Here is a 72,089-nt window from a genome sequence, read left to right on the forward strand (position 1 = left end):
CAGCTGCTGCTACCCCATATACGCAGTAGCAGCATCTGCTACCCCATGTATGAAGTAGCAGCACTGTTGCTAACCTCATACATGGGGTAGCAGGGCTACTGCTAACCCACGCATGGGGGAGTAGCAAGTTGCTCTTGGGGGTGCGTGGCTGGGTTGAGCCCAGCTCCCCGCCACACAACCTCAAAAATCCATTTTTTTTATTAATTTTAAATTAGATTTTTAAATTTAACAGAGTTTTTTTAAAAATCTCATCTTCCCCACTCTGAGACAACAGAGCCTAAACAAAACACAACATAATAATTTAAAAAAAAAAAAAGGAATAAAACTATATTCCCATTAAAATAATTACTGGTAAATAAATATTCCAGAAAACTCGATCTCTGAGACAATAATTTAACTCTATCTTTATTTTTTTAAATCTAAAAGCAATAGTATGCAATTAACTTTATTTATTTTATTTTTCTACTTGATTTAAATATAGTCACTTTTCCAATATAAAGCAATTATTAATTTAAATCTAATAACTTCACTCAATTAACTAAGTCCTAACACAAAGGCATAATAACACATAAATTAATTATACCAACTATGAAATGATGCCATAAACTCAAATAAATAATCAGACCCACTAGGGCATGCAAATCGAGAAAACCACATGAAGACTCAAAGGTTGAACAAATGGAAAGGACAACCAACTGATGACACTCACATGATTAAACTAAGGGTAAGAATTAGGGTCAACAACTATCTCCTCCACTCCCATCGGACATATAAGGCACGCTCGGACTTGTGAAGCTAGGTGGAGATGATACCCCGTACCGACCCGGTACTTGTACCTGCAATATCTTTCATCATCGAACCACACATACATATATACAAATATAGAATACACAACACACACACACCGATGGAGGAGAATTGTGACGTTCACTATCTCACCAGAGTGAGTGAAAGAAAATCATCCCCTCACATCCAATACACTTGCAAATATGCAACATATAAATAACACATCGCATATGTAAGGTAAAAGTGTCAGTCCATGACAATAATCCATAAAAAATAGCACTAATCCTAAGTACTGAAATACTGTAATAAAGCATACATCACATATCCAGTTAAAGCATGAACTGATATCAAATAAGTTTAAATAATGTTTAGCAGTAATGTATCAACTGAAAAGTAAACTGCAACAAAATATTAGTCTAATAAGTTCGATCGAGAAGGGGTACTACATCAAGAATATGCTCAAAAGAAAAAAAATAACTTTTAAAGGATGTAGAAGTCATCTTACCCATCTGACATTCTTTACACATCACATTGTCTGGTTTCACAAGTTGTGGCATGCCTCTCACCATACTAGATCTGCTGACCTTTATCAAGTTCTCAAAGTTCACATGACAAAATGTTTTGTGCCATAACTAGCTATCCTCAATCTTAGCCACCAAACAATTATTCACATTAGCATTCAGATGAAATAGATTACCTCTAATTCATTTTCTAGTAGCAATCAACTCTCCTTTGCATCCTAAGATCTTGCACACTTCATTCTTAAATTAAAGGTGATATCCTTTATCATTCAATTGTCCAACACTCAATAAGTTATGTTTTAAGTCTTCTACCCAATAAACATCATCTGCATTACTTTTACCATTTAGAGAGATAGATCCATTACCTTTAACCATACATGGTGAGTTGTTGCCAAATCTTGCCACACCGCCATCAAATTATTCAAGAGATATGAACTTGTTTTTATCACCGGTCATGTGGTGTTAACAACCATTGTCAATTATCCATTCATCACTACTATCAATATGAGATACCAAAGCCTTCTTATCAGACACATCTTCTTTAACAACAACAAAGACAATCTCCTCATTGCCCTCTTCCTCTCATTCCTCATTCGTCACTCCTTCATCAACTGCAACATAGTACTGTTTCTTCCCTTTGCCTTTGTATTTCCTAAACTTCTCCTTTTTATCACTATTAGGGCAATTTGCAGCTATATGTCCAATCTTGTTGCAAGAGAAACACTTAAGAGGTAGTTTACCTTTATACTTACCAGTGCCTCTCGGAAGTCTCTTATCCAGAAGAGCTTCACTCCATGAGATTGTCTTCATCATCCACATTTGTCTTGCTACTGCCATGACTTGACCTGCAATTATTACTATGACAAATATAGTTTACTTTCTTCATAGGTGTATTGGTTACAGATGCCTTAAAAGCTGATTCAGATGACTTTGAAATGTTGTTATCAAAACCATTCAATTCAAATGCAGTCAATTTACCAATAAGTGAATCAATAGTGACCTTATCACTACTCACTAATCTTAACTCTTGAATAGAAGAAACTCTGATTGCATAGGTAGGTAAGAGAGTTCTAAGCATTTTACTTACAATAGTGTTTTCTTCAATTTTTCCTCCAACACTTTTAATTCCACCTACAACTTCCTTAATTATTTGTCCTTACCGAGCTATATTTTCACCTTCTATCATTCTCATATCATCAAATTTACCTCTAAGACTTTATTCATTAGCTTTTTGAACATGCTTATCACCACCATATATTAGTCCTAATTTCTCCCAAACTTTAAATGCAGTCTCTAATCCATGTACATCAATATATTCAATATCAGATAGGGTACTTACAATTGCTTCCAGTGCTTGGATGTTTTCTGGTTGCTCCTTACACTGATTTGTAGTCAAGGGACTGGTAGGAGGTACATACTTAGTAATAACATGTTGCTAAAACTTAGAACCCATACCTTTAAGATATATCTTCATCCGATCACTCCATATCTAGTAATTGTCCTTAGTAAACTTGGGACCCTCCTTCCTCATCTTAATCTGGATCTTTACCTCAAGCGGTTAAGCTTTTGCACATACAGGACCTAATGCTTTGATACCAATTGTTATTTAGAGGATATTGTTAATACTAAGAGGGGGGGTGGATCAGTATTAACAAGAAACTGAAATCTTAAACCAAACTGATCAATATTTCACCAAAACAAATCATAACCAGTACCGATAGCCACTGAAATCAATCAACTAATCAGATTTATCAATTTTCTCATTTAAGTGTTCATTAACATGCATGCTATAGAAAGATATCAACTCAACACAAAATAAAATCAATCACCATATGAACACCACAATTTTCACGTGGAAACCCAAATGTTAAAAACCACGATGGGAATTGGTACCCACAAAATAATGCACTCTTTTGGAATGCACCCTATTAGGAGCCTAGCTAGGTTAGGAGCTTTACAACAATGCCCGGTTAGGAGAAGAACTTGTTAGGAGTCACCCAGTAAAGGGATTTACAATATGAGCTCTATTAAAATATTTGCCTTGTTAGAAGCAATCTCACATGAGGATTTAAATTCAAGTTGTTGAGCTACCTGGTTAAAGGATTTATACAATGTTGACCATTTGGTGGAATTGATTATGTGTTGCATTGATGTTTTGTCATTGATGCCAACACTAGTTGTTTGGATGCTTTACTGACACCAATCTGGTCCTTATAGGTTAAGTGGTTTCTAGTTAACTTCGATTCGACATGATCTGGTAGGCTCCGGTATAATCTAGCGATGGAATTGGTTTGTTCATGATACTCATACTCATATTTGATCAGTTGGTTTTGTTCTGGAGATTGGATACTATCCTGCTTGCTTAGAATATTGGTTTCTTGTTCTGACGAGGGTTTCACTGGCTAAGCTTTTGATGGAGATCTTTGATGAATTGCATAAGTGGTGTTGGTACAACTTCTGATGGATTTTCAAGATGTTGTTGGTGATCTTGTTTGAGACTTGGTGGTTGGAGATCATTGTTGAAGAGTATGGACCTATACTTGGTCTCAGTTGATCTAGGTTATGGACCGACATTAATGTAATGTGTGGATAGGACCTATTGATGTATTTTTGGGATGTCTTATGTGTTGATATTATTTGTTTGGTCTAAGGCTGACATGGTTTGTAATTATGTAACCGATTTATTGCCTGGTGGTTGAACTGATTGTTTATGGTCAAGGGTTTGTATATATAGATGTAAGAACCCATTGTAGAATATATCATGGAATATATCATGTTATGTAAGAGGTCATGGTCAAGGATTGTAAAGTGCGAATAATGTAATATTATTCAGGTAGAGGAGTTGGTAAATCATTGGAGATTGAATTGGGTTTATGTGAGAGGATTTAATCCTCTGGTATTGAGGTTAACCGGAACCATATTTAGGCATAGGAGATGCTATCTTTTGTAGTTCAACACTTTTTCAGATTGTAGTCTAGATTTATATGTAGTCAATGAAACTCCTTTTGTGATGAGCAGTGTACTCTAGGTTGTTGGCCTTCCTCCAAGTGCAGGCCCCTCAATTGTAATTCACATACTTACTACAAAAGTATTATCTGACTGTGGGTAGGCTTCCCACCATAGTTTTTCCCTTTACCGGATTTTCCACGTACAAATCTTGGTATGGTGTGAATGGATTTTATTCTGTGATTATTGTTTATGTTTAATCAGTTTATTTGCTATTCCGATATTAATGTTTTGGGTTTGGGTATTAAAGTTTAAATTGCTAATGGTTCCTATAATCTATGATAATTGATTTACCCCCCCCTCTCAGTTGTCTTTTGGTTATCTGAACTGTCTAACAATTGGTATCAGACCTTTGGTCCTCTCTACAGAAAGCTTAACCGCTTGAGCAAGATCCTATGGTGACTAACAGTTCAAGTTCATCCAGTTCTTCTGGAGCTATCTTTCAAAGGGATATTCTGATGCTTGATGGAACAAATTATACAGTATGGAAGCTTTGGATGGAAACTCATCTGAGATGTCTTGGCAAGGAGATTTGGGAGATCACATAGAATGGTGTCACACCCTATAATTTGGGTTCTAACAATCCTCCTCTGGAAAACCTAGACAAGGAGCTTGAGAATGATTGTAGAGAAAGAGAAGCCCTCTTGTGTGCACTTTCTAATCAGAAAATAATGGGATTAACTGACAAATCATCTGGAAAGGCTATATGGGATAAGTTGGAGACTTTTAATGAAGGTGAGCCTACAATGAATATTTCTAAACTTGATGGTTACCGAGTGAGATATGAAAACTTGAAGATGGAAGAAGATGAAAGGAGTACTACATTCATGGAAAGGGTAAATGAGATTGTTATAGGAATTCAATGTTGTGGTGGAACTCTGGGCGAAGATGAAATTGTTTCTAAAGTCCTGAGAACCCTACCACCAGCTTATAAAATGAAGGCTAGTGCTATCAATGAGTTAAGAATAATGGCTAACACATCTGTCAACAAAGATACTTTGGTTGGGAAACTATCTGCATTTGAGCTTGAGGAATTTGGACCTTCTAGAGTTGTGAAGACTGAACCTGTTTTCATGCATCTACATCTACAACCGGTAAGCTAGACTAGAAAGTTTTATATGCAAAGGAATTAGAAGATATGAAGAGAGAAGATAATGAGTTTGAGAAACCTAAAGCACTATTTTCTAGAAGAGTACCTAAAGGATCGGTAGGAAGTAACTATGAAAGAAAAAAAACTTTTTAAATGTTTTTCATGTAATAAGATTGGTCATTTTGCATCTAGATGTCCTGAAAGGAATTCAAGATTTGAAGAAAGAGTTAAAAGATCATTTAAGGCTAACCCCAGATATCAAAAAAAGTATAAATTCAAGAAAAACAAAGACAAATCATGCTACATAGCGGATGAGGAAGGTATTACTGATTCAGATGATGAACCGGCAAAAGACTCTGCTAGTGGACCCAACAATGGGAAGGAATGGGTGTTCCTGGCTATCAAGGAAGATGATCTGACACAGGAAGAGAATGTACCTAAGGAGAAGGCACTTGCTACTAAAATTGAAGACAAGGATGAATGGGTAATTGACTATGGTTGTTCACATCATATGACTGGAGATAAAAGGAAGTTTCTGTCTTTGCAAGAATTTGATGGTGGTCTAGTTAGATTTGGAGATGACAAGGCATGTATGATCAAAGGAAAAGGAACTATATCATTGGATGGTAAGAACAATACTTATAATGTTTATTATATTGAAGGTTTGAGGCATAATATTTTGAGTGTAGGACAATTGGTAGATAAGGGATTTCAATTATAGTTCAAGGATGGAAAATGTAAAATCATTAACAAAACTAGCTTGGAGATTGCAACCGGTACACAAACAAAAGGTAATATATTTCATTTAAACTTCGATGAGAAAACATGTTTGATTACACAGATTGATGAGAGTTGGCTATGACATAAAAGGCTATGTCATGTGAATTTTGATTGCATTGTGAAGATCAGTTCAACTAAGGGTGTTAGGTATGTACCTATTAGGTATGTACCTAAGATTATGAAGCCCTATAATCCGGTATGTAAAGAATGGAAAATGGGTAAACAGGTCAAAACCTCATTTAGGAGTATACAAGACAAATCAAATGATGTTCTTGATCTTATTCATACTGATTTGTGTGGCCCTGCTAGAGTTAAAATTTTATTTCATGCTCATCATTGATGATTATTCTAGAATGATGTGGGTTACTTTTTTGAGAGAAAAATCTGAAGCATTTGAAAAGTTTAAAATCTTTAAGGCTAAAGTGGAAAATCAGACAAGATTTAAGATTAAATGTTTGAGATCAGATCATGGTAGAGAATTCACATCCTGTGATTTTAATAACTTTTGTGACAAGCATGGTATAAGAAGACAATTTTCTGCTCGTCGGACACCTCAACAGAATGGAGTTGTGGAAAGGAAAAACAAAACTATCTTGGATGTTGCTAGAACAATGATGATGTAATCTAATCTACCTCATATCTACTGGAGAGAAGCAATGAGTACATCATTTTATACATTCAACAGAGTACACATCAAAGGAGAAACTGGTAAGACACCTTATGTTTTATGGTTTGGCAATACACCTACAGTTAAGTATTTCAGAATTTTTGGTAGCAAATGCTATATTAGGAGAGATGATATTATTGGGAAATTTGATCCTAGAGGTGATGAAGGCATTTTTCTTGGTTATTCTAATGAAAGAAAAGCATATAGATGTTAAAACAAGAGATTGCAGAGAATTGTGGAGAGTGCTATTGTCAAAGTAGATGAGCTAAACAAAAGTCAAATCAGCATTTATGAGAAGGAATCAATAGTGGAAATGATTATATCTAAACTGGTAGCACCTTTACCAGAACAAAGAGTTGAACTAGTTACTCCAAGAACATCAGAGAATTCTATATTAACTAAAGAACAGGGAAGAGGAACAGAAAGTTAGAAGACTCCTAGGTATGTAAGATTGAATCATTCTAAAGATCAAATAATTGGGGATAAGAGCAATGGAGTGATGACAAGAAGAATACTAGCAACTAATGAGGTATGTTTAATTTCACAAGTTGAACCAGTATCAGTAATTGAGGCATGTAAAGATGAACATTGGTTGAAAGCTATGGAAGAAGAGTTAGATTAGATTGAGAAAAATAACACATGGACTTTGGTTCCTCGGACTAAAAATAAAAATGTTATTGCAACTAAATGAGCTTTTAGAAATAAATTAAATGAAGATGGTCAAGTTATAAGGAATAAGGATAGATTGGTTTGTAAAGGATATTCTCAAAAGGAAGGAATTGATTATGGAGAGACTTTTGCACCTGTAGCTAGGATTGAAGCTGTAAGATTATTTCTTGCCTATGCTACTTTTAAAAGCTCTAAGGTTTATCAAATGGACGTTAAATGTGTATTTTTGAATTGGGATCTTGATGAGGAAGTTTATATTGAGCAACCTGATGGTTTTTCACTATTAGATGATCCAGATATGATTTGCAGGTTAAGGAAAGCTTTATATGGATTGAAACAAGCACCTAGAGCTTGGTATGCAAGGTTGGATAAATATCTTTTGAAGCTTGGTTTTACTAAGGGCAGTGCTGACAGTAATTTATATTACAAAATCACTGATAATGATATATTAATTTTTGAAGTATTTGTTGATGACATTATCTTTGGAGGTGAAGATAAGTTATGCATAGAATTTTCTAAGAATATGGAAAAAGAATTTGAGATGTTTGTGATTGGTGAGATGAAATTTTTCTTAGGTTTGCAGATTACTCAGACTAACAAAGTCATTTTTATCTGTCAAACTAAATATGCTAAGGAATTGTTGAAGAAAATTGGTATGGGATATTCTAAACCAGTAAGTACATCTATGGTTACAAGTGATAAATTGACAAGAAAAGATGTTTCTGCACCGATAAATCCTACAAGATACAAATCTATGATTGTAGGTCTGCTTTATTTGACTCGGACTAGGCCTAACATTATGAATGTTGTTTATATTGTTTCAATATTTTAGAGTGATCCTAGAGAAAAGTACCTTTATGTGCATATACAAATGTTGATTGGGCTGGAGATGTTGATGACCGGAAAAGTACTTCCAGTGGAGATTTCTTTCTTGGAAAGAAGTTGGTTTCATGGATCAACAAGAAATAGTCATGCACTTCTCTATCTACTTCTGAAGCTAAGTATGTTGTCGTTGCTACTAACTGTTCACAAGTTTTATGGATGAAACAAATGTTGAAAGATATAAAGGTGGATTGTGATGCAGCGGTAGTTATTCACTATGATAACTCTGTTGCTATTGATATATCAAAGAATCCAATATTTCATTCTAAAACAAAGCACATATCTATCAAGTACAACTTTTTGAAGGAGAAGGTGGAAACAAATGAAGTGAGATAGGTTTCTGTGAACACTTAAGAGTAGATTGCAGATATTTTCACTAAACCTTTATCCAAGGAATCATTTGAATGCCTGAGAGAGAGATTGGGAGTTTCTGCCCCTCTGATAGAGACTTGATTGATGCGGTTTGGCATCAGTCTGACATGCACTATCAGAGATACTATTCATTTTGACACTGATGTGGATGCTACTACTCTGGGGGAGTAGTCAGCTTTGAGTTTCAGAGGTTTATTTTTTACTTTGATATTTTTGTCAGATTTCTTGCATTGATGTCAAAGGGGGAGAGATATTGATGTGAAAAAGTAAAAGAAAAAGAAAGTGAAAAAGAAAATAAAAGGGGAGAGATATTGATAAGATATATGTACAATTCAGAGCTTTACAGAGATATCATTCATAGTGGGAGTTAGGTCTTTATTTCAGAACCTCATTGCTACATCTATATGTGGGAGTTTGTTGGTTGTCTTCCACAAGGGGAGACTTGTTTGGCATTTCTTGGTACTCAGATGTTCTTTCACATCTAGTGTTGCCATCAATGCCAAAGGGGGGAGATTGTTGACCATTTGGTGGAATTGATTGTGTTACATTGATGTTTTGTCATTGATGCCAACACTAGCTATTTGGATGCTTTACTGACACCCTTCTGGTCTTGGTAGGTTAAGTGATTTCTAGTTAACTTGGATTCAACATGATCTGGTATGCTCTGGTATAATCTGGTGATGGAATTGGTTTGTTCATGATATTCATACTCATATTTGATCAGTTGGTTTTGGTCTAGAGATTGGATACTATCCTGCTTGCTTAGAATATTGGTTTCTAGTTCTTGTGAGGGTTTCACCAACTGAGCTTTTGATGGAGATTTTTAATGAATTGCATAAGTGGTGTTGATACAACTTCTAATGGAGTTTCAGGATGTTGTCGGTGATCTTGTTTGACACTTGGTGGTTGGAGATCATTGCTGAAGCATATGGACCTATACTTGGTCTCAGTTGATCTAGGTTATGGACCGACATTAATGTAACGTGTGGATAGGACCTATTGATGTATTTCTAGGATGTCTTATCTGTTGATATTATTTGTTTGGTCTAAGGCCGACATGGTTTGTAATTATGTAATCGATTTATTGTCTGGTGGCTGACCTGATTGTTTATAGTCGAGGGTTTTCATATATAGATGTAAGATCTCATTGTAGAATATATCATGGAATATATCATGGTTCTGTAAGAGGTCATGGTCAAGGATTGTAATGTGTGAATAATGTAATATCATTCAGGCAGAGGAGTTGGTCGATCATTGGAGATTGAATCAGGTTTATGTAAGAGGATTTAGTCCTTCAGTATTGAGCTTAATCAAAACTATACTTAGGCATAGGAGATGCTATCTTTTGCAGTTCAACACTTCTCCGTATTGTAGTTTGGATTTATATGTAGTCAGTTAGACTCCTTTTGTGATGAGCAGTGTGCTCTAGGCTGTTGGCCTTCTTGCAAGTGGAGGCCTCTCAATTGTAATTCACATACTTACTGCAGAAGTATTATCTAACTGTGGGTAGGCTTCCCACCATGGTTTTCTCCTTTACTGGGTTTTCCACCTACAAATCATGGTGCTATGTGAATGGCTTTTATTTTGTGATTACTATTTATGCTTAATTGGTTTATCTTCTATTTCGGTATTAATGTTTTGGGTTCTGATATTAAATTTAAATTGCTAATGGTTCTTGTAATCTGTGACAACTGATTCACCCCCCCCTCTCAGTTGTCTTCCAGTTATTTGAACTATCTAACATACAATCAGGGCTTTTAGGACCTACCTGGTTAAGGGATATTGAACCTACTGCAATTTTTAGGGAACAATAGATGAAGGATCTAGAAATAGAACTCTCTACTTGCTTGTTCAGATCCACTTCAGCTCCAATCTACTTCACTCTTGCAGATACACACCTCTGGTTTGGCTACACACTCTTTTCTCATATCACCGACACAATAATCTTCATCAAAACTATCCTAAATACACTTTACATCTTTGTCAGTTACAAAACCCTAGTCACATCAAGATTCAATTGAATTTACATCATAGATCATCACAGACTATTACAAATCATCATACAGATCATTACAACAAATATCAAGACAATTACAACTGTTGAATGATCATAACACGACACCGCACATCGATCTAATAAGCAGTCAAACCCTTAAAAAATTATTCTATGCTCTTTGTTGTTTACCAATAAATTCCATCCTTAATCACACCAAAACAACATCTTAACTTCTCCCACAGGTTGTGACACATCACCATCAAGTTATGAACATGATGAAATTCACCGACAAACCATAAAGCATCACTAGTTAAGAGATCTTGTTACCGGTTCTAAAACCTTGCTAAAACCTTACTAAAAATACAACAGCAAATCACAAACATGACTTCTGATCATTTAAATATGATGCAGTTTTAGTCAAATATTTATTACATGTGTTTCAAACCGCAACACCTAATTCCTCATGAATTTTCAGAACCGATCACTTAAGTATAACACTGTTCCACGTTTACTGATTAAAGTCTTATTTGTTAGTTTTACTGTCAACTGCACAGTTCATCTCACCAACTTAATCCATTACTGGTTAGGTTAACTAGTATACCTAGATGAAAAAGTAAACTAGAATAAACAAGATAGAAAAAAGTTACCACATTTTCCATCAATGACAACATAAATAACTGATCATCAAGTCACCAATCAACATCTCAACTATACTGGTCATTCATTACCATTCCATCAACTATATCATCACCAACAGTCCTTCAATATATCATCACCAACAGTCCTTATACTGGTTTATCAACATAATTAGTTATGCTAATCATGCCAACAAATTTACCTTAAAATTTGAAACATTTAGGAGAGTTTGGGCACAAAATAAGGCCATGCCTAGCATAGACGTACCCACCTTGATGTGTTGGAGATGAAAATTAGACCCAACACAGAGAAAAAAATAGGCTATCTTGCAACTTCATATTGTATGCATTTCATGAATTTTGGGGCAATAGAAAAACATTCACAGTGGTTATATGTTTTTGAGTCTTCAAAATATGAAAGAGGTTGTTGTAGAGGGTCCTAACATGGCCTTGTAGGATTAGATGACCCATTTTTATGTGCCATAAAGACCAAGAAATGCTCCATCAAAGTTTGATATTTTTAGCTCTTAGGACACTTGAGAGAATGCATTGGTAGGGTATGGCTTGAAGCATTCGAGTGACTTGGTGAGTGAAATGGGGGTATGCCTAGTATAAACTGGACCTTTTGGATGTATAGACACTAATTGTTTGTGCCTATGACAAGTAGAATGAAAGTTAGGGGATATTGCAACTTTTGACTGGATACATTTGACACTTTTTAGGGCATATAAAAATTCTCACCAAGAGCAAATTATTTTTTGTCTCCAAAATTTGAAAGGCTTTTGTAAAGGGTCCTAACACAACTCCATAGAATTAGACATACCATTTGTATGTGTCATAGATAGTGAAAAATGCTCCATCAAATTTTGATAGTTTTGAACACTTAGGGCACCTAAAAGAATGCGTAGGTAGGGTATGGTGCGGAGCTTTCAGGAAAATTGGTAAGAAAAATAGGGGTATGCCTAACATAAAAATAGCCTTCAAGACACCTAAGCATTAATGGTTTCTACCCATGATGAGTAGAATGAAATTTAGGACATATTGCAACTTTTGACTAAATGCATTCGATGCTTTCTAGGACACTAGAAAAACTCTCACCACAAGCAAATGGTTTCAAGTCTTTAAAATCTGAGAGATTTTTTGTATATTTCCATAACATGACCCCACAAGATTAGATAGATGGTTCGTATGTGTCATAGACGTCAATAAATTCTCCTTCAAAGTTTGATAGTTTTCAGCTCTTAGGGCACTCAAGAGGATGCAGTGATAGGATATGGCCTAGAGCATTCGAGCAACTTCACAAGTGAAACAAGGGCATGCCTAGTATAAACCCAACCTCCTAGATATGTATGCATTGACAATTCATGACCATTACGAGTATAATGAAAGGCCATATTGCAACTCTTGACTAAATACATTTGACACTTTTTAGGGTACTAGAAAAAGTCTCACCATGAGCAAATGGTTTTGAGTCTTCAAAATATGAAAGAGGTTTTTGTAGAGGGACATAACATAGCCTCATAGGATTAGATGACTCATTTTTATATACCACAAAAATTGAGAAATTCTCTATCAAAGTTTGATAGTTTTTTAGTTGATAGGGCACTTAAGAGAATGTGTCGATAGGGTATGGCCTAGAGAGTTCAGGGGACTTGGCGACAAAAATAGGGGCATGGTATCATAAACCCAACCTCCCATGCATTATGCACTAACAATTCATGTGCACAATGAGGAGAATGAAAGTTAGGGCATATTACAACTTTTGTTTGAATGCATTTGTCACTTTTTTATGCACTAGAAAAAGTCTCACCATAAGAAAATGGTTTCAATTCTTCAAAATCAAAGAGAGATTTTTGTAGGGGGGCCTAACATGATCCAGTAGGATCTGATGACACATTCATATGAGCCACAAACATTGAGAAATGATCCATCAAAGTTCAATAGTTTTCATCTCTAAGGGCACTCAAGATAATACGTCAATACGGTATGGCCCAAAGCATTCACATGATTTGGCAAGTGAAATAGGGGAATTCTTAGCATAAACTTGGCCTCTCAGATGTATAAGAACCACAGTTCTTGTGCATGATGAGAAAGACAAAACTTAGGGCATATTGCAACTTTTGATTGAATGCTTTTGACGATTTTTCAAGCACCATAAAAATGATTGCCACAAATAAATGGTTTTGAGCATTCAAAATCAAAGAGAGGCTTTTGTTGATTGCCCTATCATGATCTCATAGGACCAAGTAGATCATTCATATGTGTGATGTACAACAAGAAATTCTCCCTCAATGTTCAGTAGCTTTCAACACCCAAGACATTCAAGAGAATGTGTCTGTAGGGTATGGCTCTATAGGGTATGGATTGGAACATTCGGGTGACTTGGCAAACAAAATGGGGGCATTCCTAACATAAATTTGGCCTCCTAGATGTGTAATAACTAACAATTTGTGTGCATGACAAGCAAAATGAAACTTAGGGCATATTGCATCTTTTGATTGAATGCATTTGACGATTTGTTGGGCACCAAAAAAACTATCGCCACAAGTAAATTTGCTTTGAGAATTTGAAATATGAGAGAGATTTTTGTAGATTGGCCTATCAATACCATATAGGATTAGATGAATTGTTTGTATGTGCCATAGACATTAAGAAATGCTCCATCAAAGTTTGATAGTTTTCAACACTCAAGAGAATGCACCGATAGGGTATGGCCTAGAGTGTTTAGGTGACTTAATGAATTAAACAAGGACATGCCTAGCATAAACCTATCCTCCCAAACACATGTGCCAACAATTTGTGTGCATGATGATAATAATGGAAGTAGAGCATATTGCGAGTGTTGACTGCATTTGACACTTTTTCAAGCACCAAAAAACTCTCACCACAAGAAAATGGTTTTGACAATTTCAATCAAAGAGAGGTTTGCAGATTGACCTATCATGACCTCGTACGCTCAGACAAATCATTTGTGTGTTCCATTTACACCAAGAAATTCTCCATCAAATTTTGACAATTTTCAACACTCAAGGAACTTAAGAGAATGCACCAGTGGGGTATGGCCTGGAACATTCAGGCCACTTAGTGAGCGAGATAGGGGCATGCCTAGTATAAACCTGACCTCCCAAATGCGTACACACTGATGATTCATGCTTGTGACATTTTTTGCAGCTTTTTACAACTTTTTCAACTGTTTGACAAACCTATTAAACCTAGGAGATTCGTAATGGATCTAATATAGCCCTAATGAATTGAGGTCTTCCATAATAAACCTAAGATAGTCTTAATGAATATATAATAAGGACTAACAAGTCTATGTTATGTAATAACATGGTATGTACACTATGTTAGTTATTTTGAGGTGACAAATTGTGCAACATAATTAGTTAAATCACATCACAATGCATACATTATCAACAATTAACACATGTGACCTTTGAAAATCAAATTTGTAAGAATTTTCCAACAATAACCAAGATCTAGAGGCCAATGAATAGCACAACACAAGAGAGAAAAATAACTTCACAAGAACAAACTATATTCTCATCAAGATGCAAAAATTGATCAACTATACAATGAACATGAGCCTGCTTATAAAGGCAAGGCCATAGGGAAATAAGAGCACACAATCATGACATGTGGCCCAATGAGATACAAGGGGAGGTAGGGGTAGGTTGGGAAAATAATAGAATATTCTACTAAAGGTGGATCACCCATTGAAGGTGGAATGTGATAACAAGATAACACCATGAAAGGTGGAATTTCTCCTACAACCATCTTGGACCTAGATTCACACTTCCCTAAGTGTCTCATATGAAAACTAAAATCAATGCATCATCCTAAGTCAAATTAAGTAAAGTGTAATTATGAGACATAATTTACACTAACACCCCCTCTTAGGTGGAATTTAGGGAAATGTAGACTCAAGCTAACAATGCAAGATGGGTCCTAACTACTATGCCATGATAGGAACCCATGTACAAATGCAATGCAATCTCTCACAAATGGAGAAAGGGGGAAAATTGAGTAGGAAAAAACTCCCCCCTCCAAAAAAAAGAGATGAAAAGACAAAAGAACTCTCAAAGAAGGACAAAACCTCAAGAGAGGAAAAAGTATCCCTTATAAGAGAGGATGGAGAAGTCAGGTGACCCTCCCTAATACAATATCTTGCATCCCCAAGAGAGGCCTCAATTGGTAAAACTTAATATCAATGAAGGGTTTGGTGAAGATGTTAGCAACCTTCTCTACTGCAGGACAATATTGCAAATCAATGATCTACTCCGAAATCAGCTCCCTGATGTAGTGCATGTGGATATTGATTTGTTTGGTCCATTGATGGTGGACAGGGTTCTTCAAAATTTGAATGGCACTCAAATTGTTGCAATAAAGGACTATAGGCCATGGAGTGGTGAAGAAAAACTATATGAGAATATTTTGAAGCCAAATAGCCTCACTAGTTGCATTAACAACCCCTCGATACTCAGCCTTAGTTAAAGAAAGATAAATAGAATGCTACTTCTTTCTCTGCCAATAAATGGGACTTGAATCAAGATGAAAGTTGTAACCTAAAGTGGACTTATGATCATTAAGATAGCCATCCCAATTTGGGTTTGTGTAACCAACCAAGGTAAGTCAAGTGCATGTTGCATAGTGAATCTCATAGTGATGTGTACCCTGTATGTAGTGCTTGAGATGTGTTTGACCTAGCTTTCTAATAAAACTCATGTGATTCATGCATAAAGTGTGAAACCATGCCAACTACAAAGGAAATATAGGGCATGTGTGATTAAAGTAGAGGAGAATCCAAGTGAGCTAATGATACAATGTGGGGTCAATAAGTGGAGTGAAATACTTAGCCTCAAGATTGACTCCTAAAAGAAAGGGAGTTAGCATGCAGGCTTACAATCAACCATATGGAACCATGATAAAATATCCAAAGCATACTTGGGCTACACAAGAGGTATCCTGGAAGGTGATTGTGATATCTCTATCCCGAGAAAGTAGTGCCAAAAGGCCCAAGTCAGTAATAGAAAATCTCTCATGCAAAGAAGATTTGACACTACCAATGATGGATGAGGTGCTCCTTGTAATGATAAAGTCATCAACAAAGAGCACAAGTATCAATTTAGAGTCATCCTACCATAAAATATAGACATTGAGATCAAATTGAAACCTAGTGAATCTTGCAAAGAAAAGAAAAGAGTCCATCTTAGCATACTAAGCCCTAGAGGGCTGCTTGAGGCCATAGATAGACTTCCTCAATTGGAAAACCAAAGAAGAATCCTTAATGAATCCCTGTGTTTGCTCCATGTAAATCTCCTCTTAGAGATTCCCATAAAGAAATGTACTCTTCACATCCATGGGTTATAACAATAGAAAGTGTCAAGTAAATGGAGTTCATCTTAGCTACAAGTGCAAAGGTATCTATATAGTTGATGCAGGAGCATCCATGGTTCTTGGCAATCTTGCATCAACCAAAAACATTTTCCTTTCAGTTTGTTTCCTTTTTTCCAGTTTCAGTATTTCTTTTAGCGTTTCTTTTTGTTTTCTCACCAGATGTTGCAGAGATGAATTTGGTTTGTGGACATGTTCATCAATATTATCAGGTTGGTTCCCAGGATGTTTGGATCTTTCATTGGCAAGTTATCGCTCCCAGAATATAGGACAATTTTCATTCTTGTGCACTGGAGCTGCCTGGACCTATTTGCTATTGTTTCTTGTGGATATTTTATATTGCTTTTGGAGCCCAATTTTGTTGTTTCCAATTTTCCTTGGCATGTGGCCAACCTTCTCTTAGGTCTGTACTTCATTCTCTAGATTTTTTGGAGGAATCTCTTTGGCGGAGGCCGACCTGGTTGTTTTACACATTTCATCTTGTTCATCAACATTTGTTTCATCTTGGGCTAACACATATCATATTTGATCATATAAATAAATGTAATTAAGCATTTAGAAATCAATTTTTAGCACCAAGAAAAAAGATCTGAAGCTTAGGACTTTCAGAGTTGGCTCACATTCTTGCTAGAGTTGAATGTTGCATAAACACATGTTTTGTACTTAGGCATGTGAGTTGGATCTATGAACCTAGATGTTGCCGATAATTTGTGTAGACACCTAAAATTGTCCTATCTAATTAAATAAATATTTTTATTTATTAAATTAATTCATGTATCCTCTTCTAGCCTTATTTTTTCTCATTTAAATAAATACTTTTATTTATTTAAATTGTCCTTTTCCTAAATTAAATAAATATCTTATTTATTTAATTGATCCCACTTCCTCTATTAATTAAATTAAATCTTTATTTATTTAATTAATTCATTAGCCTTTTCTATCCATGACACATGTCATTCATCTCTTAATTCCTACACTACCCACCCTCTCATTATTTTCTTATTTCCTCTACCTACCCTCTAATCCTAGCCGGCCATTTATCTTTTACACCTCTCAATATTATCCCTCCATTTCCTACAGTGTCTTCTATGTAAGGAGATACTTCTTTCATTATCAATCTCTCTCTTCTATTCAACTACGCTTTCAAACTTTCATATGTGATCAAGCTTACTTGCAACCACATTTCCATTCTTTGTTGAGCTCTTGTGCACACATAAAATCTGAGAGCAAATATATCAAGCAAGATCAATGGAGATAGGAAAAATGGAGATCCAAACCCTATTGGACATGTGATGGTATAATATTTGTGATTTCATTTGATTTGCAATGTCTTAGGTAATCTTCATATGTTATGGTGGATCTTTGTTGTTATTAGGCTAGGGTTTTGTGATTGAATTCATTTAGTCTTTCAATATTCTTGTTTCTATTTTTACCATAAACAATTTGTAATCAATTTCTATGATATAATAAATCTGATTCTGCATTTCCTCCATCCTATTTTGTTGATTGTGTTGTGTTAATTTTCTGCACAGTCTGGATTGTTCTCCTTGAGGACCCTCCTAACCGTGATTGCACCAAGTGGTATCAGAGAGAGATTTTGTTTCAGAGATTGTGAAGTCCTGTAATATTTTTGTTGTGGGGTGGTATAATTTAGTATCTGACTCACAACTGTAGAGGACTTGCATGAATATGGCGCAAAGAAATGCTAGAGGTGGTCAAGCACATGGAAATGTAGACCCTGGTGTGATGGAAATGTTGAGAGGAATTGCATCCTGATTAGAAGTGGTTGAAATAGCCTAGAGACAAGGTCAACATATTGAATATGTGACCGATGATGAAGGAGAAGTTGAGACGGGAGGTGTAGTAGCAAATCAATCAATGATCGATCCAAAAGAAGAGAGGTTCCAGAGGGTTTTGAGTAGAGCAAACACCAAACCATATTTTACCCCACTTGATTATGATGACAAGTTGGATTCAGATGAATTGATGGATTGGATCTCAGAGATGGAAAAGTATTTTGATTTTGAGAACACCATAGAAGAACGAAAGGTGAAATATGCTTGTAGTAGGTTGAAAGGTCACGTGTCTCTTTGGTGGGAACATTTTTCAGGTAGACCAACAAAGAAGAGGTAAATATCAAATCGTGGGAGCAGATGGTTAGTAAGTTAAAATCGAAGTTCTTGCCTATAGATTATCAAGTGAATCTGTTATGGAAGTTGAAGAACCTGAAGCAGAAGGAAACTAGTGTGAAGGAGTATACTGAAGCATTCTACAAGCTGAACATCAGATTCAAACATGTCAATGATGAGGTTGAGCAAGCTGCCCAATATTTGAATGGATTGCAGATGTTGATACAAGAAGAAATCAATTTGATAAATTTGTAGAGTGTTGAAGAAGCCTATCAATATGTCTTGAAGGAAGAAGAGAAGTTGAATAAAAGACATGAGTAGAAGTAGCGAGGTAGAGGTGAAATATTTCAGGGAGGAAGATTCTATATCAAAGGTTGAGGAACATGAGCAGATCAAAATAAGGACAAGGAATTTATCCAAGATGGTAGTGTGTACCAAAGAGATGACAAAAAACTTTATTAGAAGAAAGAAATTGATGGTTACTGGAATGAGGGTTATGGAAAGGAAGACAAAAGACAAGAAAATAGAGTGTTTAAAGGAATATACTTTAAATTGAGAGGGGAAGGACGTCGTGTCTTTGAATGCAAGAAGACAAAGAATCGTGGAAGAGAAGCCTTGGCAGAAGAGAAACCTACAAAATCAGGTAATAGACCAGAGGATGGAGAGTTGTTGATGATGAGGAGACCATTATATCATATCAAAGAAGAGCAAGAGCTCTTATAGAGGAAGAATTTGATCAAGACAAGATGCAAAGTAGCCAGTAAGTGTTGTAAAGTCATAATTGATAGTGGTAGTAATGATAACCTTGTTTTGGAAGAAATGGTGACTAAGTTGAATTTGGAGAGGTTGAAACACCCTAAGCCGTATCAAATAGCATGGATTCAAGATGAACATAAGGTATTAGTAAGTGAACAATGTTTGGTAAAATTGAAGCTTGGAGCTTATCATGATGAAATTTTGTGTGATATTATGCCTATGGATGTATGTCATATCTTGTTGGGTAGACCTTGGCAATATGATTGGCAAGTGATGCATGATGAAAGAAGGAATATATATAATGTTGTGGCTAATGGGGAGAAACAAATCTTGTTTCCTTTGGAGGAGCCTGTGAAGAGTGAAGTTTGTACTAATGCCAAAATTTGTCTAGTTGATGGAAAGAAGTTCTTGGATGGATTGAGACATGAGAATATGTTGTTTGCCTAAATTCCTAAGAAAACTAAGAATCCAAAGCCTGAAAAAGAACCAACGGAGGAGATAAAAGAGTATGGAGACATCATTTCAGATAATGTACCTGACGGATTGCCCCTTGTGAGAAGTATTAGTCATTGCATGGACCTGATTGCCGGAGCTAGTTTGCCTAATAAAGAAGCACACCAACAGAAAATGAGGAGTTGAATAGACAAGTGCAGGAGTTGTTGAGGAAAGGTTTGATCCGAGAGAGTTTGAGTCCTTGTATAGTTATAGCAGTGTTAGCACCTAAGAAGAATGGATAATGGAGGATGTGTACTAGTTCCAGAGCATTAAACAAGATCATAGTGAAGTACCAATTCCCTTTGCCTAGGTTGGATAACATAATGGATTGTTTGAGTGGAGACAAATATTATACAAAGGTAGACTTGAAGAGTGGATACCATTAGATTAGAATCAAAGAAGGAGATGAGTGGAAGACAACATTCAAGACAAATGAAGGACTATATGAATGGTTGGTGATGCCTTTTAGACTAACTAATGCACCAAGTACTTTCATGAGATTGATGAATGAGGTATTGAAGAAATTTTTGGGTAAGTTTGTTATTGTGTACTTGGATGACATTATGATTTTCATTAAGACAAAGGAGGAACATATGTTGCATGTAAGACAAGTTTTACAGAGGTTGAGAGAAAATAAGTTGTTGATAAACATTAAGAAGTGCAGTTTCATGAAGGAAGAGCTAGTTTACTTGGGGTTTGTGATATATGCGAATGGATTAAAGATGGATCCTAAGAAGGTAAGAGCAATTGTTGATTGCCCTACACCAGAGAGAATTGGAGAGGTAAGACCATTTCATGGATTGACTAGTTTCTACTGGAAGTTCATCAAAAAATTTAGTTCAATTTGCAGCACTATGACATAAACAATGAGGAGATAAAAGGGATTTCAAGTGGACAACCAAAGAAAATAGGAGCTTTAAATTATTGACAAAAAAGGTGACAGAGCAACCTGCGTTGGCTTTACCATATTTTAACAAAGTCTCTCAAGTGGAGTGTAATGCAAGTGGGAATGCAATTGGAGCAGTACTGAGTCAAGAAGGAAGATCAACAACTTAATTTAGTGAGAAATTGAATGATGTAAGGAGTAGGTATTTAGTGTATGATTAGGAATTTTATGCTATAGTTCAAGCATTGAAGAAGTAGGGAGATTATTTGCTGACTAAGGATTTTGTGTTGTAGACTAATCATCAAGCTTTGTAATATTTGAATAGTCAAGGTAAGTTGAATCAAAGATATATGAGATGGGTAGAGTACTTGTAGAGTTATACTTTTGTTTTGAAGAATAGGAGTGGAAAATCAAATAAAGTTGGTGATTCCCTAAGAAGAAGGGGAAATTTGTTGACAGAGATGAGAATATAAGTATTGGGTTTTGAGGAATTGAAGAACTTGTATGAGGATGACCCAGATTTTGCAAAACCTTGAAGATCTTGCATAGAACTTGTTGCGGTGGATAGGAGTAAGTGATTGGATTATTTCATTCAAGATGAGATATTGTTCAGAGGTAATCAGTTGTGTATACCCTGGAGCTCTATGAGAGAAAATCTAATAAAGGAGAAGCATAGTGGAGGATTAGACGGACACTTTGGAGTGGACAAGACAATAGCATTGGTAAGTGAGAATTAATTTTGGCCTCTTATTTATAAGGATGTTAGGAAATTTGTTCAGAGTTGTAGGATTTGTCAACTAGCAAAAGAAGGTAGTGAGAATGTTGGACTGTATAAGCCTTTGACAATTTTGGAGAGACCTTGGGAGGACATAAGCATGAATTCAATACTTGGCTTACCTAAAACACAGAGAGGAAATGATTCTATATTTGTGGTCGTGGATAGATTCTCAAAGATGTCACATTTCATACCTTGTAAGAAGACAACAAATGTAGTACATTTTGCTGACCTATTTTTCAAAGAAGTGGTACGATTACATGGATTGCCTAAAAGAATAGTTTCTGACAGAGATACTAAGTTTGCTAGATATTTTTGGAAAACACTTTGGAAGAAGATGAAGAAAAATTTGAAGTTCATTTCTACTTTTCACCCACAGACTAATGGAAAAATAGAGGTAGTAAACATGAGTTTGGGAAACTTGTTGAGATGTTTAGCTAGAGACAAAACCGAAAGTTGGGATTTGATTCTTGCACAAGTAGAATTTGCCTACAATATTTCTGTGAACAAAAGTACCAGAAGAACATGTTTTGAGATTGTTACTAGAGTACACCCTAGAGGTGTATCAGAACCAAGAGATATTAGTAATGAGGATAAGCAGAGTGTAGAAGCAAAAGAATTTGCAGAGAATATGAATATAGTGCATAATTAGGCTAAACAACATTTGGAGGACATGAACATGATGTATAAGGAGAAGAAAAATGAGAAGAGACATAAGGAATTTAAAGTTGGAGATGAAGTGATGGTGTATCTAAGAAAAGAAAGATTCCCATTTGGTACCTATATTATGTTGCAGATGAGGAAGTTTGGACCTTGTAAGATTTTGAAGAAATTAAATTCTAGAAATGCATATGAAGTGGAGTTACCAAATAGTTTGGTTATTTTGCCTATATTCAACATTGTAGACTTGTATCAGTATCATGAGGCTGAATTTAATGTAGACAATGCAAAAGACTTGGAGAAGAAGCTACCCCAGATGGTACTAGACTAGATTGAAGATATTTTGGATAGTAGAATTAGGTGTAGCACTCACATTAGGCAGTACATAGAGTATCTTGTGAAGTGGAAAGGCAAACCAGTTGAAGATTCATCATGGATTTCTTAGGCTGAGGTCCATCTTGGTTTTCCTTCAACCTTGACAAAGTGAGAGACCCACTTTTCAATCAACCTTGGATGTCTGATATAGGAGCATCCCTGGTTCTTGGAAGTCTTGCATCAACCAAAAACATTTTCCTTTCAGTTTGTTTCTTGTTTTGTAGTTTCAATATTTCTTTCAACGTTTCTTTCCATTTTCTCACTAGATGTTGTGGAGCTGGATTTGGTTCATGGACATGTTCATCAATCTTATCCTTGGTCCGTGAGACATTTGGATCTTTTTTCGGTAAGTTATCACTCCCAGAATATGGGACAATTTTCTTTCGTATGTATTAGAGCCACCTGGACCCATTTTCTATTGTTGCTTGTGGAGCCTAATTTTGTTATTTCCAACATTCCTTGGCATGTGGCCAACCTTTCCTTAGGTCAGCACTTCATCATTTGGATTTTTCGGAGGGATCTCTTTGGTAGAGGCCAACCTGGTTGTTTTATATGTTTCATCTTGCATTGACATGTACCATCCTTGATCATATAAATCAATGTAATTAAGCATTTAGAAATCAGTTTTTAGCACATAGAAGAAATATCTTAAGCTTAGGAGTTATGGAGTTGGCTCACATTCTTGCTCGAGCCAAATGTTGCATAACACGCATGCTTTATACTCAGGCCTGTAAGCTAAATTTGTGAGCTTGGATGTTATTGATAGTTTGTAATAAATTTATATGATATAATAAATGGGTAAGTGCACCAAGATGGTGGATAGAAAAGTGGCCACATGCAAAAAAAAATTCATAACCTGTGCGTGTTTTGGAAATGAAAAAACATGCTAGGATTGGTAACACCAAGCCTAGCCAAAAACAATTAAAAAAACAAAAATTTCCTCAAAACCTGTACGGGTTTTGAGGAACATTATATTTTTTAGAAACCCGCAAGTTATGCAGAACTAGAAGTTTTGGCCTTAGTTTTAGAAACCTGCAGGTTATGGATACCCCTAGCTCATCTCTCAAGTAAATAAATGTATCTGCAGGCAAAGTTTTAGTGAAAATATCAGCAATTTGTTTCTTTGTAGATACATATTTCAGCTTCACCTTCTCTTCACTGACTTTCTCTCTCAAGTAATTATATTTGATTGATATATTATTAGTCTTTGAATATTGCACCATATTCTTTGACATGTTTATAGAACTGGAATTATTATAGTAAATGACAGTAGGCTCATCATGAATAAATCTGATATCTTTCAATATTTGCTTCATCCAGACTATCTGAGTGCAATTACTGGAAAAAGTAATGTACTTAGTTTTAGCAGTAGATAAGGATACTGAATCTTGTTTTTTACTTGCCCAAGAAACCAACTTCTTTCCCAAAAAGAATGTTACACTGGTAGTACTCTTTTAGTCATTAACATCACCAACCCAATATGCATCAATGTAGGCACACAACATGAAATCATCATTCTTTGGATACCATAAACCATAATCCACAATCCCCTTTAGATATCTAAATATCCTCTTAACAACAACGACATGACTCTCCTTCGGATCAACTTGATATCTAGCAACCATACACACAACATGCATAATGGCAGGCCTAGTCTGAGTAAGATATAGCATTCCACCAACCATAGATCTATACAAACTCTGATTACCTTTCAGGGATTCATCATTTTTTGAAAATTTACAACCTTTCAACATAGGAGTTCCAACCGATTTGGAGTCATCTAGTCGAAACTTCTTTAACAGTTCCTTCACATACTTAGTTTGAGATATAAAGATACCTTTTCCTATCTGCACAATCTGTAAACCTAAGAAAAACTTCATATCACCAATCATAGACATCTCAAATTCTTTTTGCATATCACAAGCAAACTTCATACTCATATCATCATCACCACCAAAGATAATGTCATCAAAAAAGACTTCAACACTCAGAATGTTATCATTTTCAATCTTAAAGTATAGATTACTGTCAGCAACACCTTTAGTAAATCCCAATTTCAACAAGTACTCTAAGAGCTTGTTTCAATCCATAAAGTGATTTCTTCAACTTACATACCATGTCTCCATCATCTGATTGTGAAAAATCATTACGTTGCTCAATGTAAACTTCTTCCTCTAGATCACCATTCAAAAATGAAGATTTGACATCCATCTGATAAACCTTGAAATCTTTATAAGAAGCATAAGCAAGTAACAGTCTTACAGCTTCAATTTTGGCAATTAGGGAAATTTTTTCTTCATTATCTATTCCTTCTCATTGTGAATATCCTTTGCAGACCAACTCTAGCTTTATTTCTGACTACTTCACTGGCTTCATTCAACTTGTTTCTAAAAAACCATTTAGTACCAATAACAATTTTATCCTTAGGTCTAGGCACAAGTTCCCAAATGTTATTCTTTTCAATCTGATCTAACTCTTCTTCCATGACTCTTACTCAGTTTTCATCTTTATAGGCTTCAACAATATCTTTAGGTTCAATTTTAGAAATCAAACACACTTCTTCTGGAGCTAACCTTCTTTTAGTCATCACACCTTTATTCTTATCACCAATAATCTAATTCTTAGAATGATTCAATTTAACATACCTTGGAGTCTTTTATTTCTTTCGATCCTTAGTACCACATCATCAACAATAGTAGCATTCAGATTAATAGTCTCTACTGGATCATTCTATTTAGGCTCTTCAGGCTGAATAGGAGCTAAAACAATATGTTGCCCATCATCATAGGTGTTGATCTCCTTCCCAAGGTTCTCATCCACTTTCACATTTGCACTCTCAACTATCGTTCTCAATCTCTTATTATAGAACCGATAGGGTTTACTCTTTGTATAATGTCCCAAATAGATATGTCCATCACTTCTATCATAAAACTTTCCAATATCCTCATCTCTCTTGATATAACATTTGCTACCAGAAACTTTGAAATATTTCACAGTAGGAACATGACCAAACCAAAGCTCATAAGGGGTCTTACCGGTATCACCTTTGATATTAACTCTATTAAATGTATAGACTGCAATGCTAATAGCTTCTCTCCAGTAGACCTATGTAAGATTTCCTTCAATCAACATAGTTCTTGTAGCATCCGAAACAGTATAGTTCTTTCTGTCAACAACTCCATTTTTTTGTGGTGTTCTAGGAGAAAATAGTTGTCTTCTCATTCCATGCATCTCACATAATGAATTGAACTTACCGAAACATAATTCTCCACCTCTATCAGATCTTAGACACTTCAGCTTCAATCTGGACTCAGTTTCATATTTATATTTGAATATCTTAAATTTCTCAAATCCTTCTGATTTTTCCTTCAAAAAGACAATCCACATCATCTTGGAATAATCATCAATTAGTAGCATAAATTATCTATCACCCTACACACTTCTAACATTTGTAGGTCCACATAGGTTAGTATACACAAGATCTAGCAATCCATCTGATGTATACTATATTCTTGAAAGAAATTCTTGTTTTCTTACCCAACTATCATTCTTTATATACTGGATTAACAAGTTTAACAATCTTAGGCAGATATCTAACAGCTTGTGTATAATTGATCTTAATCAATGAATCAAAGTTTAAATGACACATCCTTCTATGCCACAACCAACTCTCATCTATCTTAGCAATCAAACAACTTTTCTCACTAGCATTCAAATGAAAAATGTTACCTTCAGTCTTAGTTCCAGATGCAATCTCTATACCAGAGGCATTCAAGATCTTGCATTTACCATTCTTGAACTGTATATCATAGCCCTTATCAACCATCTATCCAACACTAAAAAGATTATTCTTCAAACATTCAACATACAATACATCATCAGTGTTATGCTTACCATCAAAAGAAATATAACCTCTCCCATAGATTACATAGGCTTTGTCATCTCCAAATCTAACTATTCCACCATAATACCTTTCCATGCTTATAAATTTTATTTTATCACCGGTCATATGATGTGAACAACCACTGTCAATCACCCATACACCTTTTTCTTCTACCTTAATAGACAAAGATTTCTCCTTAACAGAACAACTAGTTGAATCAATAGGTACAGGTCTATCTTCTTTAATGGCAATAAACACAACTTCATCTCCTTTTGATTCATCATCTATAACACCTTCATCTGCAACATAATAACAGTTCTTCTAGTTCCTAAACTTCAGGTTAGACTTATAAGGCTTATCATACTTCTCATACTTCTCATATCTATCATTCCTATCATGCTTATCAAACTTATCATGTCTATCATACTAATCCATTCTCTCTGGACATCTAGAAGCAAAATGTCCTATCTTATTACAAGAAAAAAAATTCAAGGGAAAATTTCCATCATACTTACTGGCACCTTTAGGCAATCTTCGGGAAATCAATGCTTCAAGCTCATTAAGATCGGTTTCTTGCTCTGCTATTTCTCTTCTTTCTCTTTCACATCTGGATATCCTGCACTCATCAAGATCATATTTCTGCTTACTGGATACAAATACTAATGCTCTAAATGTTGTCTCTCACTTTCCATGTGATTCTCCAAATTCGCTCACCTCAAATGCAACAAGTTTTCCAACCAACATATCTCTTGTTACTATAGTCGCACTCTGGATCTCATCAATAGCAGCAACCTTATGTTTATAAGGAGGCAAAGCTCTCAGCACCTTAGCAACAATATCATCTTCCTCAATCTTTCCACCGACACACTTGATACGAAGGACAAGTTCATTCACCTTAGCCATGTTGGGATCCAAGAACACTGAGAGGGGGGTGTGAATCAGTGTTTTGCCAGAATGAACAATTTTTAACTTTCTAGACCATGCATATATATACCGGTAAAAAAATAAACATATAACAAGAAGCAAATAAACCATCCACATAAATGAACACCATAACACACAGAATTTATACGTGGAAAACCTCAATGAGGAAAAATCACGGTGGGATTTGTGACCCACAATATCAATTCACTGGCCATATGAAAAGATATTACATATAATAGGGGCCTACACTTGCAGGAAGGCACACTTCCTAGAGCATACTTCTCATCACTAAAGAGCCTCATTGACTACATACTTTCTGCCAAAGTAAACTACTGAAAAGGAACTCAAGAATGCATCTGCTATGCCAAATAGAGTTCCAGTTCTGGTTATGCTCTATACCGGTTCATAAATTTTGAATTGCTACTATTATCTCTTCTCCTCCAAGAATGCTTTCCAAGCTATCTACAGATCATTGCATGATATAGAATTTGCATATAAAATGATCTCCATACATATATTTCACATCATATAGTTCAGCTATATTCTCCTATATCCACACATTTGATTTATCACATCACTTTCTAAAATAACATAGCAAACTGACCTATATACCTATTACAAATGATATGCCTTATGTCATCTTACAATACATTTACAAAAATGTCGACCTTAACAATAAAATGATTTAAGTAAATCCTCCTTGATGTCGGGTTCCAAAGAAGTATTGATGTCGGTGTCGGTGTAGCCCTGAATTCTCCAAAGCCAGTATCTGCCAGTATATGCTTCCTAGTGCCGGTTTATGACTTACATCATATCTTGTTTCCATCAATGACAACAAAATGAATCCAATGAGTGTCAATTACCAACAATCTCCCCCTTTGGCATTGATGGCAACACTCATGTGAAAAATGGATTCCCTGCCGATATGCTCCCCCTGAGCAATACACTCCATTTGAAATGTGTTTCGCTGATATTTTTCACATATGAACATACTCCCCCTTTGACATTAATGTCAAATACTGGTGAAAGAATTGAAAGAATAAAAGAATAATGTTAGTTTCACTAGAGCTTAGTCATCTTATGGATTTCCAGGTATGCCTTTTGCAATAATTGAAGATATGTATCCCAACTGGATTTGAAAGTATTAGAAATAGATGCAAGTCCACTTAGTAAGTGGGAAAGTGTTTCTTTCTCTTGGATACCTGTCGGTGTGGGTTTAGCTATCATATACATGCACTCTTTCTTGTGAACACCCATTGAATCTAATCTAGGACTTACCAATCCTCTTAGATTTCTTTCTCTTCTCATGATTTTATCTCTCTCCTCCTCAAAAGCAAAAATTTGGTTTTCCAAGGACAAAATTTGTCCATCAAAAATGTGGTTAGTGTAGTCAATCCATCAAAAGAAATAGCAATTTTAGCCATCTTATCATATAACTCCTTCAATCTGCTATCTACATTAGTTGTAAGACTTTCTATGTTACAACACACTCTATACATATTTGTACATTGTTTTAAACAAACCTCAATAGGGATAAGTTTGTCCTCAATTTTCTTCTTCCCTATTTCTATAAGCTGGTCAAAAGTTGTTCTTTTTACTATTGTGAAATTGTCCAAAGCTTGTCAGTTTGCTATCTGCCTCAGAGATTGAAAATTGTTGGATATGTGCTCTATTAGAGTCTTGAGCTTACTAGAAGGGCTTGCTCCATCTTCAATCTAACAGTCAAGTAATAAAATGTGCAATATAGAGACTGATTGATCAATTAATCCTTTATCTATAGTACCTTCCTTCAATAATTTCTAAGTAGCCATCATCATTAATTCAGTTGGACTCAACTCAGAGATTGATTTCTTCTCAACCTGAGAAGTGTCAATTGCCAAAACCTTTGCCGGGGAATCTTTTTTACCTACCGGTATGGAATCAATGGATTTTACCTTTTCCATCTCAACCTCTATTGCACCGGTGGCTTCGCCACTTGATGTAGTGTCAGTTACTGTCGATGGAGTATTATCCACAGAAATTCCAGTGTCCTGTGCATTGCCTTGCTCAAAAATGGTTTGTGCCAGTATAGACTGTACAGTCTCCTTAGTTGTCGGTTGTGTTTGAGTATCTATAGTTACTGCCGGTTGTGTCAAAACTTGAGTTGAACTACCCAAAATACCTTTCCCTTTTGATTTGTCAGGAATGGTGGAAGATGTTGCCCTTGCAAATTCTTCTTGAGATGTGATAAAGTCTAGGATTTTCTGAAAGAATTTGGTCCATCCCTTACTTGTCTCATTTACCACCTCATTTACTCTCCCCATGATAAGGCTTATCTGTCAGGATTTACTACTGAAGATTGTCCTATTTGCAGTGTCAATACATCTTTTCATTTCCTCATTATTTACAGTACCACACAATTCCAAAAGTGCAACTTCTTTGATCTCCCTATCTCTCTTGACAACATCAAGTCTCCTAGCCTCAAGTTTATTATACAAGGATAAAGGTATCTCCTTCAAAATTTTAATTAAGGCTTTCTTATAGATGTCTATATATAACAAAATAGCCTCTTCTAATTCACTTTGCTCATTCTCTTCTAAATCTTCATAATACTTAGATATATTTTTCAATATTCCATCTTTTGTAATTTCATCAATAAGCTCAGCACAGGTCATTGTGGTCTTACCGGTTCTAGTATCATCACCCTTCTACTTTTTGCTTTTGGTTGCCACTATGACTGGTTTCCTCTTCTGCATAGGATTCCTTGCCGATGGTAGAGGTGCAGTAGGCTTAGTTGCCTTTCTAACAAGTCTCCTCCTAGGCTCTACCTTCTTCTGCTCTACCGGTGGTTTTACCACATTCTTCCTTTGTACCCTTCTGAAAGCCAGAGGTTCATTATCCTCAGGATTAGAGTCAGAAGTGATAGGGGAAATGTGAACTTGTGGCTTCTTCACTTCTGCAGTACCAACCTCTGCCAGTTTAACAGCCTGTTTTGATTTGGAACCCAGTTGAGTGTTTGTCTTATAAAGCACATCTTGCACATATGCAGACATCTTTTCTATTTTCTTCTCTCGTCTCTTCCTGTTAAAACTAGTTTTCACTTCAAGAACCTTCTCTCCTGTTGTACCAAAAAATTTTGCCTTATAATCTAATGGGGCATCTAACATCATCTTTGTGTAGAGTTCCAAAATGCAATCATCCACCTCATATCCAAACTCAGTAACCCATATTTTCCTAGGTTCAACTTCTTCCATAAGATTTTCATCATTTTTTACCATGAAACAGATATCAGTGGAATACTTCTCCATAATGTTCTTTGAAATTCTCTCCCTTTTCCTCATGTTTTCTTGAAAAGTCTTAAAATACCCCCAAAGTTTCTCATCTCTGCCGGTACAAAGACTGGTGATAGCTTCTTTTGATCTACATACCTATTAGTATGTCATGAGCCCAATGTTTCTTCCCTATACCAGGTAGCTCATTTAGGAAGTAAAGCATTAAACAAACAATCAAGTTTCCATATCTAAAGGTACATTTGTTGATTCCTTTGATCTTTCCAAGGTTTAACATCAACTCACTCCTCATCCACTTACATAAATCATATTTCACATTATTCCTCAGCATCTGATATGCAGCATTAATGCATGAACTAGCAACAAAATTCAATCGGTTGGATTGAGTTACCTTGTAACCTATGATCATGCTTGCAAACTTTATATCTGTGTCAGTGATTGTGCTTATCCTCATTGATCTTCTATCAGGTGTAGCACCAGTGAGTTTTCAACCTTTGTGTTGGAAATTTTCTTGCCAAGTTCTTGTCCGACCCTAGGTAAGCCGGTGACAACTTGAATTGCCTCCTTCGTGATCATGTAAGGCCTATCTAGCCAAATAAATTTATTGTTAACCCTTCTCAGAACGTATTTGATCACCTCATCTTTGAGTTCTGGTATGTACAAAATACCAGTTAACCCTAGATCCTGAATTGCTTTGAATTCCAGTTTGATGGTTCTAGAGTCTCCCAGTATCACGGATTGATACATGCTTTTGATTTCTTCAGTGCCCAAATCTTCAAGGGTGTAGTGAATGTATGCCCTCACATATTCAACATACATTACGCCGTCAGGAATCCTAGAAAATGCTCCCACAGAGTCTTCCTTTTAAGCAATTTCAGGAACCTCCTTAAATACTGGCCTTAACCTATCCTTGACTTTGACAATGGTGGGATTTGAAATAAAAGTAGGAGTTGAAGATCCAGATGCCATCTCGAAAAATACCTGAAAGTAAATATCGGTGAAAGATTGATAACTGCTCGAAAGCTTTTCATAATGCTTCTGCTCGCTCTTGACTTGCCTTAACTTCGCTTTGAATGTTTGAATGCTCGGTGAGTGAAAATGAATTCACTTACCCTCTTTTATCAGCGAATAAAACCCTAATTTTCTATAATAAATGCTTCACCAACAACCCTACGGATGTCGGTTTCATAGTTATGTGTTGAGTGAACCTTCATCGATGATGAACACAATTCTTCATATCTCTTTCCAGATCTCCTTAGATCTCTTTCGAGGTAATATGCAAAATTTAGCAATGACTTTGCCAACCCCTAAGGCTTATGCCTCAGTTATCGGGTGGAATTTCCTGTCGGTGGAGGAATACTCTGTTCTACCGATGGAGTTACCAGTATAGAGCCATCTCCACTTGATTCTTCAGATTTTCTAACCCATCTCTTGGTGTGATCTTGTTGTATTTCATCTACCTTCTGCTTTCCTTTCTCATTATCTTTATCATTATTAACACATTGAGTCGTGCTTCTGCAATACTTAGCAATATGACCTATTTTGTTGCATGCATAACATGTAACATTGTTCTTCTGAATTTATTTGACATAGCCGATATAATTTCTTAACCTACAATGATTAGCAAAATGTCCAAAATTTCCACATGCATGACATTTAACATTCATTCTGCAATCTTCTAATCTATGACCATATTTTGTACAATTTGTGCACTGACCGAGAACATAATTGTATTTTTGACTTGCCTTATTTCTACATTGTTTAGCCATATGCCCAAATTTATTGCAAACAAAACATATACCATTGAATTTATAAGAATTATATTGCCTTACCGGTTTCCTCCGTTCTGATGAGTTCTACATACTGGTTGTCTAATCTTCATTTGCAATACCAGAACATTCACCTTGTACAAATCCAAGTCCTCTAGAATCATCAATCTATCTTTGTCTTTTCAATAAGTCATCCAATTGTGCAGCACTGATCCTAAACTTTTCTTTATACTCGCTTGCAGTAGTTAGATCATCTCTCAGAGTGGTTACTTGTCTTTCAAGTTCTTATTCATTGTTCTGAGAGTGTGTCAAATCAGTTCTCAACAAATTATTCTCATGAGTCAATCTGCCACATTCATGAAATTTGTTCTTCAGAGATATAACAAGAGTATCTTCTTTCTTCTTTCTATCCTCAATATCTTTCGATAACCTCATCGTCATATCTTGCATTTCATTCTTCATGAGCATGTTTGCTTGACTTAGGTTTTGACATTGTTCTTTAAGAGCATTTTTCTCCTCATCATCCGGTTGTTGCAAAAGTTCTTTTCTCTTGGCTTGAGCAGATGATAACCTTTCTTGCAGGATAAGAATGAATTCATTTGCAGAATTCAATTCTTCTTGCAATTTCAAGTTCTTCATCCTTTCAGCATCATAATCCTCAAAAGCCATATCAAGGTGCTTCTCTATAGCCATGTTCAAAGATTTCAGTTTCAGGATCTTCCTCAAGCTGTTAAACTTATTCCGAGGTACTAGGCTCTGATACCAATTGTTGGGATCCAAGAACATTGAGAGGGGGGGGGGGGGGTGAATTAGTGTTATGTCGGAATGAACATCTTTTAACTTTCTAGACCATGCATATATATACCAGTAAACAAATAAACATATAACAAGAAGCAAATAAACCATCCACATAAATGAACACCATAACACACAGAATTTATACGTGGAAAACCTCAATGAGGAAAAACTACAGTGGGATTTGTGACCCACAATATCAGTTCACTGGCCATATGAAAAGATATTACATATAATAGAGGCATGCACTTGCAAGAAGGCACACTGCCTAGAGCATACTGCTCATCACTAAAGAGCCTCACTGACTACAAGCTTTCTACCAAAGTAAACTACTAAAAATGAACTCAAGAATGCATCTACTATGCCAAATAGAGTTCCGATTCTGGTTCTGCTCTGTACCGATTCATAAATTCTGAACTGCTACTGGTATCTCTTTTCCTCCAAGAATGCTTTCCAATCTATCTACAGATCATTGCATGATATAGAATTTTCATACAAAATTATCTCCATACATATATTTCGCATCATACAGTTTTGCTATATTCTCCTATATCCACACATTTGATCTATCACATCACTTTCTAAAATAACCTAGCAGATTGACCTATATACCTATTACAAATGATATGCCTTATGTCAGCTTACAATACATTTACAAAAATGTCGGCCTTGACAATAAAATGATTTAAGTAAATCCTCCTTGATGTCGGCTTCCAAAGAAGTATTGATGTCGGTGTCGGTGTCGGTGTAGCTCTGAATGCTCCAAAGCTGGTATCTGCCACTATATGCTTCCTAGTGCTAGTTTATGACTTCCATCATATCTTGTTGCCATCAATGAAAATAAAATGAATCCAATGAGTGTCAATTGCCAACAAACCATGTATGAATGTATGTTCTCATCATCTCCCATCTTCAATGTCTCATACTTTCACTTGACTGTCACCTTCATACAAGATCTCATGCTTCTCCCAGATCTCATGTGCGGTCTGAAGTCCCATAACATTTGTCATTTCAGAATCATTCAGGGCACTAAGCAGTGCTTCCTTCACTCTGATGTTATATTATGCTTCCTTAACTTCATCAGGATTGGATGGTCCATTCTGAGGAACAACATAGATATTCTTAGTAATATTCCAGTAATCCTCACCTAGACATTTCAAGTGCACCTCCATCTGACTCTTCCATATAGTATAGTTACTTCCATCAACCCTTGGACTATCCTTTTTGAAAGAATACCTTGAGCTGCCATCCTGGATCTCCTCAAGCGATTAAGCTTCTACTAGAGAATCTAGCTCTGATACCAATTGTTAGAAGTAATCAAAAAGGAAGACTGAGAGGGGGAGGGAGTGAATCCATCTTCATCGGATCTACAAAATTAAACTCCAAAACAAAACCGATAAACTGCTACAATGAATAGACAAGAAAATTAACAACACAACACAACACCAAGATTTTTGACAAGGAAAAGCCGGTTAAAGGAAAAACCACTGTGGGAACCTATCCATAGTAAGATGATACTCTGCAATAGTATGTGAAAATATTACAATGGGGAATGCACATGTATTCATGTACACTACCATAGATCACTGCTCAAAAGATATTTGGCCAGAAAGCTACAACCCTTAGGGAAGTCTCACTGACTTATAATATGATTCAGACTACAATTTGGAAGAAATGAACTGCAATGATAGCATCTATAAATACTTGATGACAGCTCTGGTTAAGCACAATTGTCTACTCTGCAACACCAATCTCACCTCACCACTTCACTGAATGATAAATCTCTTGTTCGCACATTCACCTCTCTCTGATAATGTAGACACAATACTGACACCAAAACTAAGTGAGTAACTCACCTATATACACAATTCATCAACCTTGATAACAAGGTTGGCTAAACCATTAACCCTCAACTCATAACTATAAAAATTACATTACACGATACAAAGATCAATCAACAAACCAATATAATGATTTAAATTACATAGCATGGACCTAAATCAAATTCCCAAATGATCACATCCACTAAAAATCATGCCAAGATCAACTGCAACATGCTACACCACTAGAAATATCGCATAACACATAAATCACTACCGGTTAACAAAAACCACCAAAAAATTGCACAATGATCAATGTGGATTGCCAAAACAAATAAGAAACGACTAGGAAACACCAACAAGAATGTTAGAATCGTCACCAACAACTGCACCAACACCACTTATCAAATATTCATCGATGATCAACTTCTAGAAGCTCAAGAACATAACCAATTAGGAATTGTCACGAAGAAAGATAACTTGTAGGGCACCAAGTCACGAACCATCTGAAATGGAGATACACAAGATCATCCCAAACAATATCCCAAAACCTTAGCACAAGATCTGATCACACTGGAATATACCAGAAGAAATACCGAATTCTACAAGACAGTGATCAGCATAACCAAACTACAAAAAATGGATCAAAAGATCTTCCCAAACTCATTGGAATAAACCACATAAATATGTTGACATCAATGACAACAACATTTCCTAGCAGAAACAATCCAACAACTCTAACAGAAATGAACTTATAATTAAATTCACTCGAGTATCAATGTTGAATGTTTCAGTCAAGAAAGATTTGTATCATGACAATGTTCTCTGTAGAAGATTCCTCTTGTGCACATGCATGCTCACTACCCTCAAGATCATATGTACAATGAGAACTACAAGATCAACAAAAGTGAGCTAGATATCAAGGCCCAGAAGAATCACCAGCATGACCCTCTACTAGAGGCCTAACATACTATGTGAGTGAGCTAATGGAGTCTAAAGTTTCAACCTCACCACTCTCCTTCACAAGGGAATGAATAATGACATGCTCCACTATAGGTCTGGCCAAGGGTCTTGGTGGGAGGTTTGGGTCATGCTATTTCCCCCACTCTATCATGTGAGGAGCCCCCACCTCTACCCTAAAAATATAGATAATTAAAATAGATTGGGATCTCGTTCAGGACAAACTCACAATAGGGTTTCATCAAAAAGTATTGGGGTACCTCATGATTATTGCGTAGAGGCTGATAAAAAAACTATCCACCACCTATCCCAAAAATGATTCTTAATCCCTTTATGGTGGCACCAATAGATAGGGAACCTCTTGCATCTTGGGTGTAAAGGTTGATTCATTCGAGGGTCCATGAAAAGGGCACACGAGTCAAAGATTATTTTTGGATTTTTCTGTTTTCCCTAATATGTTTTCTTGTGTGCCTATGGGATGTCTAAGGATTGCAAGAGGTTCTTTATGTGCTTGTTCTTCAAGAGGGTCTTCATGAGGAGGCGATTGAGCATTTTCAACACTTTCTTGTGGAATCTCAATTTTTAGAAATTAAAATAAATTTAAATCAAGAAACCTAATTTAATCTACAACTTAATAGAAAATTGACACAAAGAAATTAAAAATACATACCTCTTCGAGCTCTTCATTGCCATGGTAGTATTTTGGTGAAGAATAGACAACTTCAAGGGCAAAATCTAGCTTCTTCTTTTGGTGAGCGCAGGTCAAAGGAGCAGAAAAACGTCCAGAATGTGAGTTTGCAACAAAATCAAGGAAAAAAAATGCACATTAAAGTTTTTAAGGTTTCATTTTCTCCTGTTGGCATGCACCAAATAAGACACGCACCCTATGTGACGCACACCAAATGAGTGATTTTCTAAAATTTTGAAGTGCGATACCTTTTTGGTGCCACAACTTTGTGCATTCACCCAATAATCAATAGCTTCTTGGAATTTGATCCTAAGAAGAAGGTGAAATAAATTTTAGAAAAGGAAAGTCTTTGTGAAGGTTTGTAAATATTGATAGCACACTTGAGGGAAGTGAAGAAGAGTCATAGTGGTGGATGAGATTGCAGTAGTAGAGGTAGATAAGACACCACGATCTTGACTATTCAAAATCGCATGTTCCAGACAACTTCAAAGATTGTTTAGGTTCAGAGTACAACTATAATTGTCTACTATATTTTATTTTTGGTACCCTCTGTGGTGTTATGATCGGCTATAATCTATTGCAAAAGATATTAGTTCCTTGTTGTGTTGTGTTGTAAGTTGTATTCTCTCTTTATCTTGATAGCATATAAACTACCCTCCTTTCTTGTAATATTTTCTTTGCATTGATTCAAATAAAAAATGATTCTAAACCACCTTTTGGCAACAACTTAGCATTCTTTTTCATCAACATTTCAAATCACACTCCATAAACCTTCATCAGAATATAAAGTACTATAGACTAAGCACCTAAACTATAGATGGTAGAATGCTATTTTATTTCTATTCCAATTCTAACTCTATGAACCAAACACCTAAACTAAGCCCCTGATTACAAGCTTTATTGCACTTAACAAACCTAAGCATTTCAATGGGCATGTCTTCCTGCCTTCAACATTATTTCATTCACCAATGTAGAAAACCCTAACCCAAACTATAGGCAACTCACCATTAAATCAAAATACACTCTGATGTAACCCCATAACATGGTTGATTGGCTGGTGGGAGGTGGCCAAAACTTCTTGTCAAACAATTTTGTCTTTTACTCATGGCGGTTTAGGGTTTTCATGTATAGTTTATAGTGTACATCAGATGAGTGCCCAAGACACAGGCCAAAGCTAAATCCAAGGCAGGCGTTTATAACAAAGATGCTATTGGGCCGGCTCTCCTCTGGATATAATGAACAATCCTATACCCAGAAGCCTTCCCATGAATAGATAACACTCAATTTTGTGTGCAAAAGAGAAGAAGAAGAAGGAGGACGAGGAGGAGGGAGGAGAAGAAATGGGGCGTGACTGGGCACCAGAGATAGTTGGAACAATTCTATTTGTAGTGCTATCGCCTGGGCTACTGTTTCAACTTGCTGCAAAGGGCCGATTTATAGAGTTTGGGAACTTTCAGACCAGTGGCCTATCTATTTTCATACATACCATTATATTTTTTGCTCTCATTACTATTATTCTTATTGCAATTGGACTTTATATAGTCATTGGCAGTGCCTGAACCATCATTTCAACCCCTCAATGTTTATGGAGGTTTTCAGATTTTTATCTATTTGTAATAGTTTAGTCAATAGATGATTTCTGAGATATATGTTCTCTTATCTTATTGTAATTAATTATTAAAATCAGAGATACCCAGAGATACTACCCATATCTGTGTAATTGAAATATTAATTTCAATCAATATATAAAAGTATATTTCTATTTCTATTTTCTAGTGGTGTTTCAGGTCTGACGTACAAGTATTTTCAGATCATTGAATATGTTTGTATATATTAATTGATAATAGAATGAATCAAGTTTCAGTGCATTTTCTGTTTCTTATTTAGTTGGGAAGTTTTGATCAAGATTGTTTTCAAGTGTTCAAATGTTGTCACTTCTCTTTAAAAATTCAATTGATGTGTGTTTTTTTTAATAAATACATGCATCGGTTTTTATTAATTTATAAATATATACATATATTAAAAAAAGGAAGTCACTTCTCAAAATCATATAGGCTTGAATGACATTTTGTTTCTTTGGAAGGGCATTTATCATGCAATTCATTTATCAGACTTCAGTTTTTAGCATAGTGGTGACTTATTTGGTTAATGCGATGCATAACATCGTAGTGAAGGGGTAGGTATGATTATTATTTTCAGGTTAGATTCTAAAATATAAACAATTTGTTGGTTATTAACATTTTTGGGGGGATATTTAAATAGAAAAGATATTTAGAGAATTAGATCGTTTTTTCATATTGTTTTTCAAAGATGAAGTTGAAAAATATGTAAGATTATGATTTATTTTTTTCATTTATTTTACAATTTCATAAATTAATTAGACTTTCCATAAACAATAGGGTATAATTGCAATAGTAGTAAAGGAATAATTTTTTTTTTTTTAACATGTTGATAAGAACATAAGATTTTGGAGATAGAGATCTATGTTCAAAATGTTATGTCGAATAAAATGGGGAGGACATCCTCTTTGTTAAAAGAAAACTTGTTGTCCACTAAGCACCGCGAGTAAAAGCCAATAAAGTTGATTAAATGATTTCTATAAAATGGGGAGGACATCCTCTTTGTTAAAAGAAAACTTGTTGTCCACTTAGCACCGCGACTAAAAGCCAATAAAGTTGATTAAATGGTTTCTATAAAATGGGGAGGACATCCTCTTTGTTAAAAGAAAACTTGTTGTCCACTTAGCACCGCGAGTAAAAGACAATAAAGTCGATTAAATGGTTTCTATAAAATGGGGAGGACATCTTCTTTGTTAAAAGAAAACTTGTTGTCCACCTAGCACCGCGAGTAAAAGACAATAAAGTCGATAAAATGGTTTCTATGCCTAATATGTTAAAGGGAAGGACATCCTCTTTGTTAAAATAAAACTTCCTGTGCACTTATTCTATTAGGACCTCTCACTATTACCATTATAATTGCACCTTTAGCCCTCAATAATTTTTTTTAATCAAACACAATATTATTTTTTATTTATGTATAAATTCTTTAGTGATATTTGGTGTAGTAAAAGCATGTGTAGACATGGTGTATGGAAACCTAATGATAGGGCCTATTTTTAGGCTTAATGCATGATTATATTCTATCAACTTTCTAATGATAAACCATTTATTACTTGTGACAAATTCCAAAATCTTATCCACATAAAATATCTAGCTTGCATTAATAGAGTCTTAAGTATGATCTTTTGAATTTAAGATTATAGTGCTGAGTGAGTTAGAGAAACATATGGATTATATTTAGTAATTTGAAAGATGAATTCTATTTTTAAAGTAATAAAATAATAATAATAAATCAGAAAGATGTTTAGAGATATATAACATTATAATAAGATGACGTAAGGATTTATCTAGAGTGCTTGAATTCTAAGAGAAAACTCCTATAATATTGGGGTACAATATTCAAATTTCCACTATCCTAAAAGGGGAATGTAATCTTAGGTCTATTTGGTACACAATTGTAAGACCCCAACCCTGTTTGTAACTTTCACAAAGTTTTTGATAAATTTATTTATGATAAATTGATGCCTTAACCCTTATTGTTTATCATGATGCAGTTTTGGGTCATTATTGAATGTGGATGGTCCAATGATGGTAAAGGATCTTTGAGATTGGCAAGGTATTGAGGAATATTATTAGTTGACCTTATGTTCGACACCTATGGGTTAGGGACCATTTCAATTACTCATTTTGTACTTGGTTTAACATGTGAACCTTATAAACTTTCCATTTCAAAGAATCATGAGTTTATGGTTTGGGGATTGGAGAAGTCTCACTCACCAACCCACTCCCCAAAGTGCATTTATGAACCTTGGGGAGAGGAATGTGGCTCACACATGTGAGCCACCTTCCAAGGTTGGGATAATTGTACAAGTACACTTTACACCTCCCAAAAAGTCTCACACATGTGTGAGAACTTATGGGGGAGTGTGATGAGAGGGAAATAATGGGAAGGTTACAAGTGTCACCTCCCCATTCAAGGGATTCAAGTTTGAATCCTTACTTAGCCTCTAATGGAGGAGGAGTTTGGGGGATTTTTTCTTTTGGGAGAAGTCACTTTTTATTTTCTATGGGGGTGAGAAAACGAGGGAAGAAAGCTATTGCTATGGAGTTGTCAACTATGTGGGAGTTCATGGAATAAGGAGGAGTTCAATCCTCACAAATCTCATGAAGAGATAAGTTTCTTCAATCTCCTCCTTGGCTTAACCTTCTCTTGTGATGTTATTTTATTGTTGCATGATATGTGTCTTGAGCAATCACTTTTGATTGTCTCTTGTGAGTAAAAAATTTGTGATTGTGGAAACATTATGGGTTGTACTTGTGAAATCTTGTGTTGAAGAGCTTGACCTTAATAATTTTGAGTAGTGGGTTTATATTGGTTCTCCTTGCTCAAGAATGGCTAGTCTCTTTTATGGCTTGATGATGCCATGAAGGAAGGGTGCAAATCTTTTCTTCTCGTATTAGCATTCTATTTGGATTTCCTCTTGATTTCTTCCTTGGGAAAAGTTTTCTAGAACAAGATTTATTTGGGTAATCATTCTCAGAGGCATTTGTGAATTGAAATTCATTTTATTGTGGAGTGGAATTCCCATGTCGATTTGTATCTTTTCTTAGTGATACTTTTGTATGATGTAATAGGCTAAGTAGATGAGATTAAATATTATTTTTATTGAAAAGTTATTGCTAGTTGCAAAACACAAAGTATGTATAATATGTGATTCAACAAAGTATATGTATTTTGTTATCTAATTTGTGCTATGACTTTATGACATTTGAAATACCACGTCATAGAAAACTAAGTTATGTAATAGCATCATTTTTTTGCTTTATGCTTCCACTCCCCTCTATTTATTTAACTATCATGTAAGATTCACCAAATAACTGAATATGTACCTACATTCAAAGGACAAGGATAGATGCTAAATATTGGGAAGATATATTCCTTAGGTTGGATTAGTAATACAAATAATTATTTTTTATGAATATGCATGTCACTTAAGTGTGAATATTCTATTACATAGATTTAAATAGATGTATATGTGATTATTCTATTGGTTAAATCCTTATGTGTGTGCTCTCTTCCTTGAATTACCTTGAAGAAAATGCAATTTAATCTAGGATGATAATTGAACACTATTTATGGATGATTCGTATAAGAGGATTGAAATTACTTGAATATTGATTTGAAATTTTATTGAATTGTTATTTAACAAAGATGTATGTATATAAGAGTTGTTTAATATAATCATGATTAAAAGATGGAATTGGTGTGTCAAATTAATGGTTCACATGACTATGAGAATTTGGCTAGCCACTAGAATGATTTATTATTGTGACCTAATTATGTTTATGGTTGTATTGTGTAGGAAAGGAATTATGTTTAAAAAGAATTGAGAGACATCAAGACCAAATCAAATACCACTTTTGGAAAGTTATAAGTGTTTCCTTGTCTAGGTAATTGAAGTATTATTATTAAGATGATTGTATTTTTGGTCTTAATAATGTGGGTCTACTTTAAGTGTGTTTTAGACGATAGTTGATTGTAAGAAAGGTGGTGTAAGTTAGGTTAGGGTGTGGGGACCCCTAGTTAAGTTAAAACTCGTATGGATTTTTAAAAGGTGTTGTTTGACCAATTTTCTTGATCATCGTGCAAAAAATAGGTCTCTGGGGTCAATACCTTGGGGTTGGGGTTCTTTAGGACATGTGATATTGTCCTTTGGGCTTGACGGGACCCTTCAAAAGACCACTTTTATGAATGTGATGAGATAGAAGCTTCAAAAAAAGTGTGTTGGGTGGAAATCCCTATATAACTTGTGGATGGGTTACTACATGTCTTGACAATACTCATTATGCTAAGTGGATGAACAATGTCAGTTGCAATATTTATGATCAAATTATTTTTAGTGATTTTCTCAAATTGATTTGAATGTTATGTGATGAAAACTAGATTTTTGACAAAGGAAAATATTGGCTAAGTTATATTTTGGTGGCTTAGGGCCACTAGTCAAGGAATTGGTTTAGTTAAATCTGTAGCCCAATGGATAAGAAATTTGGTTTCCTACTACCAGAGATCTAAATCCTTGATATGCCCACTTGGGGCATACATTCCCAACTCATGTGAATTTTGAGATTTTTCCCTGTTGATATTCTAATTTTTGTCTGAATGCCTTATTTTTTTCATCAGTGACTTGCTATGATGGTGCATAATCATAGTCATGGTGGTTTTCTTATGGACAAATGACATCAGTTTGTAATGAAAATTTAAAAGGTTATGAGATTATCTCCATAGTCATGTATTCAATTTTATATTAGTTCAATCTATAAGGTATTTTGAGTTTGTCATTTCAGCGTCCTCATTTTGAGTTGTGTGTCCTTTGTATTCTTTCAACGAAAGAATTAAATAGTTGTGAACACATGTAACTATAATATTGAATATCTAATACAGATCTGTAAGTATGGTTTCGTGACAACGTAAGAGAGCCTATTAATGTAAGGTGTTGACAACTATGAAGTCCACTGCTATGCATAAAATAGTTTGTATGACCTTGTTGCATCTATGTACTTGACTCTGTAGCCAAGAATAGACACTAGTCTATTTCAAGTATTGATACATCTTCAGAAAGAACTATTATAGTATTCAAATCTCTTTTCCTTTACATTCTTTCTTTTCCACTTTTAAATTATTTATGTTTAAACATCTCCATGGTGTTCAAAGGGTAAGGCAGCGGATTGTATGAGTGACTTATCATTTACTCTTTTATATGTCTATGATGGAGATATATAATATTATATTCTCAGAGATATTAAATTAAGTGGGGTTAATGCTTGAAGAGTGATGGAATATAAATATCCATCACCTATGAATTTGAGAAATATCCATTGTTGAAAGTTTGTGGCTATTGTTTAGGATTAGTTAATCAATATTATGCATATTTGTAAGTTAGGAATACCCTCTTGAGTTTGGTGGAGCTCGAAGTGAAAAAGGCTTGTATAGCCTTGTTATGTTGTGTTTTCTTGTCCTCAAATTTGTAGATAGGGTTAAACATGTGACCTAGATTTCCGATTCCATGGTTTGGGTTTCGATAATTTCTCTTAGAGTTAAGGGTAGCAAGAAAAATCGTCAACAAAAATGACAACTTTGTTAAGGAGAGTTTATGCCAAATTCATGTGGGGAAAGAGTCCAAAATGTTATGTAATCTGAAAATTAGTTTCAGATTGTCAAATTGTTAGATCTATAAGTTTGGTAGCAACATTTGTGAAAAGTTGTAGTGCAACTTTGCTAGTGGAAAGGTCCAGAAGCAGAAAATATTTGTAGAATCTTCAGTTTCTTGAAGATTCATCCCTCTACAAAGAACGTCGCAACTCTCTATTTGAAAAAGCCTAAAAATAGTGAAGAAGTTTCAGATCTACTGAAATAGCAGTCAAGAAGAAGGATGGACAACAACTGCAATTTCTTTCCAGGTATTCCTCATATTTCTTGGAACAAACAAGGTTCCTTCAAGTGACTTGAGCAAGAAAAAATTAGTATTAGTTTTCACATACTTCTCCATTGTTTTTACATTCTTTGTATTGAAGAGAGTTTGCATGTTTCAAAACTTCGTGCTCATTGAAACAAGGTCTGAGCACTTTGTTGTTTGTAAGTCATGTATCATGTGATGGTAAGACCTCTTGTTGCAAAAAAATTGTAAGATTATAAGTGTCAGGATGTATCTTCAATATGTGCATGCTTGTATGTTCCCAAATAAAATTATGATGTATAATTAATGTCATCCATGTAAAAGTAATTTCAGTACTGAAAGATATAGAGCCATATATGTAAGTGGAATTCATGGCTTCTCAAATGTTATACCACCTGAGGTTAGAGATAGAATTTCAAAACTTAATGGTGGCAAATATTGAATCAGCATCAAAACACCTTCAGATTTTGAGTGATTTGATTGATGATTATGAAGTTGACCCCGAAGATGTGGTTATAAGGATATTTGTGAAATCTTTGAAGAATGATGCCAAACATTAGTTTTCAGACTTACCTCCATGTTCAATTTTCTCTTGGAAAGAGTTCAAAACAGTCTTTATGGAGCAATTTGGTTAAATGATTTGTGTATCCACAATATTCCATGATTCTATGGATATCCACATATAGAATGGTGAGTTAGTTACTGAATTGAATCTCAGATTCATGAAAGCCTTTCAAAAATCCCTGGAAATTGCAGACCTCGTGATGCAATGGCATTGGTTGTGTATTTGGGTGCCTTTGACAAGAAAATGAGTTATAAATTGAGAAATAAAGAGCCTCAAAGTTTGCATTAGGCTTTTCAAATGGCAATAGACATTGAAGGGATGATGAAGTATGGGTTAGTAAAATTTCATAATTCTGAAAATGCAAGCTATCAAAAGGCCTTGTGTGCAATTGAGCAAAATAAACTGGAGAAATGTGAGCAGTCCTCAAAATGGAAATTAAATTGTTGCCCCAAATTTTGTGTCACCTTATGCAGAAGCAAAGATGAGGCACTGAACTGCTTAACTACGGTTGCAGGATATGCAGAAAATGGGTTTGTTGAAAAGGCTTCGGAAACTTTCAAGCAAATACATTTTGCAGGCGTTAGGCCAGGCTCTTCAACCCTTGCCAGCGTCCTCCCTGCCTGTGCCGAAATAGGAGCTTTGGAATAGGTGTCAAATGTTGTAGTTGCAACTCCCCTGGTAAACATGGTTGCAAAATGTGGAAGCATAGGCAATGCAGGCGATCTGTTTGATAATCTGCCTCAAGGAAATTTGGTCTCATGGAGTTCCATGATTGCAGGATATGAACAAAATGGATTTGTTGACAATGAAACTTCCAAAGAATATGGACATTCATAGCTGTAAAGCTAGCATTTTGCCCGCCTATGCCGAAATGGTAGCTTTGGGACATATGAAATTAATAGGGTTAAAAAATGGTATTCTTTTCACACTATCAAAATTTTATTATTTTAGCTCATAAGCTATGTTCCTGAAAGTAAAATTATAGTTGGATATCCTACACGTTCTTCTTCTATGTATCTAACACAAACATGTCCTCTTCATCATTTTGTGAAATATGTAGTTCGATACTATCTATCTATAAATCATATAAAAATCATTCTTAGTCAACATATATGTCTTATTTGTGCATTATAGATCAAAACTAGTTTGGTGGTTCATTATAGATCTCACATATTAGCTTCACTTTCAAAAGTAGTTATGAATCATAGGATCCTTTCAATGTAATAATATACATTCTCTCCTCTTTTGCTTTCACGATTGACACTTTTTTTGTTTCCTCTTTCATTCCCTTAAATTAGATTAATCAACTTGTACCATACCCTTTCAATTTATTTCCTCTTCAATACATCCCTTTTTATAATAAAAATAAAATGTCAACAACTTGATCCTTTTCTTCCTTTTGAGGCTCCTTGCTATTACACTTATTTTATCTAGTTGCAACATTTTTTTATATCACACATTGCTCAAATTTATAGTTTCATATGCATTGGCATATGATCCTACACTGCCAACATATGCATTGACATTGTGCGCTCTTTTTATGGCACATGCCTCTTACATCTCATAAGTTTTAGTATCAAGACATGCAGACTTGCATTTGAGACCCTTTACTATGCCTACTTATATTTCTTTGGTAATAATTTTAGTAACACAAGAAAATTGACATTTCACTTCCCTCAAATTTTTTTGACTATCCAATAGTAACATCATTTTATTTCTTTACACCTCTCTCTTTTAGGTGATCAATGGAATGATGATTTATTTTGTTCTTCACAAAGGTATGAGTAATCATTCTATCATCATGGATATCTCTCTTACCATTCTACCATAGTATCTGTAGAAGTACATGGAATATCATTGTTTCACCATAATCAGTGCCTATTTCAAAGCTAACACAATCAATTTGAACAATATCCAATTACCTCTTTGTAGCCAAGATACTTTATATGGACTATTAAGGTGAGATACTCTTCGTAGTCCTAAGGTTTTACCATTTCAAAGGAAGCTAAACAATTCACTCCACCACTAAATTTTATTGCACATACCATTTTCCTATACACAATCATTAATAGATTATCTCATCACATTTGTTCATTCTACTTTCTTGTTTGTTTCAGTAGTGTCCTCTTCATGATAAGAGATATTCTATGATGCCTTTCCATTTGTGAGAATTCAACTAATTTATGGCTCACTTCTCCACACTTGTAGAATTCACCAAAAATTCCTTTACCTCCTCTTAGAAAAAAAATGAACTTCTTTATTTGTTGAGTAGGCTATTTCTTGTACATGTGACTACTTTTTTTTATCAGAAGTAGTGTAGGACCCTCCCTTCATCATGCTTTGTAGGTTTTATTTTCCTAGCAAGCTTTCCTTTTCTTCTCTATAAACCTTATTAGTCTATCTACAATTTCTACTTGTCCTTTAGTCCACATTAATATCCCACTCCTTAGTGGTTCATATCTTTATCATGTCCAAATAATCATATATAGTTAACCTCAGGAAACTGATATATTTAGCCAGTTTTATAAGATCAAACTCTTAATAACCTAATATAACTCTAACCTCTTCAACAAATATTTTTTAATTTTTTTTAAGATCATATGTTTCATCCTTCTCTCCATCCTATCCCACTAGGTGATCTTCTTTTAGTGAATTTTAGTTCCATTAGCATTCACCTCTTTTCACCAAATTACAATAGGTCATTTAAACTCACTTTGAGTAATATTTACTCTCCTAGGATCATATAAATCACCATACATAGAATTTTTTTCAAATTCTATTAGCCAATATATCAGATTATTTAGCTCCAAACATATTGAGAATCTTAAGAATGTTGGAGATGATTCTTAGTAGTATCACCTCTCTTGCATGCATTAATACATGGACTATTTCATCTTCTTGCTCTACTGGTTTAACTCCATCAATTTCACTAATATGTTGGCAATAATGCAGCAAACCGAGAGGGGGGGGTGAATTAGTTTGCTCACAAAAACAAAAACTTTTTGCAACTTAACCCACAAATCAGATCTGATAATTAACAATTAAAGCATGAAACTACGCCACATCAATAACACATAGAACACCAAGATTTTTGACGTGGAAAACCCAGTTAAGAGAAAAACCATGACGGGAACCTACCCACAATGAGATAATACCCTGTTAGGAGTAAGTGAAATATTACAATGGGGAATGCACATGCATTCAAGCACACTACCTAGAGCTTACTGCTCAAAATAAGAAACCCAGAAAGGCTACAACCTCTAGGGAACGTTCACTACCTTACAAGAAGTCTCACTGATTTACAAAATCATTCGGATTACATCCAAAGAATCATGAACTGATGAAACAACATCTTATCATGCCTTAGTACACTTTCGGTTAAGCTCACTGTCTGATCTTCTCTACAACACACTTCTTCACAAATTCACAAAACTTCGCACACTTTTCCCTACTATTGAGTTATTGATATAATATTCGCATGTAGCTTCCTACATCTCAATGATTTTTACATTCATTTATACAAGTCAACATCCTCTATTTCAAGGTCAGCTCACCACATGCTACATATACAAAAATATTTAATCATACATGCTTCAATAATGCATGCAGACCAAAACAATATTGGCTAAGACATATTATGGACCTAAATAACCACCACAAATAAGAAAAATCTCCAAGAATTCCTCGATCATCTGGAACACGCTACAACATCATGAATGTCACATAACACGAAGAACATCACCGAACATGGAAAATCTTCAATAACGCGCACTACGATCAATGCGTACCATCAATACGCATAGAAGACAATCTAGAATCATCCTCAAGAAACGTGAATCACATTGCAACAATCGCAACAACTCGGATTACAAGAATTATCACCATCATTATCCCGGACCTCAAGAACACAAACAAAAATTGACTACCAAACTGAAAGATTTTCTTTCAGACTTCCAAATCATGAACCGCTTGAACTGAGGACACACATCAATATTCCAAAATCATCCCACACATCCGCAACTAAATATATTAGAATTCCATAGCATTACACATGGATTTACCAAAACCTGCAATACTGAAAAACTGAAATATCAACCGCAATACCGGATCTCATAACTTGATCAAATCAACACGCATACCTCTGAAACTTCTATTGAATCAACTAGAGATACTTAACAGAAAACCCATTAAACCAAATCATCTCATCTACAACACACGGGCTAAACCAATTCATCCATTCTGACTACAACATAGACACATAGAGAACAACTCCAACAATATCCACATATGAACAATCTCCACATATCAATAATATCCACATATATGTTGACATCAATGAAAAAATATAAAGTAATATCCAACATAATATTTGTCTCATGTACACAATCCGTTCAATGTCTCTCAAGGACTTCCACTCTAGCTTGTATAATTTCCAATATAGATTTCAATATCTCATCCATCCATCCTAAAATTTCTATTTCTATTTTAACCTCTTTCAATCTTTTCCTTAGTAGTGTCTTGATATATTGAATTTGATCCTTATTGCACTTTAAATCTACTAGCTACAACCCTATTATCTATAGGGAAATAAGCATAATCATATCCATTTCATTTTGGACTCCAACCAACTCTAAATCAAATATAATACACTCCTTAAAATCTAAAACCTCACTTTGATACCATGATAATGGTGTCATATTACTTGTGATACTAAATTTATATTAATTCTACACCTATAACCAAGAAGAAGCATGATATTAACTTTATTATAATTAGTTCTATAATCTATCAACCCAATTTCTATAGGGCCACACCTACCATAATAGTTGTCGCAAGAAACTCAAATCAATTTGCACACTTATCATAATTGGTATGGAAAAATAAGAGATAGATAAAATTGAATTTAAATAATTACAATGTAAAATAAAAAAAATTAATCAAAGCATAAAGATAAAAATATGATTAAACAAAAAAGTAAAGATCAATTAATTAGCCTAGGTGCTATCTTCTACTTATCAAGCTATTTGAACTTAAATAGATGATCCCGATAAATTCTTTGATTAAATATGTGAATCATTAAGGGAGTTTACTATAATGATTATGCTAGGTGTAGTTTTCATAGTACATAATTCCTATTCACTATTAGTAACTTGTATTTTGTTGGTTTTTAGTTTAGGGAATGTGTTGGTTGATAATAAATCATTTGTAATTGATTTATATTTAATTTTCTTTGAGTTGTTTCCTCCTCAACCTAGGAATTTCTCTCATCTATCATCCCCAAGGTTTCCTTGGGAAGATTTAAAGTATTGGTGACTTTATTGCTAGATATTATCTCCTCTTCTTCACCAATTGACAACTTCTTGATTTTTTCCCTTATTTACTTTCTCTTATTCCCCATACTAACCACATCAATACTATGCCTACAAATGAGGTCAAACTTCTCTAATTTCATTGTCATCTTATATTCTTTAAATTGCCTTATCATTTTAGTTAGATTTTTCTCTATGGATTTAATTTAGGTTTAATTTAGTTTTTAAATAACTATATATCTTCAATATTCTTGAGTGTCATGCCCATTAAGGATCTACCTATCTCAATAATAGGTTTTTACAATTGTATCCCTTTAGATATACTATCTTGATGTTTCTCACACTTTTCTAACGTTTTATATTACCTTTCTTCTCAATCCTAGGATTTTTCCAATGTTCTTTCTTCTTCCTTCTTTTATATCATGATCATTAAATTCTATTCTAAACCTATCTTGATCTCACCAATAAATTATTTTACTCTCTTCTTATCAATTATTTTCATAAATATTTAATTGATTTAATTTATTCATCCTTAACTCATTTCTTTTTAATACATTAGTTTATTAGGGATTAGCACAAGACACCTAATAGTACCACAACTTAATTTTTAATACCTACAATGATCTATTTGTCTTATTTTGTTTTCTAGTAGGGTGTTTTTACAATACTTGCCTTTAGGTACACTTATGGGTTTTCATCCCTAGTCTCCATTAGGTTGCTATTTTTATTTTTCAACTTAATAAGAATAGATCCAACAACCGTTTAGAATTTTTAGAAAGGCATTCATATGGACATCATGGCTTGGTATAAAAGCCTTTTCCAAGGGCTAAAATTGTTTGTAAGGGTGCTTCCTACATAACAATCTCTAAGAACTAAGGGTAGATTCCCTATCTATATAAGACTAAACCTAAATATATTTGTATTGTGGGGGGTGTGAAAAGGAATAAAAGTTTCTTAGATATGGTTAGATGTTGCTTTGATAGGAATTTAGGTTACTTAGATACGGAGGCCTTTTAATTGGTCACTCTTTGTTTTTAAGAAAGGCACTCACATGAAAATCATTGCTTGGATAGGAAGGCTAGCAAATTTAATGTGTCAAGTTGTGATTAGAAAGTGACAAGGTGTCACATTGGCAAATGTTCATATCCACACATGGCATTTACTTGGTCATCAAAAGATTATATTGTGGTGTGTTTTAATTGTTTGGTAAAATATATAGAAGTCTTGCTTGCATTGAGCGATTGGGAAGTAGGGCTTAGGCTTACCACATTTTGACTTACTTTTAGAGAAGGTTGTATAAAGAATCTTATGAGTTTGAAAGGAAAAGATGCAAAGATGAGTGAGGATTAGGAAAGGGATACCAAATACTAATGAAAAAAGAGGTGGGATCATGATGAGGGAAAATCTAATACCACTAAATAAAATGGACAAAAATTAAAGGAAAGGGATTAGGGATATAGAGTGCCAAATGCACTTTTTGGTTAAGGAAAATATAGAAGTCCAAAATTCTATGACTAGAGAAATGAGTTAGGAGTCATTAATGCGGGAAAATAGAAGGTGAAATAGGGTGGAAGACTTTCAAGGTTTAGAGATTGGTTTTACCACATACATTATACCTTTTGGCTATGATGGTATGCATAATTATACTAGTTTGGGTTCAACAAGGAGGAAGGAAGATGAGAAGCGGGGTGAGGAAAATGAGTAGGGAAAATAATAAAAGCCCAATATTTTGAGACTTCAAGAAAAAGTGAATCCTCAAATTAGGAATCATAGATGGTGAATATTCAATGCTAATGGAGAGAAAGCATGGGAAAGGGTAAGTGGAGAATAATTGTGGTTCATGGATTAGTCTTATAGCTTAAGAAGTGCATGATTACATGGAGACCTAAAATTCTTGGGCCAAAGGAAAAGACAAAGTAGGGAGTAGAAGCATGAGTAAATCCATGGTTAAATATCTAGGGAACAAGAAGTCTAAAAGACTAAAATAATTTGAGGTCTCAAACAAAAATATAAATGGTGGGTTTCAATGAATGGAGGAAAGAATCCTAGCAAGAGAAAACTTATAAACCCAATAAAGGCTACAAATAAACACAATCACCCCTAACACTTAGATATTTCTATAGTTTAAGATATTTTGGCTTGTGACAATTATAACAAAAGACAAAATACTATAACAAGAACAGTATTTAATAAGAGGGTTTATTGAAGGAACTTTTAGATTGGTTATAGATGGTGGCCAAAACATGGTTCTATTAAGAAGAGAAGTGCTTGACTTAGATAAATTTGCACTTACTAATATAGGCCCTAACATCACTTAGAAAGAGCCAAGATGAAGATGTCACATAACAACTATAGAGACAAAAATATAAATTTTTGATCAAACAATAGTGATGGACTCTATAGGCAACAAAATCAAACTAAAAAAGAATTAAAAACACAATAGAGTCATTTCAATAAGAATGATATGCAAGGTAAAGTTCAAAAGGACAAACATCAATAAAAGGTTCTCTAATTTTATCTGAACTTTATTAGATTGCTCATAAAAATTCTAGGATAAGAAAAACAACATAAGAACCCATATATTAAGGTTTATTATATTTTTTTATTTTCAAAATAGCTTCATACAAGAAACTAATCCTCATGAATTAACATGGCCTTGGACTATTCCATGGTAAAATGTGCATGGAAGTGAGTTCATCTCGTCTTCATAAAATAAACTAAGCTAATCATTAGAAGTGGGAATTACAACAATCTTGAAGATAAATTTCATTGTAATGTGACAATTAACACATACTCAAAGGTAAAGCATAAAAAACACATACTCGAAAGTTCTTCACAAATGTAATAATTGATCTAGAGAGCAAATCTAGAAAATAAAAAGTAGTTGGCAACTTTTCACAATGATGACAGAAATAATTTCCCCCCTCCCCCTCCTTTTTCACACCACTAAGGAAGGTCTTGCAGCTAGAAAATACTCCGTCGCCTTCATCTTCCTAGCCAATTTCTCCAACTTTGCAAAGATTTACTCTCTGTGAATGTCACGTGTCTCCTATACAAGAAGCATATACCATTTTATGCCCTTCAATCCAACTAGATCTAGGGAGCTTTTTTATTCCTTATCTTTTATAAATCTCCTTAGCTCACACCACCTGCCTAGTTTTTCCTTGATGTTTGAGGGAACATAAGCTAATATTTTTTAAGATTCAAATAAAAATGCAGCTGCCTATATTCAAAGGTGATCTGTAGGCAACAAGAAAATGGATCAACATAGGCAGCAAGAAAACAGATCCACATCTCCACCTCACATTTAAATGGCATCTTGATAATAATGTTAAGGGTGTCCTCGAGATAACCAACATGGGCAAGTACGTCAAGCATGCACACATAATGAACAACTGTAGGTGTAATGCAGTAAGGGTTACCTATGTCATTGAAGTATGTACAACTCACATGCACTAAACCTCAAGCAAATTTTATAGTTTCAGAACATGTTCCAAAATGGTTCATTAATTCAAATATTTTCAGAGCATCCTTACAAAATTGGTTTTGTGAATATCCCATAAACAATGCATTCCCTGAAAAGAAATTTCTTTGAGGCATTTTGCCAAATAGTTTACGTGCCTTGTTTATGCTTCCACATTTTCCATATATGTCTACTAGAGCATTTCCAAATCCCCCTTATATTAAGATCCGATGGACGGCCATACATCTGTAAAAATCCCTTTGTTGGTTTAATGGATGCCCATACCCTGTTCTAGAGCTCTAATATTGGCACAGGCAGGAGGAAGGTCGCAGAGTCTGGCTTTACCCCTGCCAATGCATTTGCTTGAATTTTCTGCAGCCTTTTCGACTAATCCCTTTTGCATTTATCCTGCAATCATGGCATTCCCTGAGACCACATTCTTTTGAGGCATCCTGTCAAACAGTTCAGTGTCTGTCTGTGCTTCCACATTTTGCATACATGTCTACCCAAGCATTTCTAAATAGTCCTCTATGCTTTGATGGACGTCCAACGCATGTTGCAACGCTTCCATTTTCGCACAGGCCAACAGTGCTCTAACAAAAGAAAAATGATTGATTCGAAACCAATTTCTCTATTTGCTGATAAGATTTGCCTGCATGGGCAGCAACAATTTGAATGTGAACAACGAACAAAACTGTTGAGATTAAATGCTTGAGGCTATCGACCTGCCACCACGCAGGAACAATTTAAATTCAAACATTTAATGGCGACCATCGTTTAAACGGAAACTAACGGCCAAAGGAACAAGCCCAAACCGGCCACCTAAGCAGTCAAAGCTTAGAGTGTGATGGTTAAGACGACCCAAACTAACGGCCAAAGGAACGAGTCCAAACCGGCCACCTAAACAGTCAAAGCTTAGAGTGTGATGGTTAAGCCGACCTCCTGATTGGTGATGTAAATGAAAGTGTGAAATCTCCTCATGTTTTTTCTACTTATGAGGTTGATTATGTCGATTATGAGTCTGATTTTCAAAATTATGACATCATATCATTAGAAGGAAAGAATGTGACTCAAGAAGAGATGATGCCTAATGCTTGTAAAGGCACATGTCATGGTCAACAAATAGAAGTAGTGTATACCTGAAGGTAGTTGCCAGGAGTGCTCAAATCCACTCTATGAAGAGACAATAGAAGAGAATCAAATGACACATTGCCAAGGTGAATCTGAGATTAATAATCTGATGTACGTGGATTGATGTAGGATATACTCTCTCATTCCTTTATCCTTGACATTGGCCTTGATTTTCGGCTATTTGGATGTGGAAGGCTTTAGTGATTTGGCATTAACATAGGATGAGGAATAAATGGCTTCCTTGTTAATGGAAACAATAGATTCGAGCTTTGGACGAATGTTGTTGCAATAAAGATATAGATTAGGATTACTTGCGATAGTAATGACCACTCTATTGTGTGGAGTTAGATGCATTGATGGCATGTGGATGGAAAGGCTTGCATCAATGTATCTATGGTCAACCTAGGAGAAGATTATAAGTGAGATCAAGGTCTAAGACTTGGAAAACTACATCTTTCAACACTCACTCAACTTTGATTAGCAATGTTATTGATCCGTTCGATAAGTGTTCTTGATTGTCATAGGCTTTTATTGTTATTCTCTTCTTTGCATCTACAACCCCTTCAAAGAACCCTAACACAGTAACCAATTTTAAGGTATAATTTTTTAGACTCACTCCACCATCTATCAAGACTCATTTTATGTGATGTTTATAAATGAAGGCTTTGATGTGGAGAGGTGTATTATGGGGTTGTTTGGGAGATGTGTCATATTGCTCTGTGAATGCAAGGTAATGTAGTGAAGAGAGGTGTCCCACCATGGGATCTATAAGTCCCACTAGTGCATGCCAAAATGTGAATGCTACGTTGTGACCTATTTGTAAACCCTATTAAAGTCAACCACTAACCCTAGATGTACAAACTAATCCAATAAATGATCAATAGAGATCTACAGATGTATGCAAATAACATGGAATAAATAAAGTATACCTTCACATGCAAGAGAGGCTTGTATCCATTGTTCTCCTATCTTCCATGATCTTGCATTTGATGGTGTTTTCTCTTAGGTAAATTGTATGCACTTACACAAGAGCTCAAAGAGGAATGAATGTGGTTGTGATGAGGTAAGGATATGATTATGATGATGTATACTCTGAAGATATTTTGGTAGAGTATAAGTATGTTCAAGCTATGTATGATGTAGAATGAGAAGAGGAAACCTCTTTTATAGAGATCGTCCTAAAAATGGAGGGTTTAGATTAAGAGGTGAAATTGTGAATAGCGAGGATCGCATAGATGAAAAAGGATCAATAAGATTGAAGAGTAGGCAGAGATGAAGGGTAGCCATTAAGTAGTGGAAAGGTAAAGGATAAGAGTGAATAGGATTAAGAGGTGGGTTGACTTTGGAGAAAGCATACAGTGAATGAAGAGATGATTGACACTTGTCACATGCATACAAATTTAGATTATGATCCATGTGAACAAGTTGAAGACTAGGATTTTAAGAAAAAGATAATAAATTAATTAAATAAATAAAAGTATCTATTTAATTAATAAGGAGCTAGATTAAATAAATAAAAATAATTATTTAGTTTAGGAAAGAGGTGAGATCATTTAAATTAAAAAGAAGAGGCTTAACGAATTAATTAAATAAATTAAAATATTTATTTAATTAATAGATGATATAAGAATAAAATAATTAAATAAATAATAAATATTTATTTAATTAAAAGATAATTTTAAATGTGTACAAATTTCATATGCATAACAATCATGTGGCATCTGTGGCATCTGTTAGCCTTACCTTACAATAAGATCAATACTACAAATCACACTTGCTCTTATCTCAGCCAAATCTACTATATCTTCATGAAAAATAAATATATACATAAATAACTCAGTGACAATCGCAGAACATTGACTTCCTGTAACGTCTAATTAAATAGCTCAATGATGGTATGCTACACATACACATCTATATGAGAGTATAGGTGTATGATATAAGAATATTAAACTATGTCAGTAGTATTTAAATATAAAAGAATGCGTACATGTAAGCTATGTAAAGAGCAAGATTTAGGATTGGAAGGTCGTGATGGCTTAAATAACTAGCATGACACCATTGGTAGCCAGTAGTAGTTATGGTACTTGAACTTAGAATGAATGTGAGCTTAAATAACCTACTATAATAATTGCACTATGGTTGGTGGTTCTTGTGGAGATCTTGTTGATTCTTGACATTATATTCTTGGATTTGCATCATTAATATATCTAGATCCTTTTGTTTGGATCTTAAATCCTTTGCCTTTAGGGGAAGAGCACCACTACTCGTCATAGATAACTTCGCGTGTTCACAGATCTTAAACGGTACATCAGTTTTTGATTATTTTTTTTTAGTTTGTCTTCGTATGCGACTTAACTGCTTATAGTACCTATTGATCTAGCTTTTGGGTAGTAACGATGCACGCTATGGAATCAGTTATGCGCACAAAGGTCAAAAAGTACACAATTCAAAGTGTTTCCTGATACCTAACTAAAGATGTTCCAGCAACTGTCAACTCAAAATCGCTAGTACTTGTTGACAAATGTCCCAATAGTGATGAATAATGATGAACAACTAATACCCTAACCAGTATTGAGAGGGGGGGTGAATCAGTACACACAAAAACTTGCTTCAATATTTTGACACTCTCTCAACACAGATAACCAGTTGTCTATACCACTGTACTTAATCATAGCAATATCGGTTAAATAGAAATAGTTCAGATAGCTAAACTGGTTAACCAAAAGTACTTCAAACAACAGCCAACAGATCTTAGATCTTGATAGTTACTTTACCAATTTAGTCATACATGAGTTGTATCAATAATACCACAATCATTTAGCACTGCATGCATATTCAACTTAATCAAAAACTACTCAATCATCACATGAAAACTCACAACCCATAACACAGATTTTTCACGTGGAAACCAAAATGGGAAAAACCATGGTGGGGATGAATACCCACAAGCTTGTTTTGAACTCTTTTGAAGTCCGCTCTGTTAGGATCCTAGTCCGGTTAAAGACTTTACAATAAGGTTCCTGTTAGGAATCGATCTTGTTAGGGATCACTCGATTAAGGGATGGCTATAAACCCTGTTAAAGGTTACCCCTCTAGAGGATTTAAAGAACTCAATGAGCTTGAGTCACCTGGTTAGAGGATTTGCAACAAGCTTGTTAAAGCTACCTAGTCAAGGGATTTTCTTTCTGTTGAAATGGTTAGAAGACAACAGATAAAACTTTGATCTGATAACAACACTACTTTGCTAAGGCAGATCCTTTTTAGTTCCTCTCTTCTGCAATCACTCTTTGCAGACTCCTTACTCTGGTTTGGCAAGTATCAAGTCTCTAACACAGACATAAACACAACTTTTGCCAACACAAACAATAACAAACATCATCGACCTTATAGACAACAATTAGGTCGATAACATAAACCCTAAACATTTAGGTTTTTAGTTACAAGCGGTCCGATCGTGACTGTTAAAATGCATTGCATAGAATAAAATAATCTAAGAAAGATCTCAAATCATTTAGCATCGTCCAATCTCCACCACACCTAGAAATTAGTAACCCATCACGTGTTCTTCATACACCACTAAGAGAAACGCACATTCTCAAGGTAGACATTCAATGCATTTTCTCTTCACGCGCAAGATCCTCAAAGAGATTCTTCACATGCACATAGCTGACGTGGCATCTCGATCTTATCCTTATCTCTTAACAAAATCATCACAGAATGTCATCGGTTGCACCGCACAAGTTAGATCACGAATTAGGAAACCCTCAAACAGAACCGAGACTACAAACCGATAGTCAAATTGTGAACCCCGACACCGGTTCACTTCATCTCGGTTTGACTCTAGCCGCTTCTAGTCTTCACACTGGTTCATACCGGTTCACCTACTTGAGCGCCCTATACTGGTTCACTTATTGACATCAATGACAACATACATTATCACCGCTTCATCATATGCCAACAATCTCCCCCTTTGGCATTGATGGCAATACTCAGTGAATCATTGCTCAGTAAAAATGTATACACTGGTTGACACTATACCTGTGCAACTTAAAAGATCACCATCACCTGGACTGATTAGTGTGTACATGCTCAACATATCTTCTCCCCAAACAATATATCTTCTCCCAGGCATAAGCTTCCAAGCTCTACCATGTTGCTCCCCCTGTGGAGTAGCATCCTTCAACACATCAATCCTATAAGATTGCTCATTGCAGTACCTCACTGATGTGGAGCACACATCTTTAATGTATTTCATGAAGGGGTGGAACCCCTAATTTACCTCTCAAATAGGTAAATGTAGTCTTTGGTAATGGCTTAGTGAATATATCTGCTAGTTGCTCCTTACTAGAGACATGTCTTAATACCACCTCTTTATTCTGAACCTTCTCTCTCAAGAAGTGATACTTGAGGTCAAAATGCTTGGTCCTAGCATGCAATATCGGATTTTTGGAAATATTGATTGCACTAGTATTATCACAGAAAATACTCACTGGTTTAGATACAGTCACTTTGAAGCCATTCAATACATGCTTCATCCAAAGTGTCTGAGTGCAATTCATGAATGTTGCCACATATTCAGCTTCAGCTGTAGATTGGGAGATACAACTTTGCTTCTTACTCGTCCACGAGACTAGTCTTCCACCAAGGAAGAACTCTCCACCGGTTGTGCTCTTTCGGTCATCCACATTACCTGCCCAATCTGCATTGGTAAACACTTTGAGATCAAAGTTGCCATTATATGGATACCACAATCCATAATCAACGGTTCCCTTCAGATATCTAAGAATCTTCTTTACCGCTACCAAGTGGGATTCTCTTGCATTCTTATGAAAAACAAACAACTATGCCTATTACATGAGCAATATCTGGTCTACTGTGCACCGCATAGTGCTATTCTTATGAAAAACAAACAACTATGCCTATTACATGAGCAATATCTGGTCTACTGTGCACCGCATAGTGCAGCTTATCGATCATTGACCGGTACTCCTTCTCATTCACCAATGCTGAATCATCCTCCTTAGTTAGTTTGCAGCCGGTCACCATTGGTGTTCCAACTAGTTTGCTCTCCTCCATGCCAAAGGTCTTCAATACCTCTTTTTTATACTTGGACTGGGTAATGAAGATACCCTCCTTCATCTATTGAATATGTAGACCAATGAAGAACTTTATCTCTCTAATCAGAGACATCTCAAACTCTTTCTTCATTTTATCTGCAAATGCATGACTCATTTCATCATCTCCTCTGAAGATTATGTCATCTACAAATACTTCACAGATCAATATCTAATCAACTTCAGATTTCAGATAGATGTTGTTGTCCTTACTCGTTCTCTGAAATCTTATCTTTACAAGATGAGAGTGTAACTATTCATACCATGCCCTTGGTGCTTGTTTCAATCCATACAGGGCCTTGTGTAATCTACACACCATGTTACTATCCTCTGACAAAGCAAACCCGTCCAGTTGCTCAATATACACTTCTTCTTCTAGGATTCCATTCAAGAATGCAGACTTCACATCTATCTGGTATACCTTGAATCCCTTGAATGTTGCAAATGCAAATAGCATTCGGACACCTTCCAATCTAGCCACTGTGGCAAAGGTTTCTCCATAGTCTTCTCCTTCTTTCTGAGCATATCCTTTACATACAAGTCTTGCCTTGTTTCTTATCATTGTGCCTTCTTCATTCAACTTATTTCTGAAGACCCATTTGGTACCTATGGCATTCTTGTGTTTCAGTCTGGGTACCAAGGACCATGTTGCATTCTTCTCTATCTGGTCCAGCTCCTCTTCCATTGCCTTTATCCAAACTTCATCGGTAAGTGCCTCTCTAGTGGTCTTAGGCTCAAATTCTAAAATCATGCAGGATTTTTCTTTCACCTTTCTCCTTGTGAGTATCCGTGCATCTTTGTCTCCAATGATCTGCTTTAGATCATGATGCAGTTTTACATACCTAGGAATGACCCTAGCTGGTTCCCCTTACTTTTCTTCTTCTTCTTCCACTTCATCTTCTTCTTCTCCTACTGCAACTTCTACCTATATAGAAACACTGAGGTCTTTCTGGTGTTTGCAACTTATTCCCTTCTCAACTAGTTCCTAGAAGAATACACTCAATTCATCTTCCACTTGCTTGCTCCTAGTTTCCTCAGGTTCCTCAGGGGATTCATCAACCCTGACATTGATACTCTCAACAATTTTTTGAGTCCTATTATTGTAGCACTTGAGAGCTTTTCTTTTAGTGGAATATCCCAAAAATATTCCTTCATCACACTTAGCATCAAACTTGCTTAGATGCTCACCTCTTTTGATATAGCACTTGCTGCCAAATACTTTGAAATAACTTACATTAGGAGTTCTCCCATTCCAGTACTCATAGGGGGTTTTGTCTTTACCTTTTTTAATGAGTAGTCGGTTCATAGTATAGACTGCGGTGCTTACCGCTTCCCTCCAAAATGTGTGAGCTACCTTTCCTTGGATCAGCATAGTTATGGGCACTACAATCTTGTTATTCCTCTCTGCTATGTCATTCTATTGTGGTGTCCTTGGGGGCAGACAACTGCCTCTTGATGTCGTTCTCTTCATAGTGCTTGTTGAATTCACCTCCTTGATCGTTTCTAAGGCATTTTATTCTTTTGCACTCTCCTTCTCAACCAATGCTCTAAAAGCTTTGAACTTTCCAAACGCCTCAAACTTGTGTTTCAAGAATGTGACCCACATCATTCTTGAGCAGTCATCGATAAGAATCATGAAATACATATCTCCCTGAATACTTCTAGTTTTCATCGGACCACAAAGATCGGTGTGCACAAGATCAAGTAAGTTCTCTGTTGAAAAGGACTCACCTTTGAATGTTGAGGAAGACATCTTCCCAAGTTGACATTCTCTGCACACATCATTCTCCGATTTGTTCAGCAAAGGCAATCCTCTTACTGCCTTGATCTTACTCACCTTTACAATATTGTCAAAATTCATATGAAAAAATCTCCTATACCATATCCAACTATCATCAAATTTTTCCATCAGGCACTGACTAATCTTGGCATTCAGATGAAACAGGTTTCCTCTGGTCTTCTTACTGGTGGCAATAAGTTCACCACTCTTTCCAATTATTCTGCAAATTCCACCTTTGAACTCTAGAATGAGTCCTTTGTCGTTCAACTGAGAAACACTCAAAAGGTTGTGATTAAGGCCTTCCACCTAGTAGACATCATCCGCACTTCTCTTTCCATTTAGTGAGATGGATCCTTTTCCTTTCACCATGAAAGGTGCATCGTTGCCAAACCAGCAACACCTCCATCATATTCTTCCAGAGTCAGAAACTTTCTCTGGTCACCAGTCATGTGGTGAGAACACCCGCTATCAATGATCCACTCATAAGAGTTGTCAATGCGAGAGACAAGGGCTTTTTGGTCAGACACCTCTTCCTTGACAGCTACAAACACTATGTCCTCACTCTCTTCATCCTCAGATTCTTCATCGGTAACACCTTCATCCACTGCAACAAGACAATTTCTCCTACCTCCTCCTTTATACTTTCTAAACCTTTCTAGTTTATCCTTATTGTCATTGTTAGGATAGTTAACAACTATATGTCCTATCTTATTGCAGGGAAAACACTTCAGAGGAAGCTTACCTTTGTATTTACCGGTGCCTTTTGGAAGTATCTTGGTAAGAATAGCTTCAAACTCCATCAAAATCTCCTCATCGTCCATATCTCTACTTGGCTTGAATTCATAACTGGTACTGACCTATTTTCCTTTCCTGATCGATGTGGGGGAAAGAGATGCTCTAAAGGCTGACTTGGTCTTCTGAACACTACCATCATAGCTATTCAATTTATATGCAGTCAATTTAGCAATTATAGAGTTTAAGGATACCTTTATTTTGTCGATAGACCTTAGCTCTTGGATAGCGGCAACCCTGATTGCATGGACCGGTAACAATGATCTCAATACTTTACTAACAACAGTGGCATCATCAATTGTTCCACCAATGCTTTTTATCTCTCCAACCACTGTCTTGATTCTTATGCCATATTGTTGAATGGCCTCTCTTTCAACCATCCTCATATCTTCAAACTTTCCTCTAAGGCTTTCTTCCTTAGCATGCTTGAAATGTTCATCACCGCCATAAATGGATTCCAGTTTGTCACATACTTCTTTAGGATTGTCCTTATCTTGTACATCAATGAACTCTATATCGGACAAGCTGCTAATGAGGGCTTCCATGACTTGCCCATTTTGTTGTATCTCTCTTTTCTGATCATCAGTTAGAGTTCTAGTGGGGATCACATAGGCATTCTCAACATAGCTCTAATGTTGTACACCCAAACTCCCAATTGATGAATAATGATGAACTAATGCCCTAACCGATAGTGAGAGGGGGGGTGAATCAGTACACACAAAACTTTCTTCAATATTTTGACACTCTCTGAACACAGATAACCGGTTGTCTATACCATTGTACTTAATCATAGCAATACTGGTTAAACAAAAATACTTTAGACAGCTAAACTAGTTAACCAAAAGTACTTCAAACAATAGTCAACAAATCTCAGATCTTGATAGTTACTTTACCAATTTAGTCATGCATGAGTTGTATCAATAATACCACAATAATTTAGCACTACATGCATATTCAACTTAATAAAAAACTACTCAATCATCACATGAAAACTCACAACCCATAACACACAAATTTTTCACGTGGAAACCCAAATGGGAAAAACCACGATGGGGATGAATACCCACAAGCTTGTTTTGAACTCTTTTGAAGTTCACTCTGTTAGGAGCCTAGTCCGGTTAAAGACTTTACAATAAGCTCCTGTTAGGAACCGATCCTATTAGGGATCACCCGATTAAGGGATGGCTATAAACCTTGTTAAAGGTTGAAACCCTGTTAAAGGTTACCTCGCTAGAGGATTTAAAGAACTCAATGAGCTTGAGTCACCTGGTTAGAGGATTTGCAACAAGTCTGTTAAAGCTACCCGATCAAGGGATTTTCTTTTTGTTGAAATGGTTAGAAGACAACAGATAAAACTTCGATCTGATAACAACACTACTTTTCTAAGGTAGATCCTTTTTAGTTCCTCTCTTCTGCATTCACTCTCTGTAGACTCCTTACTCTGGTTTGGAAAGTATCAAGTCTCTAACATAGACATAAACACAAATTTTGCCAACACAAACAATAACAAACATCATCAACCTTATAGACAACAATTAGGAATGTAGCATAAACCCTAAACCCTAAACATTTAGGTTTTTAGTTACAAGTGGTCCGATCGTGACCATTAAAATGCATTGCATAGAATAAAACAATCTGAGAAAGATCTCAAGTCATTTTGCATCGTCCAATCTCCTCCGCACCTAGAAATTAGTAACCCATCACGCGTTCTTCATACACCGCTAAGAGAAACGCACATTCCCAAGGTAGACATTCAATGCATTCGCTCTTCACACGCAAGATCCTCAAAGAGATTCTTCACATGCACATAGCTGACATGGCATCTTGATCTCATCCTTATCTCTTAAAAAACTCATCACGGAATGTCATCGATTGCACCATACAAGTCAGATCACCAAATAGGAAACACTCGAACTAAATTGAGACTACAAACCGGTAGTCAAACTGTGAACCCCGACACTGGTTCAATCCATCCCGATTGACTCTAGCCGCTTCCAGTCTTCACACCGGTTCATACTGGTTCACCTACTTGATCACCATATACCGGTTCACTTATTGACACCAATGACAACATACATTATCATCGCTTCATCATATGCCAAAAAATAGTGGTGCACAAATGAGCCAATTATGAACAAAAAATTACAAAAAATGATCGGCTATTGGTACAAAACAGATTTATTAATGGTTTTTTCACTATGTCGGCTATTGGAACTATATTATCTATTGGTGCTCTTCCCCTAGCTCATCTATCATTTGTTTCTAGTCAATAAGGAGGGTTGGGTCTACTTCTGCAAATGCTCCTCTTCTTATTTTTTCCTCAATCCATGACACTTTCTCTCTTTCTCTATTTGATGTTTGAGGCTAGTTTTTTAAAATATTCATTATGCTATCTAGAGGGTGGTGAAGGAGGCCACAATATGCTTAATTATTGCCTCTTCAATAATTGCCTACTTTAACAAGTAGACTAGTCTATATATTTGTACTTTTTTTTTTAATCCTATTTTTATTTATTAAATTAGTTAGAAGGGACACGTCAATTAGATATTTTTTACTTATTTTATCTTTCTCTAGTGATTGTGATACTTGTGGTTACAATTTTATGGCTCTTTTCTTTTCTAGGATTTTTTCTTCTTTTACTTCCTTATTAAACACCATATCTAATACTTGAAATGGTTTTTATTTCTCATCCCATTTTTTATTTTTATTTTTCCAAAAATTGCATAAGATATTTGTTAGCTTCTTAATTTGTGGGCTTTTCTTAGATTGAGGGGTGTATGCACTTACCTTATGCCTCTCAATCTCATGGGCCTACAAAACCTATTAAATTTTACACAATAAAACTTACCATAATTGTCAGTTCTCAAACACTTAATATTCCTATTAGTTTGATTTTCAATAAGAGCCTTAAACTCCTCAAAATGACTAAGGAATTTAGATTTTTTTGATAAAATAAAAAATGTCCTTCTACTATAATCATCAATAAAAGAAACAATGTACAAAGATATAGAAATCAAAGGGGCATTTAATGGACCAAACATATTAGAATGTACCAAATCAAACAACCTAAAAGACTTGTGAGAACTCAAATAAAAATAAACATGATTTTGTTTGCCATATATTTAGTGTTTAGAAAAGTCAAACTCAAAAATACAATCATAATGCCCCTTGATGAGGCATTTACTTTTCAAGGTTCTAAGACCCTTCTCACCAATGTGACCAAGCCTTTGGTGCCATAATATTATCTTCTCTACTGGAAGTTTCATCTCCAAAACATTAGCACCCATAGATACCCATAAAGCACAACCATCAGATATAGAAGCAACAAACTTCTTTACAACCTTATCTAATATTCAGGATGAAAAATCCTAAGATCTCTTCATCAATTTTACAAAAGAATTATTGTACTAAATTTTGCAGAAGAAAACTTATATAGAGTTTAAATAAAGACACCCTTAGAAATCATCATAGCTCCTCTTGTCATCCACTTGTCATCTTGCACCCTCCTTTCAATAAAACAACATGCACACATGCATCATTCAATTTGCTTACTATGTCAAACCTAATATATGCAAAATGATTAATCTTCTTCACTCTTCCATTAAGGAATCCAATATTGGCTCTTCCATGAACAAGAATATTTAGATGAGATTCATCATTAAGATACACCTTCCCACCATTATATACTTCATTATTTCTAAACCATCCCCTATGTGAGGTCGTGTAGAATGATGCATCTAAATCTATCAGCAACATATCTTCTGATACTTGTATTGCCAAGGTTGCAAAAAATGGTTCACTATCATTCTAATAGGATTAATCTAAATTTAAATTACTGAAGTTATTTTTCCTTTTCTCTTTCTTCTCCTCCTTATACTCTTTGTGGAAATGACTAGTTTTGCCACAATTCTAACATTTCACCTTGGACTGTATCTCCCAATGTATTTGGATTTAGACTTATTGTCCTTCTTGCCTTTATATTTTGATCGACCACAAATACCAAGGGCCTCCTTAGTCGATTCATAATTTTTCCTCTACATCTCTTCAAAAAACAATGGTGCAACAACATCATCCATCTTGATCTTGGTGGTACTCATGATGGCCATTACAAGGTGTTCCCAAGAGTTCAAAAAAGAACATAATAGAAGCATACAATGATCCTCCTCACCTATCTTATCACCAATAAAAACCAACTTCATGACAATCATATTAAAGGAATTCAAGTGATTTTCTAGTAATCCTCTATTTTCTAAGAGAATACATTTTATTTCTTTGGAGTAACTTGTTTACCAAGGATTTAGCTTGATAAACATCTCTAAATTTCTTCCAAATATCTTTCACAGTATTCTTTTTATGGACATTTAATAATACAATATGCTTAACAAAGTCTTATGAGATATGTATCTTTCCAATCCATTAGATCCTAGATATCCTAGGTCATGTTGGCTAGTTTTGATGTAGATAGTGCAGCCCATAGATCACAATCTACAAGTGTATCTTCCCTTTTTAACTTCCATGTTTTAATTTTTTTTAGTATTAAACTGTTCATCTCAAATATACTGGATGTTCTTTCCATCTTCTACCTGCAACAAGATTTTAAAAAATCATCAATGCAAACTCCCACTCAAACTAAGATTAGTACAAAAACCCACTACCCAACAATAGGATCAAAATTGGATAGGCTCTAATACCAACAAAAAGGAAGAAAAGGTGTGGGAAACTCTTACAAACATTAATCTAGTTGCAATGAAAGAAACACATTCATATTATTGTAAATAAACACACAAATATCATAAAGTAATGAATACATGATATACATTGGTTAAAACATTTTGATTGAAAATTCCCCCCCTCTAAAAGCACATTACTTTTTTATTAGCTATAAATAAAGTAGTTACAATATGATGCTAGCACCAAGATTCTTCAATAATATTTTCCAACATCAATCCACAACTCAAGATCAACTCTAGTAGGATAACGATACCCTATGAAAAAATTAACAATACCCTATGAAAAAGATAACTTGCAAAAAAATGAAAAACAAATCCAATATAGGATTTTACATTTCATAGTGTGAAGATCCAAGATGGACACCTAAGTCCATGTGTCCTTAATCTAAGAGTGTAACAAATCCCAAGACATGCACAACACTTGCATGCATGCAACATGTCTCCATGTAAAGAACCGTCACAAACCATCGCATAAAATCTAACATAGGCCTCTCCTTACGTGCAAATTTCCTCATGCATACAAAACCCTTGCATGCATGGGCACCCACATCCAGGAATAGTTGTTGCCATAAGATATGTCATAGTTGTTATATATTTCATCATAAGTTATCATATGTAAGTATGTCATAGATTTTATCATATATATCATAAATAGACACTTGGAACCTGTATATCAATAATTCAAGATCCTCTAAGTGGGACAACTACCTCTACATGGGTTGTATATGTGTCACATAGTCACCACTAACTAGGAAGCCACCTAACTGATGGATCCCACTAGATGACTTAGCATTAGTAGGCAATAAATAATAAAATACATATAATTATGAATGTTAGAAATTGTGAAGGTTGGTAGATCTTACTCCTAATACCTTACCTATTCCAAAGTAGAAGTGGGAAGTGTTTTGATGGATTTCATTACTAGACTTCCTAAAGTCAAAGGTAAGGATTGCATATGTCATTTGGCAAATAAACCCACAAAGTATGCCCATTTCTTTGTTATTTCTTTATAATATAAAGTCCAATAATTTTTTAATAAGTTCTTAAATGAAGTGTTGAAGCTCCATGGACTACCTAGGAGTATCATGAGTGATAGAGTAAAGTGTTTCTTGATTTTTTTATAAAGAACTCTTTCTCTTGGCTAGAATTGAGCTCACACCTACCACTACCTACCATCGAAAAATAGATGGTTGAACTTATATTATGAACAAATTCATCAAAGGTTACTTACAAATTATGTCATTGATTATCATATGACATGTGTCAAATGGCTCCTATCAAGAGGAGAACTACTATTCAACAACACTTATCACATGTCTATTAAATTGACATCATTCATGGATTTGTGCTAGTATGAAGACTAAATCTTTGTTGACCTTATTTTATCAAATGTCAAGGTTTCAAGAGTTAGTGATTTGATCAAATAGAACCAATACATTTTAAAACAAATCAAGTATAATCCACAAAAGACTCAATAGATCAACATAAGTTGTATATGAACCACCCTATGATAAAGAGAACATTTGAGGTTGGAGACATGGTGTTCATGATGCTATATTCATACAAGCAATCATCCTCAAAATAAATTGGCTTTGAAAACCATGAGGTTTATTTTTGCAAGCCTTATCAAATTTTAAGAATGATTAATGAAGTTTCTTATGAGTTGGAGTTACCAAAGGGGAATACCATTCACACCATTTTACATGTCTTATCTTAAAAGAGCACTTACGAGACATATTATACCCTCAAATATGTTGCATCTGGTTGATTAAGAAGCAAAGTTGATTTTGATTCTTGGAGTAATCATAGATGCGAGGGAAAGAAAACTAAGAAATAGAAGCACCAAGGAGTATTTGGTATGATAGAAATGTCTCCCAATAGAAGATGTACTATGGGAAGACCCCTCATGTTTTGGAGCATTTGAATTTTCAGTTTCTCAAGGACAAGCAATTTTGAGTGGGGTAACTTGTCATGTCCTATATTTAACTAATCTTAGGGTAAAAATTTAAAGTTTTATCACACTTTTATAAATCAAACAACCAGCACTAATCTAATTTTTAACTTGAGTCACTAAAAATTGGCATATATGTCTTGAGTTTTGAAAATGATGTAACTTAACAAAATATATTATTTTTATTTATAAAAAAAAATATTTTAAAATATGCATTCTCTATATTTGACACTACAATTTAATTGCTAACAAAATATCAAAAAATAAAGTTAAATGCAAGGATGTAACTCTTTACATAGTAAATTCATTTTTCATATACTTTCTTATATATTTATTACTTTAAACTTTGTATATAAATATATTTTCTCGATTTTCACAATTTTATATATTTTAAGTAAATCTTAAAATTTACATTTATTGAAAATACAATTGATTCATTGGGATGTCCTGATTTTTTTTAACTATATATATTTGACTCTACAATTTTATTGCTAACAAAATATCAAAAAATAAAGTTAAATGCAGGGATGTAACTCTTTACATAGTAAATTCATTTTTCTTATACTTTCTTATATATATATATATATATATATTCAATAAAAGTGGATTATTCCACTAAACTTTTTTATTAATATTTTTTTATTTTTTACACAGGATTCAAAGAGCATACCGGAGGAAAGAATCCTGGGAAGAAAACCTCTGATCACAGCTCATAAAATAAACCTATAGTATCCAACGGATCAGTTTATGCACCCTGCCCAAAACCACATACAAAATGCGGTCACAACACATATAATATTAGTTTTGCATAGAGCCCATATGACAATTTGCCAAAAAAACCCATCGGATAATTTTCAACTGTAGACTTCACAACTACTATCAATGGAAGAAGACAAAATTTTCCAAAGCCTTGTGCCAAATCCCATGAGCCAAAAACCTTCCTGCCAAAAAAGAAAGTATCAAAAAACTTTTGGAAAAACACTATTGTATCAAATACCATGAGCTCAAACTCTCCTCCAGACAACGAACATGAATACTTGAAATGAAAGGGGAAAGCGGGAATAATCATCATAAAATTTTACATCAACATTACTCAAGAAAATCATATAACTATTGCTGCAAAGCTTCCCATACCCTAGAAGGAATTTCCTCAAAACCCACCTCTCGTTGATTAGCATTGCTATCAATGGCTAAATTTGGCAAATAATTCACAATCTTATTAACTTCTCTATAACAATGGGATACTAAGAAAGATTCAAACAATTCTATTTTTTGTAAAATGGGATCAAGTATATACTGTAAATTCCAACAATTCGATTTCTTTTTCATAACACATTGAATAATCACCATAGAATCACCTTCAATTATTAAGTCCTTAATTCCCAAAGAGATTGCCATATCCAATCCAAAAGACAAAGCATGAAATTCCGCATAATTGTTAGATTTAAAACCAATAGCATGACACTTAGCTCGAATAAAATTTGCATTGTGATCATAAATTACCATGCCTACCCCAGCCGGCCCAGGGTTACCACAAGATGCCCCATCAAAATTCAGTTTAAAGTGCCCCTGTGGAGGAGGTTTCCATCTAGCAGAGCATCTCTTACCCATTGCATCATTCTTTTTTAAAATTGAACCATGAGAGGGTAAAATTGACAACATCTTCCAAACTCTAGTAACTTTACTATCCCAGTGCAAAAAAGAAGTAAGATTTTCCAAATTCTTATAAATAAATGACAAAGCAACCTTAGAGATTGAAGACTCAATTTTTAATAGAACCTCGGACATAGGAGACCTTGCTTTTTAAATATCATGTTGTTTCTCTCTAGCCAAACATTCCAAATCACAATAGATGGAGATATGATCCAAAGGCATGCATAAAAAGATGAGGCAAACATAAAGGGCCAATATCTAAAATGGGAAATGAGATCCTTACCAATAACAAAGGATATATTTAACTTCTCATATAACCACTGCCAACATTCATAAGCATAATCACAATGTAGGAACAGGTGTGAAGAAGATTCCAATTTTTTGTTACAAAGGACACAAGGGAAAACAACAGTAATACCAAGCTTGTCTAGTCTCATACCTGTAAGGACTCTATCCTGAACTGCCAACCAAGAAAAGGCTCCAGCTTTAGGAAGACAAGCCGAATGCCAAAACAACTTATAAGGCCAAGATGATAAATCTTTAGCAACCATAAGATAGTTGTAACCATCATTAACAGTGTACTTACCAGAAATATTCTTTGTCCAAATAAGTTCATCCTCAAAATCAGAAAGAAATATAATTATATCCCCCAAAATCTTCTCAAAAGCTAATTTCATGCTTTGATCAACATCTAAGAAATCAATCGACTTCCATCTAGCTAGCTTAAGGGGTCCACTAGTCACAATTTCAAAATAATCTGCTACAAAAACACCCCAAAGGGAGGAAAGAACAGTGATCAGAGGAGACCAATCCCTAATATTCACCAAAGGTGTGTGTCCATTCCATACTTCATCCCAAAATCTAACCTTTCTACCATTATGAACAATCCATGAGAGATGAGGCAAAATAACTGATCTACATTTACAAAGGAAATTCCAAATAGCAGATCCCAAAGGCAAATTTGAGACTTTAAAAATGTACTCTCTCAGTCCATTATTTAAATATTTGGCAAACATAATTTGTGCCCATAAGGAGCTAGGCTTGTCATATAATTTCCAAACCAACTTAGCACCTAAGGCTAAATTCTGATTTTCCAGACTCTG

The 72,089-nt window shown here is 35.1% G+C and overlaps 1 protein-coding gene across 1 annotated transcript; it reads left to right on the forward strand.

Moving 5' to 3' along the window:
• The first annotated feature begins 38,157 nt into the window (after positions 1-38,157).
• LOC131034893 (uncharacterized) lies at positions 38,158-38,748 on the forward strand. The gene has a single exon (XM_057966506.2). It carries the CDS (start codon positions 38,323-38,325, stop codon positions 38,539-38,541), a length of 219 nt encoding a protein of 72 aa, XP_057822489.2. The 5' UTR covers positions 38,158-38,322; the 3' UTR covers positions 38,542-38,748.
• The last annotated feature ends 33,341 nt before the right edge of the window (positions 38,749-72,089 follow it).

This window comes from Cryptomeria japonica, chromosome 10 (assembly GCF_030272615.1).
Source record: "Cryptomeria japonica chromosome 10, Sugi_1.0, whole genome shotgun sequence".
Lineage (NCBI taxonomy): Eukaryota > Viridiplantae > Streptophyta > Pinopsida > Cupressales > Cupressaceae > Cryptomeria > Cryptomeria japonica.

Bases quoted from the DNA above. Each gene is read 5' to 3' on its own strand.
- LOC131034893 (XM_057966506.2), top strand. From the start codon at position 38,323: ATGGGGCGTGACTGGGCACCAGAGATAGTTGGAACAATTCTATTTGTA.